Source organism: Ostrinia nubilalis, chromosome 7 (assembly GCF_963855985.1).
Source record: "Ostrinia nubilalis chromosome 7, ilOstNubi1.1, whole genome shotgun sequence".
NCBI lineage: Eukaryota > Metazoa > Arthropoda > Insecta > Lepidoptera > Crambidae > Ostrinia > Ostrinia nubilalis.
The window spans coordinates 2,087,397-2,159,485 of NC_087094.1; the positions used below are offsets into that span (position 1 = coordinate 2,087,397).

A 72,089-nucleotide genomic window follows, 5' to 3' on the forward strand; every position below is an offset into this window, starting at 1 on the left:
GCTGGGCATTAACTCGTTAATCCGTTAATCGTTAATTAACGAAGTTAACATTTCTATTAACGGATTAACTTTTAAGTTAACTTTAAAAAATGTTAACGGACTCGTTAACTTCCGTTAAATTATCCTAAGTCCGTTAATCGTTAATCCAGTACCTACTATTTTCCAAAAAGATACAGCAGGCACGCTGAAAAACGCTAGAAAAACGCGTTCTGACAAGTACGTTCGGGCTTCCAGAACTTCCAGAACCCAAAACAACAGTTTTTGTAACCAGATCACTAACGACACTTGTTTGTATGTGTGGGACAACACTTGCAACTGAATTTAAGACCAGTTTTCCTGAACCGATTGAGCTAAAATTTGGTATACTTATGTAAGTACGATGACAATGCAATGTTATGGTACCATTGAGCTGGTCTGATGATGGAGTCATGAGGTGGCCATAGGAACTCCTAAATGAAACGGCGGCATCGCATCGAATTTGGGTTCGTTGGATTTGTCTTTTCGTGCACTTTAGTACTAGATGATGTCCAGGGTCCTGATGGTGGAGTCAGGAGGTGGCCATAGAAATTCCTAAACGAAACGGTGGAAACTTATCGAGTTTGGGTTTGCTGGATTTGTCTTTTCGAGCACTTTGGTGCTAAATTGTATTGTAATTGAAGCAAGGCTCTGAGATTGAAATACTACTAAAAAGTGTTTTAAACTTTTTAGGGTTCCGTAACCAAATGGAAAAAAACGGAACCCTTATAGATTCGTCATGTCTGTCTGTCTGTCCGTCCGTATGTCACAGCCATTTTTTTCCGAAACTATAAAAGCTATACTTACTGTTGAAACTTGGTAGGTAGATGTATTCTGTGAACCGCATTAAGATTTTGATGCAAAAATAAAAAAAAAATATTGGGGGCTCCCCATGCTTAGAACTGAAACTCAAAAAAATTTTTCATCAAACACGTACGTGTGGGGTATCTATGGATAGGTCTTCAAAAATGATATCGAGGTTTCTGAAATATTTTTTTCTAAACCGAATAATTTGCGTGACAGACGCTTCCAAAGTGGAAAAAAGTTGGTCCCCCTCCCCTCTAACTTCTAAAATAAGAAAATGAAAAATCTAAAAAAAAACATAATATGATGTATAGCCTGACCAGGAACATAAAAACCCTGGCATGGAGGCGCGTCAATTGCATTTGATAGTGCAACACTGAGTACAGTCGTACCTGTGTTAAATTAATAGGCTAACTTTATGTATCAGGATTCAGGATTACGGGCTAATTTGATATTTTCATAAATTAACGAAAAAATATTATTATAGGTAACCTGGTTTAAATAAATTAAATGAAACCGTCAATCGAGTTAGTAGGATTTATTTTATTATTCATCAATAATCAAATTCAGAACTTGAATATTCAACTGCAATGTCTGCTCATGAACGCTTCAAACTCGGTACTTCTTTCCCAATTCCATAAAATTCAACACTTAGAAAGTGATAAAAAACTTTAAAATAGGTAGTTGAAACAAACCACAGCTAATTTTCATAGTGGACTGTACTATACGATAAACATGTCAGTCAATTTGACAACCTTTGTCGAAAACATTATTCAATGAAAATATTGTCCGAACCCTTAGTATTTCTCTTCGACAAATACTTTAAAACATTGTGAACCACTTTTCTTTCACGACTATAAAAAGATTTTAGCAATTTAATTCTCAAAATCAATTGCGCACATTTAAAATAAAGTTTGTTTAAACTTTGACAGCAATAGACTGACATGCAAGGTGACATGTCAATGAAGTTGTCAGTTACTGTTGCCATTAAAATAAATTAGTACCATTAGTTTTCCGCAACATGGCGAGGGTTTTTATGTTCCTGGTCAGGCTATACCTACATTACTATAAAAACTATCAACGAAAATTGTTTTGAACGAGATCTAGTAAGTAGTTTTTTTTAATACCTCGTAAATCGTAAACCGCTTATTACCGCGTAATCTTTCATACAAATACCTTAAATTAAAAAAAAAAATATCATAAATCAATGGTACGGAACCCTTTGTGCGCGAGTCCGACACGCACTTGGCCGGTTTTTATTAAAAACAAGCTTTTATTCTGAAATGCATTTGTACTAAAACGAAAAAAAAAATTGTACCTACTTATGCAAGGTTCAAATAATTTCGAAAGCTTGTAGCGCAAACATAAAAGAGGAAAAAATTCCATGCGCGACAAGCTTTCGAAATTATTTGAACCTTGCATACAATTATTTTTTTTGTTTTATTATCACGTGTTAACGGATTAACGATTAACGTTAACTTGCGTTAAATCTTGCGAAATGTAACGTTTTAACTTTTAACGAAGTTAATTTTTTTATTAACGGTTTAACGATTAACGAAGTTAACTATTTGATTAACGGTGCCCAGCTATGCCCACTGTTACCCACAAATCAAAGTATAAGACACATGATCATGGTTTTCACAAGAATTTTATGTAAAACATTGCAGGAAATAGTATGGTTGCAAAAAGTAGGTATTACAGAAAAAAGTAGGTTAGGTTAGGTTAGAATAGTGACCCTTAATGCGCGAAGGCGAGCGAAGCGTGCCGCGGCAGCGGCCGCCGAGCGCTAGAATCACCTCTATTGTTAATGAATCGTTTGGAAATTTCGATAAAAAGAATGAAATAAGGAAATTCATGTAGAACAAATTTTATATTAACTACCCACTAAACAAAATAATAACCACAAGCTAATTTGTATCCATTCTATGCACCAATCAAATTATATTGTAAATAGTTTATCGTGAAATATTTTTGCCTAATGAAACATTTGGTAAACCATACTTTGCCAAACAATAATTTGCTAAACAATAATATGCCAAAAACAACATTTGCGAATTAAAAGTTTGCAATAAGTTGCTTTGCCAAATGAGAATTTGCCAAATGAAAATTTGCGAAACGTTGTTTGCGATGTGATAATTTGGGAAAAGTTTTTTGGCCAAACATTAGTAATCCGCCGTCTGTACATATTGCCTTAATAATTGACCCTTACCTAACCGTAATAAATGGTTTCAAATGATCCAACATGTTCTTGTCTGTTACCATACGTCATAAGCCAGGATGTTTCGCCAGTCGGCAATAATTAGGCTGAGTTGCACCATCTTACTTTAACATTGACAAACGTCAAAAATCTGTCAAACTCCATACAAAAACACCGGTTATCGCCATGGTTACCGTTAAAGTTAGGTGGTGCAACTCAGCCTTACTCGCGAGCGCTCTCAGTTTGCGCAAATCTCTAATGAGTTGCCCGCGGGGCACTATGTGACGTGATAGCGACTGGATTCTATGGAGTCTCTATTGACATAAGATATGACTGTGATGATTGGGATGTAAAGAGAAATGAAAATTAGGCTGTATTGTGATTAGTTTCATGACCCTCGATAGTTTAAATTAATCACAGAACATAAAAAAGAAGTCTGATTTTTATATTTTGCTTATTTTTCATGATTGTTTAAATAAAACGATGGCTATAAGTTAACTGTATACCTACGTGTAAAAGTGCTTTTTTAAAGCCTATTTGCAGAAATAAAAAAAATAAAAAATGTTTTGCTATCTCATAAAAATAAGAGCTACGTAATTATATTTTCTTAATTACTCGATTTATGACTCCTTTCTTGTCGATACTGTTTCAGTGCTTAATTTCAAACTAAAAGGAATTAAAAGAAAAGAAAAAATAAAGGGTATTGGCACGTTTGAAAGCGACAACACACAATCGCCATCACATAATAGCCCCGATCTGTATCACATAATAGCCCCGGTCAGCGCACGTTGCACACGGTCAATGGTGATTGCCCACTTTTACGACGTTTGCCCACTATGACTGGGGTTATTGATTCGTTTGATGGCATTTTTCACCTTTATGCTCATGGTGATGAATCGTACTGGCTGGCACTATCAAGCACTATATCTTTATGCAGTTGTGATAAGACTTATTTTGCTAAAACATGTGTATATTGTTGTGCTTTTAACTCTACTAAACATTGCGTTTTAGAATGGGCAGTTAGAGTCGTTAGTTTTCGTAAGACTGGTAATAACAGTAGCTACTAAAAGGTAATAAATATAAAGGTTAAACAATAAGATTAAAGATGAACATGTAAAGCGATACACACTACTGGATGTTTTTGTTCGGGTTATACTTATGTTCTAAGTCAGTAATGGTGTAGGTTCAAACCCAATCGTATACCATTGGTAGTAGTCCATACATGGCCATTATGTACTTATACCTACTTATTTGGTATAATGCAGTTCGTTCGTTCGTTTTAGCCAAATAACGTCCACTGCTGGACAAATTCCCCCCTAAGGCTTTCCGCAACTAACGGTCCTGCGCTGCCCGTATCCAGGTTTTTCCCGCGACCTTTACCAGAACGTCGGTCCACCTAGTAGGAGGCCTGCCCACGCTACGTCTTCCAGCACAAATGCAGTCTACACACCAAACAGCTACCAACCCGCCAACTAGAGTCGTCGACTTTTAGTCATAAAAAATGTGTAGAGTCCTTATGATGACATGTAAATTAATAATTATCTCGGCAAACGATGTTTTAAAAATTTTCAGACTCAAATCCTGATTTCACGGTTCCAGTAAACGGTAACTGATTTATATTACCGGTTGACTATTAGAGATTGGGGGAAAGTCCGAAACTTTGATGGAGTGATAATGAGTTCTTCACGAGTTCCCCTTTATCTTTCTTAGAAAAGATTTAATTCTGACTGATAGATTCGAAACAAAAAAATTAGCACTTTTATATAGTAGCCTTGAAACTTTGGTTTGAGATTTTAGTCCATGGAAATTTTACAAATCTGCTATGAGAAAATCGACCTTTTTTCATAAGTCGTCGATTTTGGTTAGTTATTTTGGATTTCTTTTAGGTCACTTTACAGTTTAGTGAAACTTTTATTTATAGAAAACTAAGTCAGCCAATTGGTGGTGTTAAGGACCAAGGTGTCTTTATTTTCAACTTATCATCCTTTTTTATTTCCAAATAACTTTCTGAATTGTCTAGAAGAGATAGCTACCTAGCGACGGGACAGCCTATATTGTGCCATTCCATAACTATGTAAATTGTGTACAATAAAGAGTATTCTATCTGTCTAAGCTATGACCTTCATTTTAAACCCTAGACCACTATTAACTGTAACTGTTCCTAAGCCATTGCATACACAGACCAAAAAGAAAGGTAACGTTTAATAGTCATAGGACGTTGCATCAACCCTTCCACCAAGTGGGGGCCGGTCGTCGGCCCGCTTCACTCTCAGTTTCGATTCGCGCGTTAAGTGAATAACCACACACTTAGTGTCTGCTATACGACTGGAAGCGCTTGTGTAGCCTGCTATACGACTACAAGAGTTAATTAGGCAAAATGTGCGGAGATATGGGCAAAGCCGTGCTGAGGGCGCTGACTGGAGCGCTGCTCTGTGGATTGGCGTCAGATGCGTATGTGCAGGTAAGGATTTGGTTATTTAAACTTTATTGTCGATCATCTTAAGTGGTATTTGAAGGCAGATTTGAGGGCAGGGGAAGTCGTAGAAAATGTTGGCACGGGTGCGACAATTTAGAAGGTGGCGATGAGTAGAGGTGACAAACGTTGGCTTTAGAGCGGTATGATATTTTTTAAGAAAGCTTTTTAAGGAAGCTCTTGGCCTGTATCTCACCTGATGGTAAGTGATGATCAGGCCGAAGGTAGATTGGGGGATTTGGGGAATTTTTGCCCAGCAGTGGGACACAGCTAGTATTTTTTTTTACATTGTTATTAAACTTATACGTAAAAGCGCTTATTAAAAAAGCCCAGTTGCAGAAATCTTTATGAATTTCATGCGCTATTTACCTAAATTCATTTATTACATTTGAAAAAAAGATCGCATGAGAGAGAGTTTTTGCGGTTTTTTAGGGTCAAGTGTCATAGGTACAGTACATAAACTTAGGTATTTTAAACAAAACTATCTGTAGGTATACAGAATACACTAAATTCGCAAACAGCGCACCTGCCATTTGCTATGAGTTTATGTAGATACCACCCATAAATCTTATTGCCTTATAAAAGTTATTAGCTAGTTACGACACATAGGCCCGTATTATGAAACGACGTCGAACATCGGCAATTGCTTACCATCAGGTGATCCGTCTGCTCGTTTGCCTCCTATCACAAAAAAAAAAAAAAAAAAAAAAAAAAATTAGATTCAACATTAAATTCAAATCTGTTTCTCATCTAGGCTTGAATTTAAATAGAGCCTTTCGTTTTAGTTATCTTGTTAATAAATTAATCATGGGTAATAATGACATATTTGGTATTCACTATGATGTTATTTATCTCAGAAATAATTACTTACAACATTTAAAAAAATAATAGCATTAAATTTTCAAATATGTCAAGACAGATATTTTAGATACTGACCATTATTAATGTAACTTACTATTAACTTACTATACTAATTATTAACTATCACTCTACCAAATAAAACCTCGCATTAACCAAACAGCCGAATATCACAGATGTAACGAACAGTTAATAGACGCGCATTACACGGCGAACACGAGCAAACAGACGTTCGCAAACAACGCCGGGCAATAATGCGATATTTGCCCGGCGATACTGTTTGACTGGGCCGTTGAAGAACCCAGTAAGGGACATTTTACAGATTTTGGATTTTTATCGAAATAACCTTAGATTAAGGTGGCCAAAGGATGTAAGTAAACACAGAAATTGAAATAATAGACTAAGGCTGGGTTGCACCATTTTACTTTAACTTTAACAAACGTCAAAAATCTGTCAAATTGCATACAAAAAACGCCGGTTATCGCTATAGTTACAGCCTAAACAAGGTAAAAGACAGACGCGTAAGCTCAAATCTAGAAATTACTTTGCTTTTACTAGTGTCAAAACCCAGTAAGTAACCTGGACATTACGACACCTAGTAAGTCGATGCACGTTTTAAAATGGTCAATGTGCCTTACTAAAAATTAAACCTACTACTATAATTTTAAAATGTATTTTGAGCTGTTCATTGCTTTGATTTCGGTTTTAACGAGTTACATAACTACTTATGCTTAATTTTTTGTATATTTTAAATGAACATAAACCTCGTGTATAAGTTTTTTTTAATATTCCACAAAGTATATTTTTTAATCTTCAAAATGTTTAAACATATTAGTAGAACAAATGAGAATATTTTTTCGCTCTCTTGTAAAATTTACTCTTCTGCACTTACTAGGTTTTTCCATGGACCAGCCTTATTTGCACTCTAGATATTTCGGAGCGGTCACGCGATATTTTTTATAGCAAGGGTGATACGAAATTACAGACGTGATTGACTTTTGGGACTGGGTAAAGTTGAACGGGATTAAAATTCAATTAGAAGTTTATTATTGTCCCGGAGCAGTGGTGGGGTTAAACTGGGACCGATGTTTTGTAGAGCCTATTTGTAAAAAAACAATAGACTGTTACGTTACGACTCTTTATCCATCGTAATCGTAATCGTATCGGCACCTAATCGTTTTATTAAAACTAATAACTATTAGGTTTTCATCATCATCATCATTTCAGCCATAGGACGTCCACTGCTGACCATAGGCAATGCTGCTGCTCCCCCAATGCTTTCCACGTTGATCGATTGGTAGCGGCCTGCGTCCAGCGCTTCCCTGCTACCTTTATGATGTTGTCGGTCCACCTTGTGGGTGGACGTCGCACGATGCCTTTTTCGGTACGCGGCCTCCATTTCAGAACTATTAGGTTTTTATTTTAAAAAATCCAAGTTTTATATTAGTACTTCTTTCATACGATAATGTACCTAGTTAACCTATTGAATTCATTGAGTCAAAAAGAAAACATGGATTTTGATTTAATTGTTACTAGACGTGACCATTTCTTTCGACACTTTGTGTTGATTAAACAAATCTTTATTTGATTGCAAATTAATCATACCCAAGTACCCAAGACATTGATTTACGTTGATTTAAATATGAGTGCCAAAATATCACTTTTAAGTAACATTTTGAAAAACCCTATATCTTTTTACATACTCGTAGAATGAAGTAACTTGTTTAAAACGAAGTACTTTCCAAACAAAATCCTACATTTCTAACTTGCGTGAATAATTATAATTTGACTGACAACACGTCCCTCAGACTCAGCCTTTTAATTTACATACGGCCCTCTTCCTGAAGTTTCGGAAACTCTTTCAACAAAAATCGCCGGCACTCGCGTTTGCGTCCAAACAAATTTATACATTACGGGTACCCAATAGAAGCGGAAAAGCTAGGGTTGGCAGTCAAAAAAGGTTGTAGGTCTTTTGATCTAACAAAGGGTCGTACATTTATAATTTCAATGCAATTTTTTTACTAAAAAAACTTTTTAAAAGTTCATAACAGACTTTATGAAATAAATAAATCAACTAGAAGTTAATAATGCTTTACAGATAAAACATGATGTTTTGTATGATATAGATAAATAATCATAGGTTGGGATTGTTCAAGTGGATCGACTTGCAAAAGGCCAAAAACATTATTGAATTCTTTATAATGTTGTCCTACGAGAAGCTTGGTAGTCCTGTGTTGTTCGGAATATTTCTTGGGTGTTCTTTTATATTTGGTTTTCAAAGATCACATTTCGTTTGTAAGTACCCTAGTATTATTATAGTAGTATTAAAATACAAAGCATCTCGATTCAAAATGAATGCCCATTACAATCGCGTCTTGTAAGTACTCATATTGTATTATTGTTTTTCTCACGTATTGTTAGCCAGCAACCTTACGTCGGCACCCCTGAGGAAGCCCTCCAAAAAAGCCTTCCAATCCACAAGGTGAGAATTTGCGAAATTACTGCTGAATACCAATTTGGTGCCTGGGCCAAGTTTCAAACAATTTCCACTTTGAGGAGCTTGATCAAAGAAATAAAACTAAAAAACAGACATCCCGGCGAAAATGAGAGTAAATTTAACCAACAGTAATACGCCTTTGAGTGCCCCTGGGAGGACGGAGAAAGGAAAATTACAAAAGTTAGTGTGCCCTATGAGGGCCAAGTTATTGCCGCCAAAATAGATATTTTAAGTCGAGGCTGACCCTCGCTCCTAAACGTTATACGTTCAAAGAACAATTACATGAAAACTTTCTGCTGAAATATGAATTGCTGGAAGTTAGCCTTGATAGCTCGGAGGGCAGGACGTTCGACTGAACATAAAGGCGATTTTAATGTGGAAATGCCCCAACTTGAAACTGTATACTTCAGATCTACGAGAATAGAGGTTTAAATAATATATTTACTTAGAATACGAGATGAGGTTCAATAAAGTTCAGACTTATTTAGTAGGGGAGACCGAGGTGAATTGTAACAGGGGAGAATAATGCCACTGTCGATTTTTTGGAACTTATTAACTACTAGCGAGCCCGTAGTTTTAGTTCAAGTCTCGAGTAACAAAATTAAATGCGCGCTGTTGTGAGCTCGCTGATAGTTAATTGGTTTAAAAAAAATCAACTCCTCTTTTACAACTTACTTCGGTCTCTTTCCCCTAAAACTCTACTAAAAATTTAAAAATGCGTACTCCCTGTATAAAATGACTTTACTTTCGCGTAGGCAGGTCCTAAAATATTCCTCCAAAATTCTAGATTCTTTAGGTGACACATGTCTGTAATAGATTTCGGGTGCTGAATTTTCATTTTATACGTTCATACGGCCGAGTGTGACCTACATCTTTTGTTACCGTGACCAAACATAAGGCTAAAGGCGAAGCGGGTTAGTACATTCTAGATTCTAGAGCGTATGTTATTCAGACGTGTGTATCTAAGAACAAACTAGAAGTTTGTTTGTGTTGAATTAAATTTCTGGAATAGGTTAGGGCTTATTGCTGTGAATAGAATAGAGGGCAATGGAATGTATTATGGCGCCGGTATATTGCTATGATAAGGTTATATTGGACTTATGAATCATGAAGTAACTTCGCTGGTCTTTTTAAAACTTAGTCTTTAGGGTTTCTGTAAATCCTGGCTACATTGGAACGAGATTAAGAGATGGCATAATATATAATTCCCGTAGGTTGGTGCTTCATGAAGCCTTCATTAAGACTAAAATTAAGCTGAATAATTAAGATCCTGTGAAAAAACAGAAGTTAATGTTATGTCCCATTTTTCGTGTTAAACCTGATTTACAGTTAGACGTATTTTCTACATCTAACTAATAATATTCCGGAACTTTCCTGTTTCTCCTAGCTGAACTTTTCTATTAACCGTTCAACTGAGAATATTCAAAAGGCAGTCAAGTGCGAGTTGCTTTAAAGCTTTACTTTACTGACTTTGTTTCTTTGTGGCTTTTATTTGGTGAATTTTAAATTTAAAACCAAACATTGGAAACATCACAAAAGTAACTAACATAGTATTAAAAAGAGAATTGAAATACATTTTGGTTACATTTTACAATGTTATATGTATTTCACACATTGTCATGAGGTAAATATAACCTCTTATGTAACTAAGCTGAGTCGGGATCTAAATTATATCTAATTACTTAAGGTAAGTAAGTAGATAGCAAAAGCGGGAAAATCCATAAGCAAAAGCTAGTTATCCAAAAATTGGTTTGTATTAATGATGATATAGATGGAGTGTTAGCTAATTCAAATGAATTTTATTAATTTATTTGCCTCAAGGAACCCCAATACTTAGCAACTAAGTAGTAAAAGGTTTTAGTGCCAGCGCTAAAACTTGTTTCTTTTAGAGCGTTTATGTTGATGCACCCAGAGTAGCTGGGTCGCAGAGAACTAGAAGGTACCATGGTTTGAAGGTTCAAGTAGATCTGTGGTGTAGTAGTATATAAGTTAAGATTGACACAAATAACTAATTCTTCATAATACTCAAATTATATTAATCATGATAATGTGATGAAATAACAAGACACCCATTATAACAGTTGACAATCGCTATGTTAATAAAGATAATGGTACTATAATTATTTCGTGTTTATAAGGAGCTAATTTGTCAATAATCACTTCTTTGTTTGTTTTAGGAAGAGCAGTTCTACCACCAACAGGCGATTCGTCCACAGAGAGAATACAAGACAGAATTACTGCACGATGTAAGTATAATGTAGCCACGCTATTTTTTACCAACATGCAGTTCATAGTGTATCGCTTTAACTATTTCCAAATAATTTGTAGTCTAAGTTATCCAATATGTTGAGTAGACTAAAAGAAAAGCAAACTTTATACAACACAAATATTAAAGTCACCAGTGATACAACACTACTTAAAAAGTAGCCACAAGGGGTAGCCACATTTTAATTCTTTTTATTAATTTCCTTGAGCGCGTTAAAAGCATTTAATTGGGTATTTAATCACATTGATATGTTGAAAACTTACTTAAGTCGCTGACTTACTTATAGGGGCTTCAGAAAAAATACTAAAACTAAAATGATTATTGTGAGCGTGAAATACTTTAGAGTTTAGATATATCGCACAATGCTGCGCCCTAAATCTTTTTTTACTTCAAACTAGGTCAGCAATTATTTTCCAATCGCTGATAAGGATAACGTTCACTATAGGTAATTATCTCAAGGTATAGATCTCATGTGTCGCGTGTCGCCATCAGCTACCGATAGTGAGAGGGGGCAATGTCCGCCGCGCTGTCATGGCCGCCCGGAGTTGCGCATACGCAAGTTCCGATTTGCAGGCACAGAGCTAACGTGCAGAAGGTCCACTTGGTAAAAACATCGCGATTGTAAAATAGGGCCTAAAAATAAATTAAAATTCTTTATTGCTCCATGTTGGTATACAAAGGTTTTTTCATATCATGAACCCTGCTAGGGTGTTGCAACATGAGATTATTTCTGTTTATAATACAATATCAATAAGCACGTAGTTACGTGTTTTCAAGCCCAAAGATAAAACAAACATGAAATAACTCTACATTTCACATTCAAGTTTCTAAATTAGGTACCACTCTGTCTGTGGATATTACACATGTCATGTCTGTAGAGCTGTGAGTATAGCACATTACTCAATGAGTAATACTCATACTTTACATTTTTATGGCAAAATAGCACATAAGTATTACAATTTACAAGATGCCACAGATTTACCCCCTTACTAATAAAAAGTTACACAGTTGTTGATCACTGTTTTAAAATGTCATTTCCATACTAAATGTCACTTTAAAACACTGATCACCGAGCGTGTAAGTTTTATTAGTAAGGGGGTTATAGTTTAACGTGCCGTCTCGTCTGTATTAAGTAATCGGCTTTTTCAGTTTGCTCGTACAAAATTGCGAGAAACTATTCTAGTAGGGAATTTAGTGCAAGAACCCCTCCACTTTGGTATAGAAGGCTCATTTTTGCACCAGTTGTTCTTTAGGTGCTCCTGAGTAGATTTCCGTCGGTAGACATCGGGAGCCCCCCCTGTGGTAGCAGGGGGAGGGGGGGCAAGTTTCTTTCTGCCGCGCTTCACTTTAAGGCCCATATCTTCAAAACTATGGGTATTAGGGCAAGTGTGGTGTCATCTTCGGATAACTAAAGGATGGCAAATTCATTTCTAGAACAAACTTTTTGCCTTTTCATACAAAATAATAGAAATATTGAGCAAAATTCACAAAAACCAAAAAGTATTTTTTTAAATAAACGTCGTTAACTTTTAAACCACTGGAGATAATCTAATAAAAAAAATATGTCCTGAAAGCTACATTTATCAGGATTACAAATATATACCATTGTATGGTACTTTTTTTGAAAAAAGTAGGTGAAAAAAAATTTTTCTTCAGGACACAGCGGGCGAATTTTACTGCGCGTCGGAAAAAAACATTGATTTTATACATGAATTCATACTATTTGGTTCATAAGCAAGTAAAGAGTATTATTTTAGAATTTATTTAGAGTTCCTGGCACATCATGCTACCATGATTTGTATTTTTTCTTCAATTAATTTTGAACTCTATGTGTAAGACATAAGGTTTAAAATAGCTTAAATACATTTTATTATTGAAAATATCATAAGAAGAAAGCACTAAATAAAGAACTTGAATTTTTCTAAACGTCTAATGATGATTATTATTATTTTAATTAACATTTTTTATTTTGTACATACTATTGTACCAGTGATTTAACGGAAAGGTAAGTGTGAGGAAAGTGAGGATTGATATTATCATAGTACGGGAGATTATTTTTATCACAAAGGCTACGGCTGTGACCATTATAGTGGTTTTTTCAGACAGTACCATTTCCAGGTAAGCTTCGGCAGCTACGGGCAATTGGTCCATGTAGGCTCCATGTTGCTATCGACTCTGGTCCACCCGCAATCAGTCGGGTAAAGGGAAGACTGAGTCGGTTGCTTGCAACTGATCCTATACGCGAACCCCTTGATATACTGCCAGTAGCCAATGCTGATACAAAGCTGTCTGGGTTATCTTATGTAGGGCCACACCTAAGCGTAGTCCACAGCGACCCATTAGGATCTTTATTCTCCCTTTTTTATTCCTTATGATCCAAAAAAATCCTATCCATTAGTTAGGTGAATTAAGCGTCTGAGTGAAAGCCACCTAATAGTCTTCTGATGTCGGATATGCTGACCCAAGCAGACCCATCCTTACAGTATTAAGTGTTTCATGGACCCCACATGTATTCCACATGCTCGAGAGCTTCTGTTGTTAGGCCCATTTTGTGGGACATGTGGTTCGTTCCATAATGCCCAATTTGCGTACCTGTAACTGCTTGAGCTTACCTTTGATAAATTTTCTCCATGACCCTGTATTTCCCTTTAGGAATGATTTGGAGAGGCTTATATCGTTGGAGTTTTCCCATTCAGCCCTGTGCTTCTTGGATATGGCCATATTATGGCCATGAGGTACCTATGCTTTAAGATAAAGGTACTATCAGTTCTGACCCAATAGGTATCGTCTCTGACCCTTGTCTCGCTAGACTGTCGGCTCTCTCATTGCATTCGATCCTTGTATGTCCAGGTATCCCACATCAGGGACACTTTGTCATGCCTTCAGAGTTTGTTCATCTTTAAGATTGCATCTAGAATAATTCTAGACTCAACCTTCACTGAGGCGATGGCCTTGTTTGAGTGCTGCCTGGCTGTGGCTCAGGATGTAAATATTGCGTTTTTTACACCCCTGTTTTTAGTGCACACATAATTATAGCGTAGAATTCAGCTTGAAATACTGTAGCAACCTCCTTAAACGTTCACTGTGTTCGTAGTGTTAACAGGAGACGCCCGCTCCCGTTCCCAAGGCCAGGCCATCTTGGCTTGGAGCTGTCAGTAAAACAGATTAGGCTGTTCTGTTAGGATTTTGGTCCTCTTTTCTAGCCGTCCCTTGTTCAAGATCTATCCACTGTTTTTTCTCCACTTATATTAATCCATTAGTATTGTTTTAGATCAACTACCTCCTACTATTACTACATGCTTGACTATGAACGAGTGCTGTAAGTGCCCACCAACCTAGGCAGTTTTGATCAGTATATCAAGGGCAGTACCTAATTATGTCCTTATGATTTTTTCAAGTTATTTAAAATTTTGTTGGTTCAAGGGGTTCGCGTATAGGGTCAGTTACAAGCAACCGACTCAGTCTTCCCTTTACCCGACTGGTTGGGGGTGGACCAGAGTCGATAGCAACATGGAGCCTACATTGACCAATTGCCCGTAGCTGCCGAAGCTTGCCTGGAAAAGGTGAGATGTTAGTGCAAGAAGTAGTGCAGAAGCTGGTGCTGTCTGAAAAAACAACTATAATGGTCACAGCCGTAGCCTTTGTGCTAAAAATAATCTCCCGTACTATGATTATCAATCCTCACTTTCCTCACAGATACCTTTCCGTTAAATCACTGGTACAATAGTATGTAGAAATAAGTGCTAATTAAAATAATAATAATCATTAGACGTTTAGACAAATTCAAGTTCTTTAAGTATTTAGTGCTTTCTTCTTATGATATTTTCAATAATAAAATGTATTTAAGCTATTTTAAACCTTATGTCTTACACATAGAGTTCAAAATTAATTGAAGAAAAAATACAAATCATGGTAGCATGATGTGCCAGGAACTCTAAATAAATTCTAAAATAATAATCTTTACTTGCTTATGAACCAAATAGTATGAATGCATGTATAAAATCAATATTTTTTTCCGACGCGCAGTAAAATTCGCCCGCTGTGTCCTGAAAAAAATTTTTTTACCTACTTTTTTCAAAAAAAGTACCATACAATGGTATATATTTATAATCCTGATAAATGTAGCTTTCAGGACATATTTTTTTTATTAGATTATCTCCAGTGGTTTAAAAGTAAACGACGTTTATTTAAAAAAATACTTTTTGGTGTTTGTGAATTTTACTCAATATTTCTATTTTTTTGTATGAAAAGGCAAAAAGTTTGTTCTAGAAATGAATTCGCCATCCTTTAGTTATCCGAAAATGACACCTCACTTGCCCTAATACCCATAGTTTTGAAGATATGGGTCTTAAAGTGAAGCGCGGCAGAAGGAAACTTGCCCCTCCTCCCCCTGCTACCACAGGGGGGGCTCCCGATGTCTACCGACGGAAATCTACTCAGGAGCACCCAAAGAACAACTGGTGCAAAAATGAGCCTTCTATACCAAAGTGGAGGGGTCTCCATACAAATCATTGCACTAAATTCCCTACTATTCCACTCTGTAAAAAAAAAATATATTTAAAAAATCAAAATCCACATTTGTCTTTGCTTGTCTCTGGTAATAAACTGCCAGACTAAAACTATGATGAGAAACACATTTTTTCTAAAATGCCTGTTACCTTTATCTGTCTTGTCATTGAATAACTCTGAACTCTAGGATGTAAAATAAACTTGCTATTTATTAAGTACTAGCGGCCGCCCGCGACTTCGTACGCCTGGATCCCGTTTTACCCCCTTCATCTATATTACGCGGTTTAGATTTTTTCAATCAAATGTTTTTTCCCGCTAACTCCCGTTCCCGTGGGAATTTTGCAATATCCTGTTGTAACTAAGCTTTAAGTTTACTAAGGTACCTGCATGCCAAATTTCAAGCGTCTAACTTAAGCGGTTTAGATTTTTCATACAAAAGGATTTTCCCGCTAATTCCCGTTCCCGCGGGAATTCCTAAGTATGATTATAACCTGCCCAGGAGTATGAAAAATAATTGTACCAAGTTTCGTTAAAATCCGTCAAGTAGTTTTTGTTTCTATAAGGAACATACAGACAGACAGACAAAAATTTTACTGATTGCATTTTTGGCATCAGTATCGATCAATAATCACCCCCTGATAGTTATTTTGAAAATAATTTCATGTACAGAATTGACCTCACTACAGATTTATTATAAGTATAGATATTGTGGTCCTTCTGTGCTCTCCGTTCTGTATCGCACAGGATGCTAATGGCATATTACAGATGCCTCTAATGCTTATGCATATGCAACAAATAAAATTTTGCAACAAAAAATTAGGACATCTCTATTTAAAAAAAAAATCATGTTTCAAGATGGTCATACACATCGGTTTGTTGGTTAAACTTAACTAGAAGTAGAAATTTATAATAATATACTTTTAATAATTGTAATTTTTACCCGACTATGCCAGAAGGAGGGTTATGTTTTTCTTGTTAATTACTGGAAAGTGTTCAGGCTGGTGCTTTAACATCTTGATGCCTTAATGGTGAGATACAGGCCAAGAGCTTCCTCGTTGTGGATGAAAAAAAAGATGACATTCATAGTAAAAAATTGGTCACTATTCGCATTGGAACCTGTAGTTTATCTATGGTACAAACTAATCCCATGGCTGGTGAAAGCCCAATGCCCTACAGTGGGATGTAACAGTATTGCACTGTACTTAAACTAAATCGATCGGAATTCATACTAGACTAAACAATTCATTGCCCTACTCTACTGATTATTCAGTGAACTGAACATGGTTTTCACACGTTCATACTCTATGTATTAGGTACCTTATCTTAGTAACTACTATGTAAAGTGCATGGAAATTGAGCTAAGCTAAGTATATTAGATTTTAATGAGGCAGATGTAATGCTTTTGTTCTTATCTGAGACTTATTAACATTATTTTGTTTAGATAAAAACTTGTTATTTAATATGATTGGATCCAATTGCCTGCGGGTAGTAGAATACCTAGCTTTATTTTTTGAATATGAATGTTTAGTAAAATAATAAAAGCAAGTTATTCGTTTTAGTAATTTGAAATTATCTTTAATAAGCATTTTCCATTTATAAACATTACTTCTTAAACTCGAGGTCACATACGAACGATGGGCAGGCTCTATTATTTATATCTATCTTTAGATGCAATCATCATCATCATAATTTCAGCCACAGGACGTCCACTGCTGAACATAGGCCTCCCCCAATGACATCCACATCGCACGGTTGGTAGCGGCCTGCATCCAGCGCCTTCCTGCTGCCTTTATCAGGTCGTCGGTCCACCTTGTGGGTGGACGTTCCACGCTGCGTTTTCCGGTACGCGGTCTCCATTACAGAACCTTGCTGCTCCATCGGCCGTCAGTTCTGCGTACTATGTGCCCTGCCCACTGCCACTTCCGCAGATGCAATCAATACTAAATTAAATAAATATAATCTTGAAGGAAGAGATGTTATGTAGCCTGAAGATTTATCTATTCAGGACCATTTTAGCATGATTAAATCAACCTCTACTTAAATTGTCTGCTTGAAAAATATCCTTCATTTCAAATTTTTAAGATAGCATGACTTTGGTAAGTGTTGCAAGTGACTTAATTCTTAAGAGACTAAAACTTGAAAGTCGTTAATAAACCTGCCAGTGCAGACAACCAGGTGCCGAGAAAGCTCAAAAGCTTGCATAACCTGCATGTTGTAAGTTCCAAGTAGATCTGGGTCAAGGCCACTATTGGTTATGTAAAGAGCAAACGTATTAATATTAACTACGGTTAATTTAATACGGCTCACAACAAAGGCTTGTACACAGCACATGAGACTTTTCATTGCTGTTGTAAATTAGCACTTATTACGTAAGATATAGAGTTTAGCTTGAAGTACTGTCGTGTACTTTACATAACATGCGTGAGGTGATGACATATAAAACGACATTGTTAAATACTCTATGGATACGGTAATAAAGAGTATTACGCGATTCTGGAGGACTATTCCGAAACGCTGTGTCCGTAGTTTCGGGTCTATCTGTCACTGTCGCTCATGCTAGCATCTTGCTTTGCGTGAGAGAGATGACAATACTCGAAGCTTCTGATAACGTTTTAGGAAGTAACCCCTCTGTTGTATTACGAAGTGTCAATGAAGTGAAAAGTAATTTAAAGACATTCGTTGTTACTTAATGGGCGTCAGTTTGAATGGTTGTGGTGTAAAAATTACGTTTATTGTTGAAGTTTTGATGGTTTACTTTTGTTTTATCTTAATTAATGATGATTAAACTGGATGTAACTAAAGGGTTTTGTAATTACATTTCTTTACCTTTTATGCTCCTGATTTGACTGTGGATGTTTCATTACTATTAGATCACCAAACATCCTACTAATATTATAAATTATAAATAAATAAATAATATTATAAATGGGAAAGTTTGTATGGATGTCTGAAAAACTGTTGAACGGATTTTGATGAAACTTTACAGTATTATTTTTTATAACCCCGATTAACATATAGGCTATAATTTATGACGATCTGTGACAAACTAAATTTCACGCGGGTAAGCCGCGGGCAATAGTTATACAGTCATATAAAATATAACTTTGATTGGTGGTTATTTACCGTATTGTATATGGAATCCAAATTTAGGACTTTCCAAAATAATCGGTAAAGCCCATTTAATCTCTTCATTTCGGGGAATCAAACCTAGGTCCCTAGAGCACAATATCTTGTTTTTATTTAGTAAACTTTTGATAACAATCTCACTCAAAAGGTTAGATGCGATCCATGGCGCAGCGAGCTTGCTCAGATGATGCCTGTTCTCTCGTGCCTTTAAAGCCTTATAAGAATAAGAATACTTTGTTCAGCATATAATAAAGAATACAGTACGTAACATTTTCCAAGTTTATGCTGAAGAGGCGCCCGCTCAGCAATATTCGCGACATAACACAAACGTCATGTCGAGAAGCTGGTTTTCAGCGGGAACCAACACTCGATGAGGATTGCGTATTGCGCGCCCCCGCCCCCTTGACCGAGACCATACCGAGGCGGTTTGATAATTACTACCTTGTTTTTTTATGCAAGACAAGGCAGGTATTTGACCGCAATCGCACCTGGTGTTAGATGCAGTCTAGGACGGTACATATCTGCCCTGTAAGTTCCTATTCACTCTCGCCTTGAAAAGGCCCGGATTATAGATTATAGTCTTATGCTGGATTTCTATATTCAATCTTCATCCAAATTGGACGGATTTGGATTGTCAACTGTCAAATTTAAAAATGTTTTTGGCCAAAATATCTGCGGTTTTTGAAGTTTTTACATTTTTATATTGTTTATAAGACTATTTAAACAATATTAAAGTGTAAATGCGTCGAACATTTTGGAAATATAATCTAAAACAGAATTCAATTTGACAGTTGTAATCCGGATTTGGACAAGGATTGAATATAGGAATCGGGCGTTAGAGTTATAAGTTTCGAGAACACAGATCATGTTTCTCTTCACTGAAATCTTTACCAAAATCAACTTTTTCTTTCCAGCGCTACCAGCTCTTCCCGTACAACTTCCAGCCTCACCAGTCGGTCTACCGCAAGCCTTTGAGAGAGCATGAGAAGCCCCAAGATCTCCGCAACGTGCCTGGAGTGCCTGGCGTAGACTTCCCCATCTACCATGAAGTGCCGGACACAAGTTTCTCATGCGACCACGTGCCGGTCAGGCCGGGCATGTACGCTAACGTTGAGACTGGCTGCCAGGTATGTTATTCTTATTACAATACTATGCTTATTATGAACTCTGTATGAAGAAAAATGTTTGAATTATTCTTGGCAAAATTTCACTACACTATAAGTCGCGCGGGGTCCATTGGACCCCAAGCACATCCGTACGACACGTATGCTTATTGCCGTAGCAAGTGGAACCCTTATGAAGGAAGGTGCAGGTGAGCTAGGAAGCTACTAGAACGCTGAGTTGCGTAAGTGTAATATTTGCAGAAATATGACACAAACTAACTCGCTTGGGGTCCAATGGACCCCACGCGACTAATTAAAGGTTAACCTATCTATCGGGAATAAAACCCAAATATACTGCACTTGTCGGAGCCGATTTGGTAAAGAATATGGTAATATTCAGTCTGGTTCACATATAGTTCAAGATATATAAGAAATAAGGAGCACTTCCTTACAGCTTAAAGCTGCACAGCGTCCGCTTATCAAACTAAAGCCTGCTAACCACTCATTACTACAGCTCGGCGATGTTTATACATGAGGTCGTACCGTTAGCATTATAATCATTCCGGATTACAACGGAACCCGAACTTTGGCTTGTGCCCAAAACCAAATGGAAGCCGGCCGTTTTTAGGGTTCCGTAGTCCTGAAGGAGAACCCTTATAGTTTCGATATGTCTGTCCGAGGTTTTGCTTGGAAACTGTTGGCACTAGAGAGCTGTAATTTTGTGGAGGCATATTAAACACACCGACAAAATGGTAAAATAAAATTTTGAAAAAACTCTTTTTTAGGGTAGCTCCCCTACATCTAAAAACTTTTAACTCATGTATTATAAAATTTCTTACCTAATAAAAAATCATTAGAAGAAAATATTAAAAGTGACTCTAGATGAAGTAATTGCTTGCTTCTGAAACATATTGTGGTAACGACGGACAACTACGGAACCCTACACTGCGCATGCCACGACACGCACTTCGCCGTTTTTTGCCATTAATTTCGAATGCAGATCTCTACCACTCATTGAGTAAATTGAACTTATCTTTGCGAGTGGCCTGAATTGGAGTTCAATAAGGAGTTAATAAGTTTCTTTGAAAGCGAAAAGTGGATTGTTCTGAATTTACCCGAAGTGCGGTTGATTGTCCAAAGGTGCGATTGTAGGGTAAGTGACATTTAGGACGTCGCTTTCGGCTTTTGATTTGAAAGGTAGCCACTTGAATAAAGTTATTCCTTATATTTTTGACCTCGGACATAAAATTTCCAATCAAACTTTATCCAAAAGCGGAAGAAGTCTAAGATTGTTTGACGATTATTCACCAGAAAGTCACCAACATTACAAAATGTAAATTAAATGAAGGATATTCTCTTCTAAGTACCTACTGTCACATTGTTACTGCATCTGTCTACTGATCTGTCTAAACGGAAACATACAGTTCATCAGTACAAATTACACTGTACATAAGGTTTAATGAAAATAAATCTTTCTTTTGATTCCTGCGCAATTTTCAACATTCGGTAAAAAAAATCTGTGCGTTTTGGGTGCATTCATATTCACCAAAAGGTAAAAAAATATAAAGGAGTACCTATTCAATTATATTATTATTTTCATCTAGTCAATCATTACGTCAATTAGCTTGCATTAGGCCAATACGTATTGACTACAGATTAATACACATGCAGCTTACAAACGGTATTCTTTCACCACCTTTCCACCACCGGATGATTTACACCCAGGTTGGGTCAGCATCATTAGCATGAAACGGCAATTTGGCAGTTTACGCGGTGATACACCGCGCACATGAATCACTTTGTTGTCGGGCTCGCACAACGGTGCATGGGCTGTGTACAGTGTAACGCTGTAGTCAGCTATCAGCTATTGGCCTGGATAATAAGATCTATGAGTACCTATGTAGTATAATAACTGCTCATAAGATAGGTCCCCTTAATTGATATTTATTGTCCGTGGTGCATATCTTTTCTTAAAAGTTATTAAACCATTGTTTGTCAACTGTAATCCGCTTTGCAATGGAGGGAAGTCGAACCTTATCTTCGAACTCCTCCTATTCTTCTGATGAATTTCGTTGCGGGTCGAATGACAGTTTAACTTTCCCCCCGGGACAAACTTGATCTTCACTGGTTAAGTTTTTATTGGCGATCAAGCTGTAGATCCACAGGAGTTGCAGCGGTGGGAACGAGAGGTAGGAATAGTCCCGTTTTAGTATAATACGAGAAACTGCCACTTTAGCACTATTGATCGCAGAACGATGTTTCACAAAAAATGTTTTGCTAGACATTGTAGTATAGGTATTCTTCACCATTAGTATTTTTGTAGAATATACTCCTATGGTATTTAAAAATGTACGACATTAAGAAAAGATAGATCTATCTTTTAGAGGTGGTAAATTCTTAGCAAATTATGCAGAGTTACCCCAACAGTGGGATGGCTAAGATTATGCTTCTCTGCTATTTGGGCCCTTTGGATGCTTGTGGTAGATGCCATTACCTGGTCACCTATCTTAGCGTGTCGTGGTTTACTTATCATAAAAATAAAACTCATTTATTTTTGCAAATAGCCTTTTAAAAAGCACTTTTACACGTCCCGGTATTAACCCTACCACTGCTTCGGGACAATGAATGGGCCATGCTGAGAAGAAGCAGCGCAAGAAGCGTATCTTCAGTGACGGCCACCAGAAAATACACAATTGAAACGTGACTTTATAATGCAACAAGGAAGGCATAATTTCTAAAGTTACTAATTAAGTTTCTTGCAGAATGTAACCACAATTTGTCAAGTAAACATTAGTCAGCTGTTTTCATCTGTTACGCAATGCGGTCGTGACTGGGGGTCGTGATCTCAATCTGTCATCTTTGTTCAGTTAGATTAATATATTGCGACATAATCCACTGGATCTTGGCGGACTGATGATTCACAGCCCTTGTGTAGTCCGCATCAGTATTTGGCAAATGGCAATCTTGTAAATAAGATGTGACATGACATAAAGGTCAGCCTAATATTTTGTAGATGGCACTTAGCAATAAAATACAGGGTGGAAACGATAAGTGTGCTCACTCACTCGATTATTTCTAAACTATACAAGATATGGAAAAACTAATCCCGAAAGTGCTTCAAGATCTCTATTAAACGGTATTAACCCTTAAGTAACATCCTTATTTTTGGTTACACTTAGAACACCCCGGGGAAAAAAATTACCCCAAACGGAAATTGAAAAATTTTAAGTAAATATTTAAAATCAATTTAATTTTGTGATTTACAGTGTATTAATGGACTCACTGAATTATACGATTGCTTTAAAAGAACGTCTATCTAGCGTAAAGAAACACCTTAAATCAATCATAACAAAAAACAAATAATTTGTCATTGGCAACCAATAGTCTCCACAATGGTCTTCTAGAAAAATCTTGGAAAGTTATTGTGGGAACCAAAAACGTACACTAATCGGACATTAAATAGATGTTTTATGCATATTTTAAACACAAAATGAAATAAAACGAAAATTTCTGGCTTTATAATAAAGCAAAATAAAAAAACTTATTTTTTTATAAAATTGTGAAAAAAATATTTTAAAATATTTTTTATTTATTTTATTCCTAATTATTTTTTTCAAAACACATCAGACACCCTGAATTACTACGTAATTATCACTTTTGAGCCCTATTTCTGTGTCGAATTTATGAACGCTCCATTTTGAGGGGATGTCTTCAAAGTTCGAAAAGTATCATGTAAATCAAGCTCTAAGTAATTATCTCTCTGCATTCTAGAAACAATGTGCTACTTAATCGTCATATAAATATCTACTCATTTTGTTTCAATGTTGTAAAAACCTTTTAATAACATGTTAGGTGATGATAAATTAAAGTATGCGTAACTAACACCCTGGGGTAAATTTCTGCCCCACCTACCTGTACAAGCTAAACGGATGATTTTTTTCACATCCCGCATCTACGAGCTTAAAGCGCACACTTTGGATTGAGAATACACAAAACGACATTGCACTAGCTACGCTAGAAAAATAGATATGTCAATTTTTATGCGCCTGGGGTAAAAAATTACCTCACGGTGTTACTTAAGGGTTAATAATAAGTTACAGAATAAACTGCATCTATCCGAAAATTCAATGTTTCCAGCTTTTATACTAAATGTAAATTGTAGTCACACAATATTAGAACGCCGATTAGAAATAATATAGTGAGATCACTTATACAGGGTGTTGGGTAAATGGGTATATGAGCTGACACTAGCCCATGTTAATATATGCATATAAATGGTATGGTGAAGTCAGAAAATCGATATTATCATCATTTTAACTATTTTAATTTTCATACAAATCTGATTTTATTAATTTTATTTTGAAAAAAAATAATTAAAATGATGATATCAAATTTCATTCTTGATTCAGAAGAATGAGTTCGATTGCCAGGTAGTACAGAAACTATGTTACTAATTTCAACCTGATTGTCTGCCCTGATACATATATCTGTCTAATAGAACCTTGTGAATGGTGAATATCACTTACCATGAACGAAGTCCATTGAGTATCAGGATACCTGTAAACAATAGATTAATTAACTTAAAATCATGTAAGTAGTTTAGATTAATACTATTTATGCTCGTATTCGCAAATAGAACGCACAGCGTTGAATAGAGCTCTGTGATGGGTTGGTGTGTCACCCTGTGCGTCGACGCGCACTGTGAGACCTCATAGTAATGTTTGTGAATACGGGTGTGAGTATTATAACAAACAATGAGGCTCTTTAAAGGAATAATTATCTCAACCAATATTCCGTTCTGTGTCAAAATAGAGAATCTGGTAACTGAGCAATATGATCCCTCAAGGATATCAGGAACAGCAGCCATGTTTGAAAGCTTGTCAATAAATTTACGTAATTTTGATGTTTCCCGCGAAGTTACAGAAACTTACAGGGAAACAGTCAAAGTACAGAATAATCTTCCAATCTAAATGTAGATAGAATGGTATCACAATACGCCTACTCAAATAACACGGTTGTTAAATTCATTTGTTAAAACAAGTTGTTTGTAAATGTTTATAGATCTTCGAAACTTAATAAGTAGCTAAGGTATTTTGCTCTATGACGTAGTTGAAAGTTATAAATACCTTTGGTATGGTAAGATTTGAAGATCTGAGGTGGAATTGTGTAAATCAATCGTAATCATTTGACAGTTCATAACGTACGATTATTCTGTCAAACGCTTTGTTTAACTGACTTTATAGTGATGGTCAGATGGTTGACGGTTCTGTCTTTACATTTTACTAAGCACCTATGTACGAGTAGTCTAAACTTAAATGTTGAATGTGGCATAAGAAAGATATAAAGGACTATATTTGGTGAAGATGTCGAAAACCAACTTCTGAGAATCCACGGTACTGATCAATGGATCAGCGCGGCGACCTTCATCTTTTAAGTGATCAAACGAACTTCACAAGCGAAGTTCGATCATTATTATATGAGTCGCTTCATTCGAAGATATAATTAACCAGGTAGTCCCTTTTAGGTGCTGGCAACATCGCACAACTTTTAGAGAATTCAAATATTATCTGTGTAACGACTTTTTTCCCCACCGCGGCGCCCGCGCGCTCCGATCGCTAGCTCATTCTTCAGAGAGAAGAGTTAAAACTTTCTTGATAAGGGTTATTACGTTAACAAATCTTTGTTATAAGTACATATAGTTATGGGGGGGAGGGAACTTATATCTTCGAATGAAGCGACTCATATAATAATGATCGAACTTCGCTTGTGAAGTTCGTTTGATCACTTATTATATTTCGTCGCTTCATTCTTCAGATATAATTAACCAGGTAGAATTTCAGAGTAGAAATAACAAGAAAGTTTTTAATAGTGTAACTTGTCTTTTTAATATTATTAAAGACGAAAACAAAATTACAATATTTTGAACTCAAATAATAACTAAACTTCTAGTAATCAGGTAGATAATTTATAATTAAAGAGCAAATGTAGCTTAAAATAATCTTAATTTAGGCATACGGACGTGGCAAAGCTTTCTTCTTCAAGGATTTCACGATTATAGAACCTTGCGAAAGTGTTAGAGGAGCTGGTCCAGCCAGCCGTTTTGCGAATGGTATCCATGGACACCCCGCGTGAGTGAGCGGCCGAAGTCGCGGCATGTCGCGTACTATGTCCGCTAAACACTGTCGTGTCAACTCCGCTATCTGACAGCACTTGCTTGATCCAACGACTTATCGACTGAGTTGTCGCTGCTTTGTGTGGCGCTTTAAATGTTAATAATAATCTACCCGTGCTAGCAGGTCTCTTATTTTTTGTAACAAAAATATAGTCTCTGAGAGCTGTAGCAGGGCATATGCTGATATTCTCAGCAAAGTATGGCAATTTCAGAATAGGTTGCTGACGACCCGGAGCAGAGGTTTTAATTAAATCCGTTATAAAAATTTTTGCGCCTTGTTCTGAAAAACTGATATTTTCTAACTTTATAAGTGAGAGAGTTTGCACTCGGTGTGCAGTGCAGATAGCTAGGAGAACAACTAGCTTCTTCGTTATTTTTTCTAGTGATAATTCGGCATTAGGGTGCCATCGTGAAACAAAATTCAGAACCAATTGCGGGTCCCAAGTACCGGAGTACTTAGGTGTGGCCGGTTTTAACCTGTACGCTCCCTTAAGCAACCGCTTGACATCGTCATTCGATGTAAAGCTGTTGCCTAAGAGTAACGACAACGCGGAGCGATGGCTATTTAAACTACTATAGGAACATCCATTAGAGAACTGTGTACTTAAAAAAGATAGCACTGATGTATGTGAAGGCGCAAATAAATTAATGTCTTGTTCTGAGCAATATTGCCACCAAAGCTTTAGTGTAACATTATACTGCTTCATAGTGCTGTCAGCTAGCGAAGCGAGCATTAAGGTGATTGCCTCTGGGGGGGAACCTCGCTGAGCAAAGGCTTGCCGCAGAGCTTCGCAGCCGCCAGGGTAAGGTTGGAGCTGAGCGGGTGTTGATCTCTGAAAAGAGATTGAAGTGGGTATTTTTGACAATCAAAATAAATTATGTCTGAGCAAATTAACTTCTTCAACAAAGGAAACCAAGGCTGCGAAGGCCAGTTGGGAAACACGAAAACGCCAGATGCTTGGTCATCAATCACTTTTCTCAGGCATTTTAAAATCAGAGAAAAAGGCGGGAACGCGTAGAAGTAAAAGCTTTGCCAGTTTATAGTAAAAGCATCCACAGCCATCGCATCGGGATCCGGTCTCCAAGACATAAAATTTACACATTTGGCATTGGTGCGCGAAGCGAACAAATCAATTTCAAATTCGCCAAAATGTTCTTGAATAATTTGGAAAGCTTTTTGTGACAAAGACCACTCAGTGTCCGGGTTAATAATTCTAGAATCAATGTCTGCAACATTATCTTTCGTATTTACGTAAGAAGCAAAAATCCATATGTTGCGCTCCTCGCACCATTGCCAAATTAGTCGGGATAGTTCATTTAGATGAGGGAACTGAATTCCCCCCATCCGGTTCACGTAGCTGATGGCTGTGGTGTTATCCACACGTAACAATATTGTACAGTCCTTTTCTTGGCTAAAGAAGGTTTTTAGCCCTAGCCCGGTCCACATCCCATTAGCATGTTGGTTAGTATTTGTACAAACGGCTCCCCATCCGGTTTGAGACGCGTCTGTGTAAATCTCAAATTGAAAATGAGTGTGTCTCATATGGTTGTAGGTAGAATATATATTATTACTCCACCAGTTAAGATCTCGAAGTATTTCGTCTGATAATTTTATTTTTGCGTTATAATTATTGTTGTGTTCCAATAATAAAATAAATTTTTGTCTCTCTAAAATTTTTGTGTACAGCCACCCATACTTAGCGGCTGGACACGCGGATGTTAATACTCCGATTAATTGGGCAAAATCACGGATGGTGCAATTTGGTAAGGTAGAAAACTTTTTTACTTGCTGTGCTATATTGTTACGTTTGGCATGTGGCAAACTCATTGTCATGTCCTTGGTATTAAATTCAAATCCTAAAAATTTGCAAGTAGATTGGGGTATCAAACAGCTCTTTTGGTAGTTCACAATAAAACCTAAACATTGTAACAACTTTAGGGTTTCGTTAATATTGTTAAGACACTCTGTATAAGTATCACCGATTAATAAAATGTCATCTAAGTAGATTGTTGATCTAAAACCTCGGTTTCTTAGAAAGGATATCACCTCTTTCATTACTTTTGTGAACACTCTAGGTGCTAAAGACAAACCGTACGGCATAGCAGTGAATTCGTAAGTAATGACTGAATTTAAATCAGATTCGAATTCGAATCTGAGGTATTTACGGTCCTCGCTATCGATAGGTAAAAGAAGATATGCCTCTTTTAAATCAATAGTGGCAAGGTATCCATTATCGGGAATTAATTTTGCTGCCGTACGGTAGTCTTCCATCTTAAAGTGAGGGGGTGATATGAATTTATTTAGCGGTTTTAAGTTTAATATAAATCTCTTGCCCCCGTTTGGTTTTGGAGTCAAAAAAGTTTTAGATAAAAACTGATCATTTCTCGGTTTACATGGCGTTATAGCCCCTAACGCTAACAATTTTTCAATAGCATGTTTCATGTCTCGTCTTTCGTCTATTGAAAAATTGTTACGTGGCACTACTGTTTGTCTTACATTGTCGCAAAAGGGGATGGAAAATCCATTTTTAATCCAATCGAGAACGACCGGGTTTTCTGTAATTTTTAGCCAACAATTATAAAAGTATTTTATACGACCGGCGTGTACCTGTGTTACTGCTGCGCTGGCGCACGAGGTTTGCTCTGTTGAGCGTTCTTTGTGTTGTTGGTTTGATTGTTCCGGCGCATCTGCGGTGCTGGAGGATGGCGTCGGTTCCCTCCCCGCCCCCCTCTGTTCGACTGGAAGCGAGGAGATTGCCAGTTTCCCTGGTAGGACGGACGAGCGCCAGCTTGCTGAGGATACGTCACTGGAGCTTTTTGGGTTGGTCCTTTCTTTATTTGAAGCCCTTGCTTCTCTATTGCTTTCGCAGCTTTGATGTTCTCACCCAGTTTTTCACCAAACAGAGTACTATCTCTTTCAGCGTCGTTAATCACGTTGAGACAGGTTTTGTCTAGACTTGGTGTGATTAATTTTATGCGGTTTTGTGTATACATGAAGTGCAAATCCGACAATAAACGACAACTATTACTCAGGTGCTTGATCGCCTGAACTTTGTCCCCATTCAATAGTAATAGGTCTAGTGCTCTATTACACGCTGTTATTCCCAAGCCTAGCTGCTGCTGCTGAGCCAAGAGTGAACTCTTGTCTCGGTTTCGGACCATGTCTGGAAGAGCTGCTGCGATTTCTGCATTTAGTTTTGGGGCTTGCAGGAGGCGACAATTGTCTGGTACAGCGTATTCTTTGAGCAGTTTGTCCTTGGCTTCCTTAGGAACGCCTTTCTTTAGAATTGGTAGCCATAACTTGGCTTGGCTGTCTAAGATTTTTTCGCCATATTCAGGAGAATCGGATTCCGTTTCACCCAGAGCTGAGAGCAATTCAGGATCTAACGAAGGCTCTTCTAGGTTTGGCGGGTCGGCAGAAATGTTTTCTGCTGACTTCGCTTCGGTTGGACAATCGCTTAATAGGTTCTGTACCAATTCGTCATTTGGTATCGAAATATCGTTGTCTTGAGGTTCTTGTATATTAATACATGCCTCGGACGGCGATTCTAGGTAGCCTAAAACAATATAAAACTATATTTAAAATGTGGGTAGAAATATTTTATTTTATGAAAATGTGTTTAGTTACAAGTAGTAACTATTCAACAAATATTGCATTACATCGTTGAAAATTCGCGATTCACCCCGATGTATATGCCTATATAATATAAATCTATAATATAATTGTGTAGTCATTAACTCGCAGTTAATTCCTACTGGCCGATATAAAAATATGTAGGTCACGGCGCCGTCATGGCGGGCGTGTAAAATAGTATCATTGTTGAAGACTCGCAGTCAACCCCAATGTACCTTGTATTGTATTTATTGACTCGCAGTCAATCCATACTAGTCGGTCTATTTTTGGAAATTTTCACTTTCACTTTTATTCACTTGAGAAAATGAAAGTTTTACTTACATTGATTTTCGTCTTCATCGTCAGATTCAATAATCCGACGGCGGTAAGTCTTTTTATTTTCTTGTAACTTCCTTATTTTCTTCCGATAACGCTCGATCTTTTCTTCCCTACTGCGTTTCGGCATATTGGACGGAACGTGTACTCGTTGCCTCGCACAAAAAAAGAATGAGCTAGCGATCGGAGCGCGCGGGCGCCGCGGTGGGGAAAAAAGTCGTTACACAGATAATATTTGAATTCTCTAAAAGTTGTGCGATGTTGCCAGCACCTAAAAGGGACTACCTGGTTAATTATATCTGAAGAATGAAGCGACGAAATATAATGTAGGATTTCTCTGGATAGAATATTCTTAAGAAGTTCAAGGATAAGTTTGCACAAATCTCTACAGACATTCCTCTCGGTGGAAATGTTATTTGGTTTTATTTACTTTCCAGTTTCTATAGGCGCGGATTATAGTCACCTTAATTATTTTTTTTTCTTTATTTATTTATTTATTTAGGACAACCAACAAGACAGACACAAGTACAAGCAGAGGGGTTTACATACATATTTTTCTTAGGATTAGGTGCTATCTTAATTACAGGCTGCCACGGCATGCAAAAGTGGACTTTTGACATAATTTTAACGTAAGAAATACAGTTTTGATTTTAAGCAATACAATTACAATTGGTGATTCTGGTACATTTTTTATTTTTTTTATACCACACAATTTTAAACTTATCTGGTAGATTTTGGCTAAACGGACAGAGTTATATACTTAACATACATACAAGCGGTTAAATTGTTAAAGAGCATCAGCATTTACAAGCGTTTAATAATGTTAGCGGGGTTCTGTGTACGGAACAGGACAATGCAGTCTGCCCCCCAAGGCGGTGTTAATATTAACACGACTTTACTAACAAAGGGAGATGTTTGCGAGCTCACGACGGGATAACGGGATCTCAGGCTAGCGATTTTGAGATAAACTAGATTAGTTTTACCTGTTCCTTATGGACCAGTTAAGCAACAGATGCTGGATAAGTATAAAGTTATAATATACCTGCCATGTATCATCTTAGAGCCATAAATATCAGATAGCTATTTTAGAGATATCCTATGGATAGTTATTGCTACATCTGAGTTATTGTTAAAGTGGCACTACAGAATGTAAAGGTGCACACGCACCAGACCGCACCAATCGCACTGAAAGAATTTTCCTTCCCGATTTGTTCTTACAATAAGACGTTTTTGTGGGCCATGTTTTAACTTGGAATTGATTAATGTAGATTCAAAGACTAGAGGATAATTGTTTGAGCTTTAATAAGTAGTACTACCACGCATTATTACTTCTTCATTATCGGTACACTCTTGATAGAGTGGTGTGGTTATCTGGTTTGTTGGCAAGCCTTACAATCCATTCCTCCTCTTTCTCATACATTTTCCACCATGAACGTAATGTACCTAACGTCCTTAACCTCTAATTCCCTGTTTCTTCAAACCCATCCGAGACAAACTTATCATGCAAATCAAGTAAAACCGATAGCTATCTTCAAAGCGAGTTAGTGATTGTTCAAAGTGTTCATTCGGGACCACGTGATTGCAATAACAAGCCCGGGTCACGGCTGCTGAGGTCGCCTGCTCGGTCACTCTTCAAAATAGTGCTGTTGAAGTATCGATGGTTTTTGCATCGATAAATGTGTAAATTCATTGAGCAACGTCGATAAAATGCTTAAATTTTTTGTTCATAATATGTTGTAGTACCTAACTTGTTTTGAAAAGATACGATTAAATTATGGTCGCAGTCAAATGATCACAAATGACCCCGTAACTTTTCACACAACTTAAAATAATTTGGTAACTTTCGTGAGTTGCTTGTTAGGATTTTTAAGAGATTATTGAACTCCAGCTACGATAAACTCTTGCTTCAATCAACCACTAGTACCTTCTTGATAGCACGTATCGAGGAAATAAATACAACGTAAACTTTGCATAATACACTGTTCTCTGGGTCGATGCATGATAATGGTTTCATTGTTTCTATAGAAGGTATTCTAATTGTGTTGCTATTTTTTCCATTGTTACAAAAATTGTCAAGGCTACGATTGTTTCGTAACATACGAAAGATCAATATCTCAGGCAAATGAAAACCGTGCATTGTTCCCACTAAATCTTAAATAGAATCACAAGGCATGTCGATATTTAGAGTAGGTAATCGATATTTCATCTAGATACAACACTACTTAGAACTTATTCAATTTCCCGAAATCGGGCAGCGATAACAATTTCGTGCGTGGAAATTCGGTACAAAATAATTATTTAGACTAGCTTGGAATTTCGTCGAATAACGATACTGGTTTTAGTCAAAACTAGGGCAATACAGCGTGTCACAGAAATATTTATGTAGTTGTATATTTATTACACACATAATGCCTAAAATCAGTGCTCTGTTCTTTCTGGTAACAATTTTTACACATAATTATGCTCTTTTGCTAGTTGCGTTGCATGCTTGATTCTCTAACCTACTGAAATAATCCATTCATCACCATCATCATTTCAGCCACAGGACGTCCACTGCTGAACATAGGTTTCCCCCAATGATTTCCACATCACCCGGTTGGTAGCGGCCTGCATCCAATGCCTTCCTGCTACTTTTAGGAGGTCGTCGGCCCGCTTTGTGTGTGAACCATTGTGAAGTAATCCATTAAGCAATTGTCATAATGTCAAAATAAGATTTAATGTCATTCAGATTAAGAGCTCATGCAATTCGGTTTTAGTTAATTATTAAAGTTAATATTGAATGAAACACGCACTCAACTGATTAATTTGGACGATTACGCGTATGTATTATGCAATCTTCTTGGAATATCTGATGGCGTCAAACTCTGTGGTTATGTTCGGTCCTTGTAATAAAGACATGTGGATACCATGGGATCCTAAGCTTAATATGGTGGAACCTATTATCTACAACTTACCTTGACTGTTGAGTTTAGACTTAGGGAAATTGGAAACAAGCCCTAATTGGAAGTAATCAGTCATTCCCTACAGTCTGCTGCCTTAAACCAATCTAAATATATATAACTCAAAGGTGACTGACTGCCTGACTGACTGACTGACTGACATAGTGATCTATCAACGCACAGCCCAAACCACTGGACAGATCGGGCTGAAATTTGGCATGCAGGTAGATGTTATGACGTAGGCATCCGCTAAGAAAGGATTTTACGAAACTAAGGAGGTAAAACGGGATCCACGCGTACTAAGTCGCGGGCGGCCGCTAGTACAAAATACAAATAAGGATTTCCGATTCTTTGTAACATTACCTCCTTCTCACAGGCGTACCACATCTGCCACGACGGCCGCGAGGGTCACCAGGGGGCCGCGCTGCTCTGCACCAACGGAACACTCTTCAACCAGGAGAAGTTCACCTGCGACTGGTGGTACAATGTGGACTGCTCGCAGGCTATTCACCACTATAGGTATGCAAAAGAAATTAACTTTTTTAATAGACATGTTGACTTTTTAAAACTGTCAAAACGAAACTCTCCCATAGATTTTGTATGGCACTACAAGCAAGTGACGTCACTATTTTGTCAATTCAAATAAACTACTTTTTTCAATTACAATGCGACCGAAAATCGTAATTTACAGGTAATTTAAAATTAATTAAGTTTTTAAGACCAGAATGAAGTGTCTTTTTAGAAAAGTTGTGATTTCGAATTATTGGAGAATGGTGTCAAATTGTCCATTGATCAAACAAAGAGGTTGGATCTACTACTCAAACACAGACATTACTTTTTCTATGAAACCAATATCAAATGCTCAACAAAAAAATTGACGTTTCCATACCTACTAAATGCTCGATTTTTGATGCTAATTTGCATGGCAAGGTATTTAAAAATATTTGAACATCGGTCCCTTGGGAAAAGTTGTTGCATTTGAGCAGTAGAATCAATCTTTTTTGTTTGATAAAAATCATACTCAATGGAAACAGAAGGCAAGCCCGAGTGATCACGGGTGCGCTAACAGGACACTACACTACAAACCACATGCTCTACAAAATGGGCCTAACTACGGATGACAGCTGTCGAGCATGTGGAGAACATGCGGAGTCCATGAAACACCTACTGTGCGAATGTGACGCGCTAGCTAGAACTAGAATGGGTCTCCTGGGGTCGGCTTATCCGACACCAGAAGAATATAGGTCCTTCTCACCCAAGCACTTGATCCACTATATGGATAGGATCTTTGCGGATGAGGGGGGATAAAGGTATAGGGAAGCACAAAAGATCCCAATGGGTCGACGTGCACTGCGCCCATGCGCGGCCCTAAATAAGAGATAAGATAAGATTGATAAACTATAAAAATAACATTCAGTTATGACTACTCAGCCTTTACCGCTTGGAACCTTTAGAAGCCAAACTGGAGTTGCTGTGATGGAAACTGAACTTTGGATTTGTACCGTTTATTATAATGTGAATAATAAATGATACTCTTAATAAAAGTAGGTAAATCCTTTGACCTTAGATTTTGTCTTTGACTTACTTGACTTATGGTCCTATGTCCCCTAGATGGGGCAGAGGGCGTCCACAACAGTCCTCCATCTCGTTCGGTCTTGAGCTTTTCTCGCTTGAACACTTTTGATTTTGTCTTTGAATCTAGGGTTATTCATTAATCCCAGATCTCTATAAGTGGGTCCACAGTGTACTCGTCTAAGTACGTACTGTATACTAGGTTTAGTTAAGTATTCTGTGTGATTAACTGATATGGCAGCGACTAGATTGGAGTAGCGGTCGCCCTTGCAAACGTTCTTACCAAATGCGGCGCTTACAGGACATTCCAAATTGTACATGTATGATGGTAGTAATTTATTAACGAATGAATTAACTAAGGGGTTAATTTTATGAAGCTAACCATACTTAACTTACTGACTTTTGATTAATGTAGGATTGCAACACTGAGTGAATGAGAGAGCGGTAGGAGTGAGTGAGAGGGAAGGAAAAAAGGGACATGGCGGCACGACGGTTACGGACAAAGTTGTAGCTCTGTATTAAATTCACGAAAATATACGTATCATTGAAGAAAGTGCATTTCCTTGCGAAGCCCCGTCCCTACAAATTTTGGGGGCTCGTCCGGGATAGTTATCTTCGCGGTGGACGGTGTACTTCGCGGGAAAATCCCATCTCAAAAGTACGAGCACGCGTGTTCAACGACTACGCCATTACGACGCCATTGTACCGGTGTGTGATTCAGACGGAATCAACGACGAAAACATGCCGAACTACGGTAAGGAGCGACGCAAAAGCCGGCAAGATGATTACGAAGACTGCGCTGAAGACAGCATCCCACATAACCCGACCCATATGTTGCAAATGACGGCGGAGTTGGTACCTAGATATAGCGGGAGAGATAGTACCTATCCCGTGACGCGTTGGGTCGAAGACGTCGAGAGCAACGCCGAAATATTTGGTTGGTCCCCGTTGCAGCAGCTACTGGTGGCGCGACGGTCGCTTACGGGCACTGCGCAGCTATGGCTCCGAGCTGAACGTCCATTTAAGAGCTGGGACGATTTGAAGGCCGCGATAACTAAAGAATTCCCAGATACGGTCGATGTAAAGGCCATCCACGAGCTCATGAGCGCTAGAAAGAAGCGAGTGGATGAAACATGCCTCGACTACATGTTGATTATGAAAGAGCTGGGCAAACGTGGCAAGATGCCGGATTACGTTGCCATCAAATATATAGTGGACGGAATTGTTGACATCGAGACAAACAAGATGATGCTGTACGGCGTAACCACTTACTCCGATCTGAAAGAAAAGCTGAAGATCTACGAAACCATCGTGAGTAAGATGCAAAAATCGTCAGTGCCAAGAAATGAAGCTGAGTCATCCAAGCAGCAGCAAGGGCGGCAAGGTCACCGGCGCATCAGGTGTTACGGCTGTGGCGACGTGGGTCATGCATCTGCCAACTGCCCACACAAGAATAAAGGCCTAAAATGCTTCAAGTGCAATGAATTCGGCCATGTTGGTTCGACATGTACCCAAGTCACGAAGAATCCAGCTGTCGTGAAACATCGTGAGTCGTCGGGCAACTTCGGGAAGGCAAGGCAAGGCTACCAACAGCAAAACGCAATATCGGCGAAGAAAGCGATGTTCGGAACGGTGAGCAGTGACGCGGCTAACTTCACTCCAGCGGACGACGGTGGCGCTCCGGGCGGGCGAACGGTGAACGACGAATCCAAGATGGCCTCGGTTGTCTATGGCAGCCATAATGACAGTGACAGCGACGACCTGTCAGTGAGTGAAGTTATGCAAGTGGTAAACAAACACTGTAAATCATTGAAGAAACCGATATTGACGGCTAAAATAGGTGGACACAGCGTAAAAACGTTAATAGATTCGGGAAGTGATGTGAATATCCTAGCATCGGACATTTACGACGCGATTGGTAGTCCGGAATGTGAACAAGATGACATCACACTTTCAGGAATCGGTCTAACAACCGTCCGATCGTCTGGGAAATGCCAGCTGCGTTTGTGTATCGATGGACAATACTACGATAATGTAATATTTCATGTAATAAGTAGGAATTTTGTTCCGTATGATGCGATAATCGGGCAAGAATTTCTGAATAATGTTACAGTAATGATGAATGAAGGATCTGTGAGGTTTGTCAATAAAGAGTGGACTCAGTTAGGTTGTTATGTTAGCAATACGTGTTCTGTTGATTCTGTTGTAGGTCCCATGGCAGATCATAACTTAAGACAAGAGGTGATCCAATGTGTGGAAAACTACAAGCCTCAACAAGTCAAGGAGGTGCCACTACAACTGAAGATAGTACTGAAGGACGACGTTCCTGTGGTCCAACGACCTCGCAGATTATCACTTATAGAGCAAGACATAGTGGAGCAACAGGTGTCTGAGTGGTTAGACAATGGAATCATTAGGGTGAGTTATTCTGAATATAGTAGTCCCCTGGTGCTTGTGAAGAAAAAGGACGGTTCCACCCGTGTATGTATTGATTATAGAATGTTAAATAAGAAAATTGTAAAAGATGAATTCCCTTTGCCTATCATTGAGGATCTAATTGATAAGCTGAAAGATGCTAAGGTGTACAGTGTGCTAGACCTGAAAAACGGATTCTTCCATTTGAAAATAAGTGAGGATTCGATTCCTTATACATCTTTTGTTACCCACCACGGCCAGTTTGAATTTTTGCGTGCTCCATTCGGACTATCAATATGTCCCAAATATTTCATGAGATTTATCTCAATAATATTCAGGGATCTGTTAGTAAAAGGTGAACTTATGATATTCATCGACGATCTGTTGATTCCAGCTAAAGATGAGGCCCAGGCTGTCCAACGACTTAAAAGCGTGCTTTTAATCGCAGAGGAATATGGACTAGAAATCAACTGGAAGAAAGCAAATTTGATAAGTCAAGAAATCGAATACTTGGGTCATAGAATAAAGAATGGTGAGGTTAGACCTACTCCAGAGAAAATTGATGCTGTTCTACGCTTTCCTAAGCCGACTTCAGTGAAGCAGGTACGCAGCTTTCTCGGGCTGACCTCATATTTTAGAAAGTATATTGAAAACTACGCAATGGTGGCGAAGCCACTCACAGACTTGTTACGGAAGGACTCATCTTTCAAGCTTGAAGATGAGCAGCTCATTGCTTTTGAAAATTTGAAGAAAAGACTTGGAGAAGGTCCGGTGTTGAAAATATATGATGCTAAATTACCTACAGAACTACACACTGATGCATCTTCCATTGCATATTCTGCTATACTGCTTCAGCTGCACATAGATGGATGGCATCCCGTATATTACATGAGCAAAAGAACAAGTGATGCTGAATGTAAGTACTCGAGTTATGAGTTGGAAGCATTGGCGATAATAGAAGGATTAAAGAAATTTCGTATCTATTTGTATGGAATTCATTTTAAGATTGTTACAGACTGTCAAGCATTTGAAGCGACACTGAGGAAAAGGGATTTGACACCTAAAGTGGCTCGCTGGGTTTTGTTTTTGGATCAATTTGACTATGAAGTTGAACATCGACCAGGATCGAAGATGCAGCATGCAGATGCACTCAGCCGGAATCCCTGTATGACAATTGTAACCAACAGTCTTCATGATCAGATAAGAATAGCTCAGCAGAACGACGAAGGATTAAAAGCCATATGTGAGGTATTGCATAGTAATTCTTATCTAGATTATTGGATGGATAATGGACTTCTTTACAAGGGAGAACAAAAGCTGCTGGTCATACCAAGGTGTCTAGAGAATGAGATTATTAAACAGGTGCATAGCAATGGTCATTTTTCAGTGAGAAAAATGAAGGAATTGATTATGAAGGATTATTACATAAAAGACCTGGAAAAGAAATTACAAAACTTTGCTGTTTCATGTATACCATGTATACTTGCAACCAGAAAAGCGGGTAAGCAAGAAGGTTACTTAAATCCAATAGAAAAGGAAGGCATACCGCTACATACACTCCATGTAGACCATGTGGGACCCTTGACAGAGACGCGGAAGCTGTATAACTACATACTGACCGTTGTGGATGCATTTACCAAATTCACATGGTTGTTCCCGACTAAAAGCACCACCAGCAAAGAGACCATAGATAAGCTAAAGGTACATCAACAACACTTTGGAAATCCAGTCAGAATAATTAGTGACCGTGGAACTGCCTTCACAAGTGGTGATTTTCAAGATTTTTGCCGGGAAGAGGATATTCAACACATCACCATAACCACAGGGGTACCTAGAGGAAACGGTCAGGTTGAAAGACTGCACCGAACTATCTTGTCAGTGTTGAGGAAGCTGTGTGTTGAGAATCCATCAATGTGGTACAGACATGTGAATCGGGTGCAGAGAGCCTTGAATAGCACCTATCAAAGAAGTATAAACACTTCTCCGTTTCAGCTCATGATCGGCACTCAAATGAGATCGAGAGAAGACTTAAAAGTCCTAGAAGTATTGAGACAGGAAGAGTTAGACGAATATAACAAGGACAGAGAAGAATTAAGAATTAGGGCAAAAGAACAAATTCTCAAGGTTGAGGAAGAAAATAAGAAAACGTTTAATAGAAATAGAAAGCCTAGTTCTGAGTATCAGGTTGGAGATCTCGTGGCTATTAAAAGGACACAATTTGGAGCAGGACTGAAGCTAAAGCCGAAGTTTTTAGGTCCCTACCGTGTAACCAAATCGAAACGAAAAGACCGCTATGATGTAGAAAAGGTAGACATCAACGCTGAGGGGCCCAACAGAACGTCTAGTTCAGCCGACCAGATGAAAAAGTGGCCAATGCCACTTGAGGATTGAAGAATAAGGTAAGCAAGTGGATGGATGAAAGGTTTATGTGAATGAAACACTGTCATCATTACTGTATCATTGTTGTTACTTTATTGTTTTGCCCTTAAAAGTACCTATAACATTTTAAGTGATACTTATGTCAATTGTAAACAACCTGTACAATGTAATACTTTACCTTTACTGTTGAAATATGTAGTATTTGTCGTGTTACTAATCTTTTTGTAATAATAATAATTTACAACACAAAATAATCTGATTGTAACTGCTTCTTTCTTGAAAATGTTGGTCATTTTAGGACTGGGTTGGTCTGTATAACTGTAACTAGAAATATTTTATTGGTACCTTATACATAATAAAATTACCAAATTATGTAAGTTCAGTTTAATATTTATCTTAGTTTTGGAAATGTTTTGATATGTCTTTATTAAATTAATAATAGTGCTTTGCATATTGGGCCGTGATCCACTGTAAGCATAAGATTAACTATTTGCTCTAATTGTACAAATTAGATATACATAAGCATGTTAAAAGTCGTGAATTATGAATGCAATTAGGTAATGAAAGTGATGATTGAATGTGGGTTGTGGTTGATTGCGTGGTACGAAAGGTTCTATGTTTCTTGTATGGATGTCTGAGGCCAGACATTGTATCAGGATGGCCGAATGTAGGATTGCAACACTGAGTGAATGAGAGAGCGGTAGGAGTGAGTGAGAGGGAAGGAAAAAAGGGACATGGCGGCACGACGGTTACGGACAAAGTTGTAGCTCTGTATTAAATTCACGAAAATATACGTATCATTGAAGAAAGTGCATTTCCTTGCGAAGCCCCGTCCCTACATTAATATAAGCAAAAGACAAAGTTTGTCAAAAAGGTCCCCGACTGGGCATCAGTCGAAACAGTGTACCTACATATGACACGAATATTTTTTTGGTATAATGATTTTTAGTAGTTTCATGCTCTAGCTAGAGCATTGGTTCCCAAACTTATTTGAGACGCGCCCCCTTTCGACCGTACAAAAAATTCCGCACCCCCCTCCTCCAGTCGAGATTATTTATTGGTCGTATCGAGCAGTCTGGAATGCATTCTCTCAGCGGTCGCAGGTTTTTTATACTTAAGTACACAGATGGCCCGCGATCCCATTTAAAGGTCTTTGCGCCCCCCACCTTGGGAACCAATGCTCTAGAGTGAAAGTTTAATGGTTTTTTATGTATTTTAATGCTTTTAAGACCTTCATGTCTCTATCTAGTACACAATTGAAACACGTGGTATTTGTATGATTGCAGATTGAACGCTGATCCGCTAAAGAACCCATACGTGCCTAAGCCCAAGCAAGAAGAAAACGTGCCTTACTACGGGCACCACCACGCCTAAGGCTTTCAAATTAATAATTGTGTCTGATAAGTTAATTTACCAACAAATAAACAGCCCTGTAATTAAGAAAACCATTTTTGTAAAAGAAATTAAAGTTTCTAATGTTTAAGGCTGGGTTATACTATCTTTCTTTAACTATAACAAACGTCAAGTCTGTCAAACTACATACAAAAACACTGGTTAAAGTTATAATTACGGTTGAAGTTAAAGTGGTGCAACTCAGCCTGAATGAAAAATCTATAGTGAAGTGAAAATTGTATCATGATAGTTTATTACATTTAATTTTCTGAGTTTCGTTTAATATGTTATGGCAAAAGCTTTAAAACTAATACGATATTTGAGAAATTTAATGTGTTTCAAACTAGACTACTGGGTTTGGTAAAATAACTTATTAGATGTAATTTACAAAATAGTTGTAGTGTGTTCAGAGTTACCACAATTTGAAGCTTCGGTGTTCTTAAATTGATTTAATATTTATTGGTTAATTAATTAGTATTTATATCTGAAAATTTCCAGAAATTTATGTAAAGCGGCTACATACGTAAGTAGTATGGGTCCAAGCTTGACGAAATGTATAAGAAAATTTATGACAATTTGGAGATATTGAGGGAAGTTCACTAACGCTATCAGAGAGTCGAAGTCAAAATACGACCGACCAACAAAAACGTTTCTTTTGTTTGGAATTTTGTTTGTTTTTTTTCATGTTAAACAAAAATGTTAGTACTCAAATTTTTTATTGAAAAAAGTTATTTGGCAATTTCTTAGGATCCTTTAAATTACTTAATACATTTTATACATCATTTTCATAAAGCTTATTCACTTTTATTATTTGTTACAGATAGCAAGTATGCATAAATATTATATGGTTTTATTATACTTATTTATCAACTTTTGTCCAATGGAGCCATAGTTTCCATAGTATACTTTAGAGTCTAAAGTTTAGACAATATTCTAAAACTTATCTTCACAAAGAAGGTACTCAAAGATGAAGGGTAGGTAAGAAAAAGTGTAATATAGTAACTTTAGAAATAAAGTTTATTTCATTAATTAATTTGACTTTTATTTCAATCGTAGAACTGAAGACTGTTTGTCTGTGTTTGTTTAACAGATTTGTATAGTCAGCAAAATAATAAAACTGGAAATAAATAAACTTCTTTAATTCAAAATAAATAATTAAAGAATTCGCACTATGGAATAATGTTGTAAATGACTTTAGGTATACACATTTTTAAAGTGCAAAAAATATTGCAAAAACCTCAAAAATAAAAAAGATAACTATAGTTCTTGCGCTTAACCACAAGCTTAACTCAGTCAGCGCCTGAACTATGACATAATAATACGTGACAGAGCATACAAATCTGAAACAATCTGAAGTGTCACTGACGTTTGACGTATCAAAATCACCCTCCCGTGACGCTCCCATACCTCAAAGTGAGTTAAAAGCGCTACTAGAACAGAAACAAAGTATATCCAGCATAGCGTTATGCGCCCCTATTAGTGTACAGTTAACACGCCTCTACATCTCAAGCATTTCATTCCGTGTCAGCAAAATTACTGCCAGTTTTAAAAATTTCAAAATGCAATTTGCACGTCACAAAAATTTTGCAGTAAAATTTTTAGCGTAAACACTGTTTTTGCTGACCGTACACTTACTTCGGCCAGCGTCCCTTCGGGTGTTGTTTGAATAAACGACACGCCGCGTCACCCCGGCTTCCCCTTAACTTGAAATAATGTACTGCGACTGCCACGCCAAAGTAAAATCAACTATGTCATTACTAGTGTAGAGTCGAAAACGGGTTGGGGTTTCTGCAGGTTTTGCGGACAAGATGTTGGCATTTGAAGTCTTCGTTTTGTTGTTGCAACTTCACCCTTCATTTTCGTAATATGCCCCGAATATTGTTACGTATTTTCGTTGCGTGATTTTGCTAAGTTCACAGTTGAAGTGCCATACAAACACGGTACAGTACAATATATTTTTACCGTTTTCTCTCTATATTTATTGTTATTATATACTAAGATACTTTTTGAGATCTAGCATTTTTGTAACGAAAACATTTTGTTTGGTTTGGAAGTGTTCTTCGTTGGATGGGAAAAACAATGTGTTTTTACAGAAAGGGGAAGCGGATAATGTGGGTCATTTGATGGTGAGCGATAATCGCAAACCAGTAGCTACTGGTTTATTGCATACTTTGATATCCGTACACTTTTCATAAGAGGCTCTATAATGCTGTTAATTTAATTAGTTAATGTTAACCCCAAGTTTCGTTAGACGAATATAAATTAATAACATACGAGTACAATATCATACAAACTGAGCGTGTAAAGCCCGAGAAAATGAAAATAAAAAGTAGAGATACATTTTTTTACTATCAAGCTGCGATTGGGTTAAGTAAAATATTGTAACAGCAAATATTTTTTACGTCGAGTGTACGTGCCCCTTTTAAAAACAGTTCACTAGATTGTTTTAACAACCCCGTGTTTGTCTGTGGTCCGTCAATCTGGATGAAAAATGTTTGTTCAGTACTCCACGGTTTGCTAGCATTTTCTAAATAAAACTAACCTTTTGCGAATCAATTCGAGATCGGTGAGTTGGTGTACAAAAAAATAACATCGCAATTTGTATGGCATTGTCCGTTTGCGGGTCGTCACAGCTCTCGGGAAAGTTTGGCTTAAATAATCCAAGAAGAAATTTTATTCTGAGAATAAATATCATATTTCTGAAAACTGTAGCGCTGGCAAAGCTGTAATTTGCTGTCTCTATAATTTTTTTGGAGTATACATGTCTCTAAATTGAAACAAATGTTGACAATGTTTGTCGAGAGCTTTGCAAAGAAGTTCCTGAAAAATGTTAGTAAATTGGAAAAGCAACTCTGAATGCTCCAGGTAAAAAATAGCACAGCTCTTACTGAAAATTTTACCATACGTCGAAACATGGAGCCAAAAATTTTACGCAACTCCACAAAGTAAATAAACAAACTGTTTGTTCCTAGCATAACAATGCACATTCACATTCGCCGGGTTTTTCCATTAAGTTCGCTTGTTCCGAACATTTACACTAGCGGCGAATGCTCGCGAGTAGTAAAAAAAAATCACTTTCAACAACTGCAAGTTATCTCGTATAGGGACTATTCCCACCTCTCGTTCCCACCACTGCAACTCCTGTGTAGCCAGGATCTACAGCTTGACCGCCACAAAAAACCCAACCAATGAAGGTCAAGTTTGTCCCGGGGGAAAGTTAAACTGTCATTGGACCCGCAACGAAATTAATCAGAAGAACATAGGAGGAGTTCGAAATTAAGGTTCGACTTCCCTCCATTGCAAAGCGGATGACAGGTGACAAACAAAGGTTTAAAACATTTAATTTATTGTCCGTGGTGCATAATCTTTTTCTTAAAGGTTTTAAACCTTTGTTTGTCACCTGTCATCCGCTTTGCAATGGAGGGAAGTTATCTCGTATGTCGTGTTTCTACTTCCAAGAGTAAGGAATATAAATTATTCCTCTAAATTAGTTAAAATTGAACTAATGACAGTTTATTTTCATTGCCATCATCGTTTTAATCTAAATAACGTCTACTGATGGACAAAAGAAATACATTCTGGAAATCCTTAGGAGAGGCCTTTCACAATGTTTGGTTGCTCTCAATCAGACGCTTCACGCAATTAGCTGCTTCTCGCGACCTTCAGTAGATCGTAACGCCACAGAGTGGGCTGCTGACAAACCTAACAATGTCAGAATTTCAATATACCTACCAGCAATAATAAATAATGTTAACAGCATTGTTGTGTTCCGGCAGTATGAGGTAAGATAGCCAGTTCCTCTGTGGTTGAGGATTCCAGGTGAAGCTCGCTTCCACCTTCAAAATCAAAATCAAAACCAACTTCGGCCTGATCATCACTTACCATCAGGTGAGATACAGGCCAAGAGCTTCCTAGTTGTGGATAAAAAAAATAGCAAGCTTCAATGTAAGCAGAACTTTATTTCATTTACAATTGAGTGTCGTTGGGCCTTAGAGATACAGTTTTTATTACATTTATTTGGCCTTATCAATAGTAAATGTCGCTGCAAATTAGTAGCAAACGAAGCCGGCTCACCTTCGGGACAACGAGCCAACGGGGTGCCATAAAGACAATTACGACCTCCTCAAATCCACCCGCGCCCTAATGCTGGCGTAAATTAAATATGAAACCCGAATTAGGTTTGGTGGTCATAACGTTGTTTATTTAAAGGATTTGGTCAGCGGATTTAGGTTTTGCTGCTTTATTATTTTAATATCCGCAGTTATGAATAAATTTTGAGATAACCATATACATTTTAGTTTGATGAAGATTAGACTCTCTAATTGCAAACTAAAGTAAGAAAGAAAAGCCGCTATAAAAAACATAGAGAAGCAAAAATTATATCACAACCAACATCAGTGTCCTCCACATATACAGGATTCTCCTTCTTCTTGTCGTGTCGACAACAAAACTACACAGTGTCAGCCCAAAACTCTGCTACAAGAGTGGCGTTGTCAGTAGCATTAATTAAATCTTCCTGCGTGCAGTTGTTTGGGCACGCAGGGCACGACGTCATGTGCTTCATCGACTGGATTTATGACATAGGACTAGCCTGCAAAAAAGCACATTGATTAGGCCACTCTTTTACAGACTTATGACTGGTAAGTATGCCGTTGCTCCATTTTGCTGGAGCCTATGACCATCATTATTATTATGGCAACTGGCAGTCCACCGCTGGACAAAGACTCCCTTAAGAAATGCCACAAAGCACGATATCCCGACTTTTTCATCCAGACTTTGTCAGCCAATTAATGTATTATAACCGCACATACTCGTAACAATCTTTCTCGTGAAACTTTGTAAGCCTATGTTAAGTTTACAAGTAAACCTCAACAAAAGAATAGCAAATCTACTTTTCCAATAAGAAAACTTCAACGCGCACTAACAAATCAACAATAAAACCCCGATCGAAGCACAACAAGATATTTTATCGCCCCTTAAAAACTTATAAGACTTCAACTGAACGCAATCAGAAAAACTGACACCGCAAGAGCTATAAAAAGTTCAATTTTTGCGAAAACTTTATCAACTCATAAAAGTATGACCAAACAAAGCTATAACGTCTTAAATGAATAGTCGGGAGAGCTATAAATAAGGCTAAGCGAGATAAGCTGGGATCTATAGGCTAATAAACCACTTGGGCGAGCGTGAGCTATGGAGTATGCTTCGTCGGAATTTATGTTACACCTGTGGGAGGTTTGCAAACCTTGAGGTCCGTTAGTGGTCACGGAAGGGCTCTATTTTGAGGGTGGTAGAGAAATTATAAACAGGATTAACAGTATTAGCCTTGTACTGAAATATTTGTTCCTACGTAATCTTTATTCTTGTAAAATTACAGTCCTTTGTAGTTGAGGGTTCTGGGTGAGACTCACTTCCAACCTAGCCTCATCATCACAGATTATGGACAATAACAATTCCCTGTTGTGGTTTAAATAAATTATTAAATTATCTGATGAAACAGTCTACATCTGAAAACTCAAGTTTAAATAATTCGAACACACTGAAAAAATTAGACCATTTGCTGAACATTATAAAAAAATAAACTCCCATAGACATTAGGTAGGTACCCTTTACGTAACCGTACGTAATTTGATTAAAAAGTATAAACTTACGGAAATAGGAAATAATAGAACCATCGTCAAAAACCTGGAATCCCAAGTTTATAGACTGCCTAAGTTTTTTTTCCCAAGAATAAATACGAGGTACAAAGATTCATAACGAACTGGGACATATTTTCAACGTAATGAATTATGAAACGAAATTAGGCAACGCGTTGCTTGGGGCACCGGCGATGACCTCTGAGAAATTAATCTTTGAGAAACAGTACTTTTTGGTGTAAATGTTGCGACTGTAATTTATGGACGTGTTTTTGTCAGTACGAAAAAGGTTTTATTTGAGCCCTACAAACATTTGGTGTTGGAAATATCAAGGTAATTTTCTTCAGGGAAGTTTATTTTATTATGAGACAAGAAATGGCCGTCATAAAAGCCCTACTACCAGATTTAATGTAAGTTATAAGTATACAATATGATGTATAATCATAGATCATTTTAAACTTAATCGATAAAATATCAAAGTAGTTATTTACAATTTTTCACGATTGTACTTAAAAAAAAAGAAACAATTACGAAGAAGACAGCACATGAAAATAAACACTGTGGCATACGCAATTACGCATATTTTTATCCGACTGCGCCAGAAGGAGGGTTATGTTTTTTACTACAGATTTTGCTAAAAATACCTACTCGTACTTAGTCTGGTGTACTGTCGATCATTGTACAAGTGCAGTGAGGACTTACAGATAAGTTTTAATAATCAGACTTCATTAAATTTCAGACCATTCCAATTAACGAAGGAGTGTTTTTCACACTAATTAACAACTCGCATTAATTCAAAATTTCTGAAATATTGATTAATATTGGAAAAAGTACTTCACTCAAATTAATTTAATTTAATTTCACCTCGGACTGGAGCCTCGCTTGAGCACCAGTTAAGTATTTAACGGGCTTTTAGCGATTTTTTAAAAGATATTAATAATTTTATGCGCCTTTGTGAATCGGGAGTGCTCCGCACTGAAATTAATTATGATGGAAAAGTAACCAACTTTGAAATGCAATGGAAAAGTAATGTTTGCCGGGTGTTTAAAACTATTTTGATTTCAGTGTACCTACCATGAGTTTACGTTAGGTGTGCTCGCTAGCGAGTACGTCAAAATTCTCTATGAAGATTTTGTTTCTTGAATGTAGCCGCTAGGGGCGCTGCACAATATGTCATACGAATAATGTCATCTTTTCTACGCAGTCGCTAGCGAGCACACCTAACGTAAACTCATGGTAAGCACACAGAACTAAATGTGAATCTTTTAATGTAAGACCGAGTCTGCTTTTGACACCTCAGTCTCACCTGATGGTAAGTGATGATTATAAAGATGTACCTAATTACTTAATAGGTAGTGTAAACTTATTTATCATCAGGATATTTTGTTTCCCAAGAATACGACCACCACCTCAAGAAAATAATGGACAGTGTCTTGATATAATCATTCGATAATCGACCGATAGGTATTGTCCAAAGGACTGAAATAACTTACCTTAACATAGAAAGCAAAAGAAGTTTACTTATTTATTAAAAATCTAACGCCAGAAAGTAAAAAACCCAACTGCTTCGCTAAAATCCGCCATGTTGTTTTTTCAATTTTAATATAGCCAGTGTCACTCTCACGATTAAGACGAATCTAACGACACCTCTCATGCTAAAATCAGTCAAGCCGTTTAGACTGTAGGCCGTGCCAAAGAAATATACATACATACACTCGAAAAACATAACCCTCTTTCTGGCGCAGTCGGGTAAAATTTAAAGGATTGTAAAGGAACATTCTTAGCTGAAAGATAATAGGCATCATTTAAAGCCATTTAAAAGACAGGATTTTGGGAACAATGCGTGTTCTAATAGAGCTGCTTAATACCCTCGTATTACTGAACGGGACAGGGGTGAAGCGGAAAGCGTTTATAAAAACAAAAATAAAATCTATACATCACTCCATATCATTTTATAGAATGCAAGCACAGATAGGTGTTTAAATTGTGAATTCAACTGTTATCCGAAATTAAACCTTAATGTTTTTAAGATCGTGTCTTTTCTCCAAAATTACAACCTTTTGTGATAAATTATTTGGACTAGAAAACCGAAATGAAGTCCAAAAATGTTGTGAAATGTTTCATTTATCGAGTCTTGCCTAGAAATGATACATTATTTATGTAAGAGTTATTAGCTTTAACATAAATTATTTCATATTAATCTACATCATCGTCCATTATAATCATTTATTATTATACATACCTACGTCAAAGGTCTCTGCTATCAATCCAGCAAACAATTACCAACTAAGATCATCTATAATGCCCCTGATATGTGGGATTGCAGTGTAATATACATGCATTCGAGTCTCGGTCAGTAAATACATGTTCTGATATGGTAGCTTAATCCTATCGTATTAAACTGTGGGGCAATTCAAAAGTGTACAGCGATTTTCCCATATTTCTAGTAAAAGTGTAGGTAGTAAAATAGTGATTACTATTACCTACGTTTTCAATATTTCAAAAGATCATAGGAGTTATGGATTTTTCAAGTGTCATTCATAATTCGTAAGTCTTAGGCAGAGTTGCACCACCTAACATTAACCGTTACTGTAACGATAACCGGTTCTTTTTGTATGTAGTTTGATAGATTTTAGACTTTTGTTAAAGTCTTACTTTGCAACTCAGCTTTAGGTTTCACAAAATTAAACAAAAAGCTGAAGGTACATTATTGTTGAAAAAAATACATATTACAACTACGAGTACTTTAGACGTCCTAGTGGTAAACTTGTAAAGTGACTAAGTAAAATCGGCAGTGGGAAATCGCGTATGTGACTGCATCAGGCAGACTGCCAACAGAGAGAGATGACGGGAGATCGTGCGGAGAGCTGTAAGTATCTCTACAACCCTTATTTATTATTATTTTTGATGTTTATAAGTGCCAAAATAAGCAATTTAGGTCACTACGCCACCATGAACAGACTCCAAAGACAGTTTAACAGTATATCAAGGAACCTCGATCTTGATCTAGATGTCTTTCGGGACAAGCTACCTTCATTTAAGCGCAAAATCCTAAACAGCTTCGCATCGAGTCGCTGGCGAAATGTTATTCCAGCTAAATAATACTCGCTGAAGAAACTCTTTTCTTTAAGTGTAGACACTGTTTATGTATAAGTCCACTATTGCATGCCGTGGCAACCTATAATTAAGGCAGCACTTAGATTAAGTTAAATACGTTGTAAATATTGATTGTCTTCCAGTGTATGTCTTGTTGGTTGTCCTATTAAATAAATAAAATAAAATAAAATATTGGTTAAAATTGATTAAAATATTTTTGATTCTAATTTTGAGCGAGACGAAGTGCGTGCCCGCTCATCAAAGTATGGGCGACGCACGACGAAACTAACTAAAGTGCGTGTTCACACTATACATCTCAATCAATTTCTCGCATAGTGTAACTGCGCCATCAGAGCAATACATGGCGACCAAATGTCACTAAAATCGCTGCCGCCTGTGAATTAAAACTTCAAAGCTGTATCAAAGCGTATTAATTTCGCAGGATGCCTCTAAGAGGATGATCTGCGGTAATTAGTACTGCACATTGAGAACAGGCTTCGTGTCAAGAAACAGCTACAAGGCTTCGGCTAATTTTGCATAGAACAATGTAACTATAGTATGGTGTATGTACACCAATGTACAGTACAGTAAACAGAACATTAGATGAGACAATTTCGTTGTAAAATAGCTCTTATCACGGCTACAGCGAATACCTGTTTCGGCATACGCACTGTAGCAGATGAAAATTTTATCGATATGTTCGTTTAAAAATAACTCTTTAGGTCTTCATTTATGTAAATATTATATAATGTTAATATGATTATCATTAGCCATTATGACAAGACACACAGAGATATTGGAATATAAAATTTACAGGACTTATTGATGTTTGACGAAAAAAAGTTATTTTCTCTCGAACACGTTATCTTAAAGTGGAAAGTCACTCAAGAACTGTAACATTATAAGTTCACGTCACCAATTTCATGTATAATTGGCTTTACACACACAAACACACCCATTGAATTATTTTCTTAAAAGAAAGAGATAAATAAAATTGCATAAACGCCAGCAATACTAGCGGCCGTCCGCGATTTTGTACGCGTGGATCCCGTTTTACCCTTTTATGGGTGGACTATCAAAAATACGTTCTTAGTGCTCACTAAGAACAGATTTTACGAAACTCCACCCACAATTTTGCTAGAGTTCAGCAATTTTCTAGCAAAATTTAAGTATACAAGATTTAACTAATTACTAGTTTATTCCAATATTCGATCTGTAATACTGATTCTGGATTCGTCGAACGATTCCACTTGTAATTTGGTGGAGTTGCAATTAGTAGTTTATGCTCAGTAGGAGAATTTAATTGATACATAACTGTTATAACACGTATTACGTATTTCAACGGGTAATATGAGCTAGTTAGGATCGTTATATCACTGTTACGTATAAATTATTAATTGGCAATATTTTTTTTACTCGCATAATTTCTCTCATCATAGGATCATTGGTTGTTAAAAGGTAATTTAAAATGTGTATGTTTAGAAATCATCATCATCATCATTATTTTAGCTATAGGATGTCTACTGCTGAACATAGGCCTCCCCCAATGATTTCTACAAAGGCCGGTTGGCGGTGGACGTTCTACGCAGCGCTTTCCAGTATGCGGCCTCCACTCCAGAACCACTGGCTGTCCCACTGACCGTCAGTTCTGTGTACTATGTGCCCAGTCCATTACCAGTTGCCATTATACTAATTTTAAGTTATTGTTAATTTATTTTACTTAAAAGGTTAGACGATTCTCAAGAAATTAGCATTCGTTCGTTTCTGCCGAAAGACGTCCACTGCTGGACAAAGGCTTCCCAAGGATTTCCACAAAGACCGGTCCTGCGCCGCTCGCATCCAGGCGCCTCCCGCGACCTTCACCAGATCGCATTAAATTACAAATACTTTTTAGTCTTGTTATCTCATGTCATGGAGTATGACAGATTTTTGACGTTTGTCTAAGATAAAGTAAGATGGTGCAACCCAGCCTTAGTCATGCAGTTGAGACATAAAATAGAAACAAACAAAAAGATAAACTGTCATCTGAACATGTATAATGTATAGATCTTCAAACTCTTTTGAATATGAACTTGTAGTACCGATTTGTCGGAACAACTGCTAGTCGATTTAGTTAGCGTCCGAGCAGTGTCCGACCAACCGAGCGCTTGTCGTCCGACACGAAAAGAGGCGGAAATGAGAAGCGACTTCGCGACAATACACTTGCGAGCAGAATAATTCTGTTCTTTAAAAGTTTTGATGTTGTGGAAAGTAGGTACTGAATACTGATAAAATTCTACTAGTTTTCCCATTTTAAATTAAATTTTCCAAGTATCTCATCATCATCATTTCAACTATAGGACGTCTACTGCTAAACGTAGGCCACCCTCATTAATTTCCATGATGAACGGTTGGTAGCAACCTGCATCGACCTTCCTGCGAAGTATCTATAGCAACCTTAAAACCAACCATTTTGCTGGTCGTACTTCTGCAGTGGAGACTTAAACATCTGATGATGATAATTGAAATCTACCTACATATTTTAAATGACTCAGAGTGAAAGCACACAATACGTTGCGAGCGGTGTCGCTCTCGCTGCGTCGTCTTACATAGAAATATCTGTGGAGACACACGAGCGGTGCGGCGCAGAGCCGCGCCACGCTACGCGATACGGCGAAATCTTTGTGTCACACCGTGTGCTTTGGCTCCAACACTCTATATTTTGTTTAGACTTTAAGAAGAATTTGCATCCTTCTCCTTTTATAGCCTAATGATAATGATTTGATGATTTGCGTCTAAATTGAGGAGTTACTGTATCTATGTCTACTATAAGAATAGCGACTTCGCGAAGATTTTAAAGTAAACTAGAAATTATAAATTTCCCGTGGTAGCAGGGTTTTGTCCTTTTTGTGGCAGTCGCTTCGAGCTCGGTGACTGCTAAATTAACGTTATTGTGTGTATAACGCTTGTTTTCAGAGCTCAGGTTGTAAGAATATAATTTTATTTTTGTTAAAACAAAAATACAAGATTTTTGGAGCGAAAAATGGTACTGCAACTTGAAGAAACAACACAAGTAAGTTATTGTTTGGTTTTTTATTTGTTAAGTTCAATTGGTGAAACAATTTTGATAGATTTTGGTAAAGATATAAAAAAAATATTATATTTTATTAAATAAGATGCAAGTTCTGAGGACGGGTCAGGAGGATTTTCGCAAGAAAAAGAGTTATAAGATCAAACTGGGGCAAGAAAGTTCTTGAGTGGCGACCACGAGCCGGAAGACGTAGCGGGGGCAGGCCTCCCACTAGGTGGACCGACGATCTGGTGAAGGTCGCGGGAGGTGCCTGGATGCGAGCGGCGCAGGACCGGTCTTTGTGGAAATCCTTGGGGGAGGCCTTTGTCCAGCAGTGGACGTTTTTCGGCTGAAACGAACGAACGAAGATCAAACTGACGTCGACGAAGGTACCAGTGATAACTCATATTTATCTTCCAAATTGAGTCTATCAGATACCAAATAGCTAAAGAACATTCCAGTTAAGACTAACCATTAAGATGTACTGACAACATTATTCAATTAAGAGCTCAGGTTGTACTCTAACAAAGCTGCAGCTTAAGTATCAGTCGAACTATTCGTAAAGCGAAGTTGAGTCTTCGAACTATTAGCCAGAACTTATCAAGCTGACGGGAACTCGCCTTGTCTCATTGCTGTTTTCGAATTCTGTTTAACGGAGTCAAATTTCCAATCAAACTTGGCACTTGAATCTGTTAATTTGAAAGTTGTTCTAGTAATGGCTAATTCCTTTGACTTTATTTGCAGGAACGATTAATTTACCATCACTCTTAGTGCTGGGATTTGTTTTAGAGAATATTGCCGATTTAAAGCACTTATTGCGAAAGTTAGGTGGTTATCAATGACTTTATCTGCTAGATAACTCGCAAGAGATGTGAAAGCAAAAGTTGTATTTCATGTCTTTTCAAATCGAATCGCCGAAATGCAATATCCGAGGTATTGCATTCGTTATTTTTACACAAATAAAAATAAGACATACCCATGTTTTTATGGCAAAGATATTTATTTCATTTATTCACAGGATGCATGCTGTTGTTCCTCTGCAGTACCATAAAAATGTGATAAAAAGACACGTAGAATTGTGAAAATACTAGCTTTAAAGATACGGCTGCGTTCCAGGTGTACCTTCAAACTCGGCGATGCGGGTATAAAATGAAACGCTGTCAATTTGTCGTGAGCCGTTAACCGTTTCGGTCTCGTTTCAGCCGTTTCACGCCAAATGTGTGACGACAGTTCGTGAAGCCTCGGCTTTATTTCTAAATGGCTTTGGTATGTTCTAGGCCTGGTGACGTTAGACTGCGTAGGGGCAATAGGGAACAGTCATGGAAGGTTTGAATGATTGAAACTTAACCAATGACAGCTTTTCAATCAGTGTCAGCGACAGTGGAAAAAGAGGCTTATTTTTTCGTTCGCAGATCAGGAAAAACAGCGCGATTGATGCACCGACGACCTGAAAGGGGCAGTGACTAGAAGATGAAGTTGCTTAAGACATTCACCTACTCGATGGACTACCGGCCTCAAGAAAATAGCTGGAAGCGGTTGGATTAGGAAAGCGGAAGATCGTGTACTATGGCGTTCTTTTAGCCCCCTAACGTCCAGCAATGGACTGCTATTGCCTAAAAATATGATGATGAAAGCATAAATCTCTCTCAGAACGTTAATATTCACCCATGCAAATCTCTTTATGCTTTTCACGGCTCTGGTTTATGATTTAACCACACCAAGGCGCACAGATTGCCATCGCTGGCTCGATCATAAGCCTATGACAGGTGGCACGATCACAGGCCAATGACATGTCGCGCGACCCATGACAGTCCGCGCGACCTGTAATTGGATGATCGCGCCGGCGATGGCGATCCACGCTTTGGTGTGATTGAAGCTTTAAGAAACCGTATAGCAAATTCATAATTTGAACAATAACCAAATTGAATTGAACATTTCCTGAGGCGAACAACACCGTGTAACCGGCGCGCTCCGGTTCGCAGATCAGAGCAAACAGCGCGCGGTGAGCGGCGTGCGCAGACCGCGACACTCCGGTAATTAACCTCCAGACATGTTCGGGGTACACTCCGACTCGTATTGTGAGAGGCACAAACATGAACCAAGTATAAAGAAGGACGCTTACCTTGATATACCGACGACCTGAAAGAGGCAGGGACTGGAAGATGATGTAGCTGAGGACAGATGAAGTAGCTAAATACATCCACCTGCTCGATGCATTGACGACCTAAAAAAAATAGCTAGAAGCGGCTGGCTTAAAAAAAGCAGGAGATCGTGCATTGTCACTACTGAAGTTCCTTTATCCCGAGGCTTACGTCCAGCAACGGACTGCTATTGCCTAAAAATATGATGATGAAAGCATAAATCTCTCTCAAAACGTTAATATTCACCCATGCAAATCGCTTATGCTTGAACCACACCAAGGCGTGCAGATCGCCATTGCCGGCGCGATCATAGGCCAATGACATTTCGCGCGACCCATGACAGTCCACGCGACCTGTCATTGGCCTATGATCGCGCCGGCGATGGCGATCTTTTTTTTATGCAAGACAAGGCAGGTATTTGACCGCAATCGCACCTGGTGTTAAGTGAGATGCAGTCTAGGATGGTACATATCTGCCCTGTAAGTGCCTATTCACTCTCGCCTTGAAAAGGCCCGAATTGTAGTGTTCAGGAAAGACAGCAGCAGGCAGTGAATTCCAGCCCCTAGCTGTCTTAAAACTTACGTAATCCTCAAGAGACGTGAGTTATAAATTATAGCCAATTTGTTTCAATTTCTATCAACACAAATTCAGTATTTTTTTACCCGACTGCGCCATGAAGGGAGCTATTTGAAAAACTCATCCCCAATCTTTCCATTTGTAACATTTAGATTCGAGGCCGATTGTACCTTAGTTACGATTCCCCGAACCGTAAAATGTTTATATTTGACAATCAGGATACTGTATATTTACGGATGAGGTATTTACAGTTTAAGGATGTTAACACTTATTTATCGAGCTAATATTATTTGTTATGCAAGGAATATTGACATAGATAGAGGAATGCAATGCTTCAACTTTATAAACGCAACTAGTTTCTGCCCACGGCTTCGCCCGCGCTTTTCACAGATCGTTATAAATTATATCCTATATGTTATTCTAAGGTAAGGAAGCGCTGGACGCAGGCCGTTACCAATCGATCAACATGGAAAGCATTGGGGGAGGCCTATGTTCAGCAGTGGACGTCCTATGGCTGAAATGATGATGATGATGATGTTATTCTGATGCGTTAAACTACATATTATACTGTAAAGTTTCATCAAAGTCCGTCCAATAGTTTTTCGGTGAAAGAGTGACATACAGCTAAAAATGTTTTTGCAATTATTTTTTCAATTTTTGCAACCATTTTGAGGTTGCAAATGAAAAATTTCCTTTTCTCTCAGCAGTTTCACAGGCGTTTTGAAAAACCGTTATAAATTCAAAGTAATAATAAACCCTTGTATTCGGCTAGACGGAAAGTTAATTTCAACTCTCTTAAATTTCCCCGACTCTAGCGGCGTTTTATTTTGCAGTCACTCGAGATTGAGTCGAGAAAATGAAAGAGTCAAGCTGAATTAAAAGTTAAATTAGATAATTTCAGCATTGAAAAGCGTTTTCTTTGCGGTTTGATAGACTAAGCTCAGGTTTGTAAATCTAGACTAGCTTTTGCTTTGTAATCAAACTATGTTTCTCTAAATTCCCTCTTGAATCATTAAATTATTGAAATGTTTAACTGAATGGCGGTAAGCGTCGGATATTGACACAAATATAACGTATAATATAAGTAAGTATTTACCTCACTGTACCAAATAAATAAGCGACCGACAAACAACACATATTTACTTATTTCCAAAACATGATAAATAATGTAATTATATAGCATCCGCAACATTAACACAAAACATTATTTATGTAAACATCATAAACATAATGGAAGTATGAAAACTATCAGAAGTTTATAGATCCTATGTTTACCTATGTTTGATGACTAAGAAGGGAAAAACTCAATACTCAATATTTCATCATCATCATTATTTCAGCCACAGGACGTCCACTGCTGAACATAGGCTTCCCCCAATGACTCCCACATCGCACGGTTGGTAGCGGCCTGCGTCCAGCGCCTTCCTGCTACCTTTATCAAGTCGTTACTCAATATATTTAGTGCTTTCATAATGAACATAGGTTCTTACAATATGTTACACAGATCATTATGAACCCTGTTGGGTGATGCACCTTAAATTCTTTTACATTTTCGTTAGCGTTAGTTAGCGTGTACGTAAACATATTTACAAGAAAATCAAATTTCTGTAGTACCTGTCAAAGTTCACATCGTCAAATACTAAACTCTATTTGCATTCCATGAAGTTCTAATTACAACGATCACAAAACCGGCAGCGGTCTGTTCAGCAAACAGATTCTGAAACATAAGGGCGCGTACACATTAACATGATCGTTTTACGATGCAAGGTCGTATCTTGAGAATTTACGACGCGCAAGCGACCCGATATCGCAACGTGACACGATTTTGTCGTGCGGTCGGTCGAAGTTAACCTCGAAAAATGGAGCGAAATAAAGAAGAATCAGATACACAGAAGATGTTGGATAAATCCATTTCTTTTAATTATGAATAACGAGAGTAATAGTTTAAGAAGTCGATGTCGTGTCGCTTGCTCGTCGTAGATTCCCACGATACGACGTCGCATCGTGAAACCATGCTGCGTCATAGCACGATGCACGTCGTAGCACGATGCTCTCGCCGTAGCACGATGCATGTCGTAGCACGATGCCTCGCCGTAGCAGGCACAATGCACGTCGTAGCACGATGCGCGTCGTAGCACGATGCACGTCGTAGCACGATGCACGTCGTAGCACAATGCAACGTCGTATCATGTTTATGTGTACGAGCCCTTAGGCCTATAAATGAAAATTGCAAGGCTGTCACGCCTAACCATGATCGCTACAACTTAGCCCACTTTGTAAACGCCAACATTCCAATATAGCCCCTATTTACTACCCTTTAAGACACAACAAAACTTCAAATTGAAGTTTCCTTATTTGCCGAAGCGCCTTGTTTTCAACTCGCGAATTGATTGAAACGCCGACGACTGATAATATAATTGCTAATAGTTTTCTTGTTAGTACAAAGTACGAAGTTCGTAGACTACTTGATTTCTTTCCGAGTTCCACTTCTGTCTTTCAAGAATTAAGTGGTTGTTTGCCCGATCTCTTTCGAAGATAAGTAAGGTTTTCGTTCTTTATTGCCTACTTGGAATGGACTTTGTAGTGAATTTTTTGATTTGCTGACGCTTTGAATTGGCTGTTGCAGAGAAACTATTAAGGGATAATTCATCCACTAAAGTCTGTCTGTGTGACAGACAGACTTGTTAACTTAAAGAACACAGTAACTTACAGAATAGGATAATTACTTGAAACGTTTTACAAATTTACATTCTTATTTATTAGTAACCTACATCAAATAAAAAATATACAATCCCAAATTTTAAAATTATGAAAAATAAAATCTGATAGGTATATAAACACAGAAGTGACCCTTCCTTACTACCTGTAAAATTCAGTCCATGTCTTTCTTTACCGAACTGCGCCTGATTTAAAAAAAATTGGGTACCTATGCCTAGATTTATCTTTCCTTTTTTGTTCATAATTTGTTGCTTGTTTCCATCATTACGGCGCGACCACATTTTATTCTATTAAACAGGCCGAGGCCTCTCGCATATTTAATGCCGTGTAATGGAGTTTGCTTGTTAAATTTCGAACTCCAGACCGCTTAATGAAAAAGGTTCGACCACAGTCAACGTGGGATCAGGGAGCTTACAGTCATGCGAATATCCCACGTTACAGATAACGATGATTACAATTATTTTTATGGTATTAGCACAAAATAGCAAGAGCAGCGTGGTATGTCCACATGTCCACCCATAATGTTGGACAGAGCAACTCAAGTTGCAGGAAGGCGCTGGATGTTGGTCGTTTCCAATCAGTTAATTTCCAAATCTTTGGTGGATGACTATGGTCAGAAAGACGTGCCTACATTAAATCGATCAAAAACACCTCAAAACTAAGCAACTAAGTTAGGCTGAGTTGCACCACCTAATTTTGACCGTAACTATAACGATAACCGGTGTTTTTTGTATGGAATTTGACAGATTTTCGACGTTTGTCAAAGTTAAAGTAAGATGGTGCAACCCAGCCTTAGAGGGAACCTACTGATTGTACCGATATTGTTAAAAGTATGAGCGTGGTTACTTTCACTTAGCTACTTAATAAGATCGGCTAATCGAAAGAATTCAATTTTCACCAACTTTTCAACTCGATAAAGTTATTAATTAATCGTGTATTAATTGAGATAAATCGATTTATCTCCGCAACTTGTTGCAGCGAGAGTTTAAAGGGTTTAATACTTATTTTAAGTACCTACTACTTGTAATTAATGTGAAATTGACTGTATGAATGAGGTTGATTGAAATGATAAAGTGGTCAGATCAGATCGATAAAATTAATTGTACCAACAATGAAAAGTATAGAATTGACTCACATAAAACCATAACAACGAATTATCAAAAGCAATAATAGAGTATGAATATCATAAAAAGTGACCATTCGTGGACTATATTTTTTACTACACAATGATTTTGGCTAAATTAATTACACAAACAAAAACACATAACGAAGTTTTTGGGAGTGTGGTGTGACTTTGTGAAAGTTTTGGTCCCACTGATTTTCTACAAATCATCAAAAAGTACTAATTTACTCTTCTAACCATGTTTCGTTGAGAATCTTTTATCATTACATATTTTAATTAAAGTTATGGCTAGAACGATGAACTCTGTTCGTAAAGAAGCTAAGTAAAACTAATTAAGTTTCTAAAGCAATCATGTGCAAACTCAATTTACGGAGAAATTACTAAGTTTTTCCATTCAATGGAGACTACCAACACAGTTCTTACACAATAGAGAAAAAGTAACAGAAGGTTTAATGTGTAAAGGTTAAAGTTCTTATTTAAATCCTGATTGGCAGGACACATAGTACGCAGAACTAACGGCCGATGGGGCAGCAACGTTCTGGAGTGGAGGCCGCGTACCGGAAAACGCAGCGTGAGACGTTTACCCACAAGGTGGACCGACGACATCATAAAGGTAGCAGGAAGGCGCTGGACGCAGGCCGCTACCAACCGGGCAACGTGGAAAGCATTGGGGGTGGCCTATGTTCAGCAGTGGACGTCCTATGGCTGAGATGATGATGATGATTAGGTTAGTGGGCTATAACAAGTTGTCGTTCCATTTGAGTCATATTAGACGCCTTGTTCGTTCGTGTCAGCCAAATGCCGTCCACTGCTGGACAAATGCCTCCTCCAAGAATTTCCATAACGACTAGTTATGACCATTCAGGTTATTCCCACGACCTTTACCAGATCGTCCACCTAGGGCGAGGCCTGCCCACGCTACGTCTTTCGGCCCATGGTCGCCTCTCGAGAACTTAACGGTCTTTATCTCTACATAGCTCGTAGAGATTAGACTCCTATATGCCATAAGAAATTATTTTAGTACTAGCTTTTTTTTTCTTTTGCCCGCGGCTTCACCCGCGTGAAATTTAGTTTGTCACAGATCGTCATAAATTATAGCCTATATTTTAATCTGGATTATAAACAATAATACTGTAAAGTTTCATCAAAATCCGATTAGTAGTTTTTGCGTGAAAGAGTAACAAACATCCAGACATCATGACATCCAAACTTTCGCATTTATAATATTAGTAGGATAGGATTTATTGACTCAACTTCTAGCTACTGCTGAAACTAAAAATTTCTTGCAAACAGGGTGTTACTTAAAATGACTCAGAACAGAAGGTACCTTAACCAAAATAGAGTAATTTTTTGCAGTAACAAAAAATAATTTACCCACCTATTTTATACAAGTAGTGTAGCTACTCATGGACTTCAAAGTTTGTATCTCTATTATGATCCAGACGATGGAAGAAGGTAGCTTATCAAGGACCTTAAAGTTTTGATCTCAAGACTCAAGATAAATGAAGACTTCTATACATTATCTAACATTTCTTTAATGTGCGGTTCACACTACTCCTGTAACTTCACCTACTGCATCCCCCGTACCAACAAACTCGCGTGCATATATAAAGTCACTTCAAAATTTAATCATCCACGTAAACTGAGAAACTGGATGGAATTTTAAACGCAAACCAAGTTACGTTCTGTGAGAAAATTAATTATGAAATAATTGTCGGGATAATAACTTGCCTGAGATTTAGTTGAAGGTGGATTTATTAATCTTACATTCTAGGAGCTGGCTAAGACAGACTTTGTGAACTCTTAAAAGCTCTCATAAGTAGCCGGTATTAATTAAAAATGAATAAAACTACTCAGCTTAATTGCTACAAAGATGTCTTAATGGAGGTATGGATAGATATCACTAAGCTATTTGATTTTAGTAAAGTGTTTTACAAGTAAGAATTAATATTCTGGGTTTTAAATAAATAGTGATTATTCCTGCCATCACTGTGTTAGGCACATATTATTAAACTACAAATTCTTTTGTAGAAGAATCCATAAGTTGCTTGCCAATCTAGCTATTCAAGGCTTACAATAATGAGATACACTTCAGCTGCTTGATATCGACTATTTGTATAAAAGTTTTGGAGCATTACTCGTATATATCTAAATCGAATATATTATAATATAATATCGAAATATCTAACGTTTAGCCAAACTCTTCCTCGAAATATATTACCAAAATAGATATCAAAATTATTAGGAAATATTCGAGTGCCATCCGAAAACACCTTTTCTATTTCCGTTCAGTTTAAAGCGTGAAAAACGGTATCGAATTTGAAATACTAAGTGCTGAAAAGAAACAGGAGCAAAAAGAGGGACCCGTCAGTCGCCGGCGATTGGGCTGTCATGAAGAAAATCGCGCCGTTCGATTATACTGCACCGAGTGAGCGACGATACGGTGGGCTGGGCGAGCACTTGCGACAGGAATGAGAGAAAATCTCTAATATTGGGGAACAAGACGCGATTTTTCTCGTCAGGAAAATGCATGAATTGCATACACGCGCGGCGGCGGCTAGTGGGTTATGAGGGCACCATAACGGTAGAGCCTACCCACTGAAAATCACTGTCATGAGTTGTTATGCCGTTGATTTGGTGTCAATGAGTTGTAGTGTGTGAGTAAAAATAGGATTTCAACGTTTTCTATACCACTATGTGAATTTTGACGCTAGGCATCTTTATTTCCATCTGCCAACGGCTTCTGTAAATAAAGACGGAGCTACAAAATAGTTTCACTATTCCTGTTTTAGTCGCACAAGTCATCATTTAAAATATTTCCACCAGTAACAATCGCACACCGTGCCGCCGCCCTTAGCATAAATGATTGCGAGGTTAGGTGGATTCGATTCATACCCGGATATTGAGGAGTGACGGAGTTTTGAAGGAGTGGAAATCAGAGTTGAAATCAGCTCGTTGACACATGTAACACAATTCAGACGCGCGGAAATAAGATGGAAACCTGGTTTCGTACGTCAAATAGATTTTTAGATCAAAAATTTCCTTATTACTGCGAAATTTGCGGATGGCGTCTAGACCGGAGCTAATAATTGACGTGATTATGCCAACAAGTTGCTAAGAAAATGTTTTCGAAATAACATCAGTCTCTGTGAGCATGGGTTTCGTAGAAGTCGATTACATTTTAATACAGATAATATTACCAACATGGATTGAAGTACCTACTAAACGAACAGGTTATTTATTCTTTAACATAAATAACAAATTATTTGAGAAGGCCTATAATTATGTGTTAAGTGAGCAGTGACGCCCTCTGCCCCATCTAGGGGACATAGGACCATAAGTAAGTAAGTCAAGAGCAGTGGACGTCCTGTGATTGATAAAGATCATGATGATGAAGATTTGAAATGCAACTAATGATGAAAACAAAATTTTAACAAACGAAGAACATTCGTCACGAATGATGTTACTATTAATTTTATCAGACACTAGCTGACCCGGCGAACTTTGTTCCGCCTTAATGGCAATAAATAAGCAGACTTTTTTTTATTTCGAACGGGACAAAAAGTATCCTATGTCCTTCTCCTGGCTCTAAACTACCTCCCTGACAATTTTCAGCTAAATCGGTTCAGCCGTTCTTGAGTTATAAGTGGTGTAACTAACACGACTTTCTTTTATATACAGTCGTGGTCAACTAATTAGGGACAGATAGAATACTAAGCAATACTAAGTGTTCATATCCTATTATTGTGAGCTTCATTCGATATTACTGGCTTGTTACTTTGTAAATATATTGACTATCAAGTACTCTATTTAACAGAATACAATAACAACAAAAAAAACTTACTAACTTAATAAAAAATCTAAATCAAATCACATGAATCGGTAATTATGGTACGGACGGTCTGGCCACCTAATTAGGGACGCTTAAGTTTTTCCTTCTAAATTAAAAAAAATAAAAAGTAATAACTTTTTTTCTGTTCATTTGTAATTACGGCGTCAATTTGAAAAGCGATATTCTTATCTTGCGAGTTAAAAACTCATCAAATTATTAAAGGTAATGGGCTGAAAGAAAAGCAACAATGCGCTAAGTTATAATCAATCTTTATCAGTGTGGATGGCCATACCGGTAAATTGCAGATCATCTGAAATGTTCAAAAACATGAATCTACGATGCAGTGGCTTATTTCAAAATCATGAAACCATAGAAAGTATGCCTAGAAGGAAGAGGCCAATAAAAACAACCCCACAAGATGATCGCAGAATGGTCACTCTCGCAAAGAGAGACCCCTTTAAGGGTTTCGTTCTGATCAAGAGCGAGATTTTTGGACCAGAACCGACTGCTGGAGTATCTGCGAGGACCGTCAGAAGGCGACTGGTGGAGGCAAAGCTTGTAGGAAGAGTTCCTCGAAAAGTTCCACTACTGAAGATGGAACACAAAGAAGCAAGATTGGCGTTTGCGAGAAAGTATGGACATTAGGCTTTTGCTCAATGGATAAATGTGCTGTTTTCTGATGAGATCAAGATAAATCTTATTTCATCCGATGACAGACAATACGTGCGACGACCTGTAAAGTCCGAAATGATACCAAAGTAAACGAAGAAGCAGGTGAAACATACAGGCGGCAATATAAAAATCTGGGGATGTTTTTCTGGACATAGAGTGTAACCTATAAAAAGAACTGAAGTTAAACTTGAGCAATTCCAATACAAACAAATATTGGAGAAAACGATGCTATCGTATGCTGAAGAAGTCTTACCAGTCTTATGAACATTTCAACACGATAACGACCCAAAACATACCGCGTACTCTGTTTAATCGTTCCTAGCGCAACAGTCAGTGACGGTACTAGATTGACCCGAAAACAACTCAAGACTTAAGCCCTATAGAGCTTATGGTATGAAACGAGGGAAAAAGTTGCAGCTCAACGTACTGGCACTAAAAATCAGCTTTTCGTGGCATTTCATGGTGTTTGGAATAATATTTCTTTAGAAACCTGTAATGATTTGATTGCATCCATGCCGCGCCGATGTCAAATGGTTATAACCAACAAAACCAACCATATTGGTTATAAAAATACGTTTGATGATTTTGTTTTGTATTCTATATTTATTAATGAAAACTTTTTATGTAAGAAACACTTAAATAATTTCCAATTTATTTACATTTACAGTGAAAGTGTTACGTGTCCCTAATTAGTTGTCCATCCCTAGGTCAATAAATGTGTAGGTGGCAATGATTTATTTATTTTAAAAATATTGATCGCAACTAGCTAGTTTCTTTTCTGGCCTTTAAATATTTAGAATACTAGCCAAATTACTTGTTATTAATAGGCACAAGCTACAAAGCCTCGTGAAGATTTTTTTTTTCGGACTGGAGAGACGGTCTTGTGTTTTAGTCATATAACGTCCCTAATTAGTTGACCACGACGTATATAGATTGTTTAAAATAAAAATTTATACAAAATGATCTATGAGTAAGTATAATAAGTTTGCTAACCTCTATTTTATTCAAAATAAAACAGACGTCTGTCTACTTTTAAAATTAAAATCTTATTTTTTTCTGAACAAAATTCTGTTTCTTTTATGAAAAAACTAATTTGAACGTTTAATCTTAAAAATTAAAAGTAAAACTGATGAAAGAGCTACGAAATACAAAATTCAATTAATTTAAAGTCAGACTGATTAAAAAAACATTAAACAATCTTTTTACAGGCGCCAGGGAAATGAGTAAATGGAGAAATCAAATTGCATTTGGCCTGTAAATTCTTCAAAAATCAAATTGCATTGGCCCTGTAAACACAGGTCGTGGATTACCGAGTCACTGCTCACGTATTAATTTCAGACTTCATTTCAATATCAACAAGCGAGCGCACGCGGCTCGCTACCCCTGACTTTGAGGGTGTGGTTCAATGTAGAGTCTGTGAGCTGTTTTTTTACCAAGAGCCTGAAAGCCTGATCCTTGGTTGAAGTATGACTTGCCCATTAACTGAAGTAATCTAGTTTTTCTATGTGAAGGATTTCGTTTCAAAGTAGGTAGTAATTAGATATCGTAATTACTTAACTACAGAAATTAATCCCTGAAAAAGTATGTTAGCCACGATCGTACATTTTATACCAATTGAGGACGCAACCTTGGAATCAAACAATATGATCTCAATTAAACTTTTCTTCGAACAATCAGATTAGTCAATCAAACTAAAATCCGAAGAATCAAACTAGTGTCCCGTTTGAGCATCGTACCCAGAACTGAATTGAAACATTTAGTAATATCGTTAGATATTTATTGTGTTATTTCATAATCATCATCATCTCAGCCATAGGACGTTTACTGCTGAACATAGGCCTCCCCCAATGCTTTCCATGTTGCACAGTTGGTAGCGGCCTGCGTCCAGCGCCTTCCTGCTACTGTGTTATTTTATCTTTAATTTTTATCGGTGTACATCGCTTTCGCCTATAACTTGCAACAACTTCTCTTTGACAGGTAGTTGTGTGCCTCGAACAGGCGCCTCCCATAATTTTATGCATGAAACTTGCCTGGTGTGTGCTGTATTTAGTCTGAGACGCGTCGGGTGTGACTCTGAGGTAAGTTACTTTGAGGCCCGTTTCCAATGTGCCTTCTCTGGCACATACGGTTAAATATTGGAAAACTAAAGAAAAACTTTCGACGACTTCATAAAGGTTCGCTATTATTGTAAGAGTTTTTTACCAATAGGAAGAATTGACCAAAAAGGTGAGCAGGAAGGCGCTGGAAGCATTTTGTTACCAACCGGTCATTATGGAAATTATTGGGGGAGGCCTCTGTTTAGCAGTGGACGTCCTATGGCTGAAATGATGATGATGAAAGAAACATAATATAATTTTTAATCCGATTCATCATCATCATCAACAGCCCTTTACAGTCCACTGCTGGACTATGAGCCTCCTCCACTATATTATATATATATATTTTAATCCGATTGCTTTTACCAAATTCGTTCGCGCGTTTACGTAATTACTAATATTTTTGTTAAATTGTATTTTTTCTGTTGGTGATTTTTGTAATCTTTTGAGAAAATTAACATCTTAAACCACCCAGTTACCTTAAAATGCACTGCATTTTTAACTAAAGTAGTAATTGTTCAGACCAGCTTCGAATTTTATTTTCGCTACACATTGTGTCACTAAGCAAATTATGTCACAAACAACACTAAAGAATAGTATCAGAATCAGACTGATTTTCTACGTCTATCTGTAACCTAGAGCTATTCCTTATTGATGAATTCATTGCTTTCCTCAATGATTACTCAGTCCTTAACAATTGATATAATATATGTCATTAAAAGAATATAGTTTAAATAAAGTCCAGAGGCCACACAGTCGCAATTGATTTTCAGAAATAAATAGTGTTATTCCTACTTCTAAATTACAATGATCCCAGAAGCCACATAGACGAATAAAATATTCATATAACAAATAGTGATATCCCAACTTTAGATATTCAATTATATTATTATATAATTGTCGGCCGTTTGGTGTAGTGGTTCAGAACGGACTACTATGCCGAGAGGTCCCGGGTTCGATTCCCGGCCGGGCAGAAATTGAAATGATGAATTTTAATTTCTGTGACTGGTCTGGGTGTGACTATGTATAATATTTATGTATTTAAAAAAAAAAGTATATAAGTAGTATATACGTTAAGCTAGCACCCATAACACAAGCACTAAGTTGCTTACTTTGGGGCTAGCTGGCGCTGTGTGAAATTGTCCAAAGATTTATTTATTTATATTTATTTATTTAATTAGTCCCGTCATAATGTCAAATGGAAACGCGTTCTAAGTTCCCGTCTGTTACCTGACGTTTGTTGAAAACGAACGAGAAACATACGACAAACTTGTCTGTGTCGGCCTAGAGCTAAACGCGATATTAAATACAGACATGCTTCGAAAATAATGTCGCGCTCGGTTCATTATTTCCGACTGAATAATTTTGCTACGATAAATATTTATTTATAAACAGTTCCCGGCGTAGATATTGTTGCCTGTGAAGATAAATATATTGTGGTAAATTTGTGTGGATTTTATTATTTGAATTATGGTTTCCATTTTTATTGTTCCAAATATGACCCAATTTACTAATTAATTACTCCTCTTTTATCTAGTTTCACCGTAATAACAATTAAACCGATAGTATTATGATACAAAATTAAATAATACAAATATACGTTTATATTATGCTAAGTATCCTTGATTCCAGGTGTCGATTTAATGCTTGCGCTAACATTGACATGGCATTTGCTCCCGGCGGGATTGGAATCCGCAAACGCAACTGGTGTTGTAGTCATCCCGTTAGCAAAATAATTAATTAGTGCCATGTTGGGCGCCACTATGACCTAAAATGGCGCCCAATATGTAGCTAAATATATTCGTTTATTTTTTCGGTGTTAGTCTTTGTTACTTGATGAGTGAGACTTCTTTCAAACCACTGACATCAATATTACGAGTTTGTCGGTTTTTTTAACCGATTTCAAAAATGGAGGAGGTTCTCAATTCGACTGTAAGTTTATTTCTAATTACAATTTGCAGGGTATAGAAAAACTGTTCATGTGAGTTATTCCCATGAAGGTACGTATTCAATACCCTAGCAAAACTTTGTGTTTGAGTGCTTAGCCGGTTCACATCGAAAATTCATTAAGTACATAATTACAAAATTACAAGGTAAGTTTGTTCGCGGTTAGATTACACCTAACCCCGAACTACATACGGAACCGGTGTTTAAAACTTTTGGAAAACGATGAATAAATTAAGGCGCGGCCACACTGACGGGATCGCCGGATGAATACTGATCGCGTGCAGTGTGCACACTGCCGTTTGTGTTACAAGTGTAAGGGTAACTTTAATTAGTTTTGGGTTTTGGAGATTTTATATGCACACGGGTGGTGTGGCGAAACGAAATTTTGACCTGTTTCGAGGACTTTGGGGTCGCATGGTGATTTTTAGTCAAGCCGTGAGTACATAATGTAACTCATTCATAAATGTCTTTCTATTTTAGCATGGTAATTATTAGTTTTGACTGTGCTACAAAATAGCGTTATAAATGTTTTTGATACGATGAAATGCAAACATTATCCTATTAAGTTACACAACACTTGGATGTGGTTGAACTAAGTTAGTTTATTATTTTTGTTGAATCAATTTTATACTTCAATACTTATCTGTAATTGTTATCTAATAAGTATCTAATGGCCTGATTACTTATTTATATAACCCAATCTCTACACGTATCCTAAACATCAATTGCATCAAATAGTTTTTACAAAACAGGGTGTCATTAGGATTTTTTTTGCAAAAAATAAATGTGTGTAACGCAGAAGTAATTCGAGTTGATATTACGTTATTTTTAAACCACCTCGTATGATTTAGATCCAAAAGGTAGCAACCCATTACTCGCCTCGTATATTTAAAAGGTAGCAACTCACTACCTCGACAAAGCGAACATTCTCTCGCGATCAGTTCCCGTTTGCGGCACAAGCAAAACAAGCATATTGTATTAGCATGATTGCTCTGCTTATTAGCATTTATTTAGGTTCGGCTCGTTACTCTAGTAGACGGCGGGTGAATATTCCATTGGTATTTGCACACAAAATATGTATCGTGTTTTCATAACAAACAGCGGAGGATATCATGGACAAGGAAAAATAAAGAGATACGCCCCCGATCAAATGTACAGGATGCGTCAATTGTTACAGATTTGTAAATCGACAAGAATTTGTAATAAAAAATCTGACAAGTGCACATTTTTATGTACGAGTAAGACTAACATTTTTAATACATTGAATAACATAAAATATCTGGGATTTTAAAGATGGATGGAGATGGATTTCTGACCTGGCGAACTTCGTTTCGCCTATGTTCATCAGAAATAATGTAGGTAGGTAAAATGAATTTTCCAAATCGGTTCAGTATTTTTGGGAATAATCTAATCTTTCCTCTTTATAATATTAGTGTAGATTAGGCACTGGATGGTTCTGACTTTCTGAGTTCTATTCTCAGATGTGACAAAAGATCATTTAGTGCTGCTCCCAGTTGACTGGATGGTGTCTTACTCGTACATTGATCGAGGTTGTTAACTCATTTATTGAGATCAAAATAATATTTATATATTTATTTATTCACAACAACACTTTACTGTCATCACAGGACATCCCACTGCATATGCAATATTAAACCATCAATGTTTGTATGTTCCAAATTAAGAACAATCTGGAACAGCCTGTATTAAGAAATAGAAGCATTCATATTATCGGAACGTGATTGTGGCTATGTAAGCACAGAATACGTAATGGCCTTCATTTTTTGCAAGAATTTTTTCGTAGTCACATATTAATTTGTTATTGCGGTTTCATATGTCGTTTACATAAGTAATAATGTTTTCTTTCTATTTCTAGTAATATCACTTACTATTATTATACTTGGAAAAGGGAAACCGAGCTTCAGGCTACATAATAGTTACTACCACGGAGTTATAGAGCTTGTAATAAATTATTGGAATTGTGCATCGATACAATACAAGCAATTAGCAAGTTGTACGTAGCAAATAGCGTTTTGAAATTGTAAATTAAATACATTTGTAATGCCTGCTTTCAGGCATCTAATATCTACTGCTGAATACTTGTAGGCACTCATTACACTGGTGTTACATACTTTTGACATTTTTTAACTTTTTTTTGTAAAAACTTTTTACTTTTGACTTTTAATTTAAAGATCAGATAAGTCGTTGCTTATGCGTTACCTAGGCCTGTCACGACCCTATGTGTAAAAAGAATCCTTCAGAATAGTTTCAGATGAGTAAAGTGCCCTGAAAAGGGCCTTAGAAAAATAGAATTTGAATTGAATTCAACATTATTTTGCTTCATCTTACCAAACAAAGTTTTTCATTTATTTTTGTAGTAACTTAATTTACTTCATCCATTATTTCATGTACTCTTGCATTATACCGATGTTTTATCCTCACTTTGATAAAACATGTGTCGATTTTTCCGTATCTAATGACGCACCTAGATAAATCACTCTCGTTGGTTGCCACTACATTTTCCTGTAAGGACCTCAGATAAGAGGGATCGGAGGTAATACCTATTTTCCGACAGGCTTCCTTTCAATATTCCCTTCCAAAAATTTTTCTCCCAACATCACATCAGACTATACATTTTCATGCCAAATTCGACCTTATCCATATAAATATAAAACCCAAATATTCAGCTTTATGTGCTCTCTTCTTTACGCACGGGCTACATTATGTTTGCTTTGGTCTTGATTCCCTTTCTTCAGTACGTTATAAGGCTGAGTAAAATTAATGTTTGCGATATTTCGATATTGAAATGTTGAGTAACGAGTTGTATTTTTGTAAGCCGTATTGATAGGAACGGTTGTAATATAATTGAAACCAAATAATTTTGGTATAATATTATTTGACGGTAAAATTCCAAAGAGACATTGTGAATACCTCTCATACAAAAAAACAGATGTAAAAGTAACTATCTTTTTATTTTAAACAGGGTTACACATAGGCTCATCCGTGGTCAGCAGTTATCTATTACCTAAATAAACTGCTTGACAAATTCTGATGAATGTATCTTCAGTAGGTATGAGCAAATGACGAAACTATCCTTAATTCAATGGTTTTATTAGTAGAAGAGTCTTTCAATAAACTTCATTACCTTTTAAAAACAAAGAGCTCCAGATATCTATTTAAAATCGATTATGACAGCCGAAATCGTTAATTTAATACACTCCACCGTTTCAGCGGCCAATTGGGAAAAATCTGATTTAAATTCCTGAACTGGTACACGAAACTTCCATTATCTCAGGTACTGTGCCGTCATAATTAATATAATAGCGACTCTATGCCGATCTATTTTAAACTCTGAATAATAATACCTCTTTTCAACTCACGTGAAAAATCAATTTCTTTCAAATTATCATTTAGTTTTGGTAGCAGGGAAGCGCTGGACGCAGGCCGCTACCAACCGGGCAACACGGAAAGCATTGGGGGAGGCTAATGTTCAGCAGTGGACGTTGGACATCCTATGGCTGAGATGATGATGATGACGATGATGATGACATTTTTTCACTATAGCTATGTGCAAACACACTTTTATAAGTATTTGAAACAACTTCGTATAACACTTTAATTCAACGACAAACTTTAACATATTGGGAATTTGGGATGGATTAATATATCATTTTCTGCAACAAAAATATCACTGGCTTATCTATCCCGCCACAAATTCGGAGTAATAAATAGCCTACCCTTCTAAAGGTATTTTGTAATTCCCACGGGAATCGGAAAAAGGGATCGGGTGGCTGTCGTGTCCACCATTATTATTAATACTGATGTCCAAATTTGACAGCTAACGACCTATGTCCTTTTCTGACCTCTGAATTAAAAATTAAAACCGATAGTTTCACGGTGAAAGCTTTTAGGCTGAGTTGCACCACCTAACTTTGCCCGTAACTATAACGATAACCGGTGTTTTTTGTTTGGAGTTTGACAGAGTTTTAACGTTTGTCAAATTTAAAATTAGATGGTGCAACTTAGCCTTATGTCACATAATTAAAATTTGAAGCGAGTTATTTAGATTATGAGTTGTTATAATTTGAAATTGATATTGTTGAAGGCTGAATAATGAAGTTGTTTGTGGCCTGATATCGATGATAATAATTAAAATTTTGTGTGATGGCGACATGATTATTATTTTGAACTAAATTAAAATTAACAATGAAAACTTTATTAACGGACTTAATCTACTAATATTATAAATGCGAAAGTAACTCTGTCAGTCTGTCTGTCTCTCTTTCACGCCTAAACCACTGAACCGATTTTGATGAAATTTGGCATATAATTTGAGTCCCGGGAAAGGACATAGGATAGTTTTTATCCCGGTTTTTGAAACAGGGACGCGCGCGATAAAGTTTTTCTGTGACAGACAAAGTTCAACGCGGGCGAAGCCGCGGGCGGAAAGCTAGTTTATAATAATAGACAAAATTAAAATTAATTCTAACTAATTGAAAATATAGAGACGATGAATTCATAACTTTGACTTGCGTGT

The 72,089-nt window shown here is 37.3% G+C and overlaps 2 protein-coding genes across 2 annotated transcripts; one reads left to right on the forward strand and one right to left on the reverse strand.

Annotated features, from left to right (window-relative positions):
• The first annotated feature begins 5,275 nt into the window (after positions 1–5,275).
• On the forward strand, positions 5,276–40,895 carry LOC135073539 (uncharacterized). The gene is made up of 5 exons (XM_063967717.1): positions 5,276–5,477; positions 11,022–11,090; positions 19,660–19,872; positions 33,285–33,427; positions 40,561–40,895. Exons 1-5 carry the CDS (start codon positions 5,394–5,396, stop codon positions 40,646–40,648), a joined length of 597 nt encoding a protein of 198 aa, XP_063823787.1. The 5' UTR covers positions 5,276–5,393; the 3' UTR covers positions 40,649–40,895.
• On the reverse strand, positions 25,793–30,125 carry LOC135073538 (uncharacterized). Its single transcript, XM_063967716.1, has 3 exons — positions 29,976–30,125; positions 28,629–29,577; positions 25,793–26,853 (listed from the first exon to the last, which is right to left on the reverse strand). Exons 1-2 carry the CDS (start codon positions 30,097–30,099, stop codon positions 28,634–28,636), a joined length of 1,068 nt encoding a protein of 355 aa, XP_063823786.1. The 5' UTR covers positions 30,100–30,125; the 3' UTR covers positions 25,793–26,853; positions 28,629–28,633.
• Positions 40,896–72,089: the final 31,194 nt, after the last annotated feature.

Bases quoted from the DNA above. Each gene is read 5' to 3' on its own strand.
- LOC135073538 (XM_063967716.1), bottom strand. From the start codon at position 30,099: ATGCCGAAACGCAGTAGGGAAGAAAAGATCGAGCGTTATCGGAAGAAA. The intron at 29,578-29,975 runs GTAAGTAAAACT...ATATTGTTTTAG, and splicing joins CGATGAAGACGAAAATCAAT to GCTACCTAGAATCGCCGTCC.
- LOC135073539 (XM_063967717.1), top strand. From the start codon at position 5,394: ATGTGCGGAGATATGGGCAAAGCCGTGCTGAGGGCGCTGACTGGAGCG. The intron at 5,478-11,021 runs GTAAGGATTTGG...TGTTTGTTTTAG, and splicing joins CGTCAGATGCGTATGTGCAG to GAAGAGCAGTTCTACCACCA. The intron at 33,428-40,560 runs GTATGCAAAAGA...GTATGATTGCAG, and splicing joins CAGGCTATTCACCACTATAG to ATTGAACGCTGATCCGCTAA.